The sequence below is a fragment of the Lipophrys pholis genome (assembly GCF_963383615.2).
Source record: "Lipophrys pholis genome assembly, chromosome: 1".
In the NCBI taxonomy this organism is placed as follows: domain Eukaryota; kingdom Metazoa; phylum Chordata; class Actinopteri; order Blenniiformes; family Blenniidae; genus Lipophrys; species Lipophrys pholis.
Genome location: NC_137635.1, coordinates 49,611,311 through 49,683,399, shown reverse-complemented (window position 1 = coordinate 49,683,399; position 72,089 = coordinate 49,611,311). Strand labels below are relative to the sequence as shown.

General features: G+C 41.1%; 2 protein-coding genes across 2 annotated transcripts; one reads left to right on the top strand and one right to left on the bottom strand.

The window, feature by feature from the left end:
• Positions 1-12,076: 12,076 nt before the first annotated feature.
• Positions 12,077-25,993, bottom strand: LOC308111783 (arylsulfatase I-like). Its single transcript, XM_080466808.1, has 11 exons — positions 25,776-25,993; positions 22,078-22,254; positions 20,475-20,614; positions 19,134-19,283; positions 17,967-18,041; positions 17,717-17,891; positions 16,288-16,524; positions 15,830-15,976; positions 14,249-14,378; positions 12,722-13,296; positions 12,077-12,647 (listed from the first exon to the last, which is right to left on the bottom strand). The coding sequence occupies exons 2-11, from the start codon at positions 22,237-22,239 to the stop codon at positions 12,225-12,227; spliced, it is 2,214 nt and encodes a 737-aa protein (XP_080322934.1). The 5' UTR covers positions 22,240-22,254; positions 25,776-25,993; the 3' UTR covers positions 12,077-12,224.
• A 4,559-nt stretch (positions 25,994-30,552) lies between these two features.
• On the top strand, positions 30,553-48,375 carry LOC308111772 (uncharacterized protein). Its single transcript, XM_080466795.1, has 15 exons — positions 30,553-30,846; positions 32,590-32,645; positions 35,521-35,681; positions 37,112-37,266; positions 39,456-39,653; positions 40,191-40,283; positions 40,840-40,918; positions 43,620-43,651; positions 43,780-43,858; positions 44,287-44,829; positions 44,959-45,103; positions 46,242-46,567; positions 46,653-46,729; positions 47,449-47,488; positions 47,805-48,375. Exons 1-14 carry the CDS (start codon positions 30,733-30,735, stop codon positions 47,479-47,481), a joined length of 2,091 nt encoding a protein of 696 aa, XP_080322921.1. The 5' UTR covers positions 30,553-30,732; the 3' UTR covers positions 47,482-47,488; positions 47,805-48,375.
• Positions 48,376-72,089: the final 23,714 nt, after the last annotated feature.

Below are 72,089 nucleotides of genomic sequence, written 5' to 3'. Positions count from 1 at the left end.
AAATCAAAACTTTAAAAAAAAATCCCTCGTCCAGCATGACGTCTTCAAGTACTTCGATGAATACAAGCTGGTCCGTGATGTTTACACTGAAATAGCAGATAGTGTGGTAGTACTCCAGAGCGGTCTTGGTCTTGACTCGGTCTTGGACTCTTAAAGTCTTGTCTTTGTTCAGAGACGCTCTCGTCTTTCTTTCTTTGTGCATTAATGGACACTCACCATGGACTACTTTCCATCCGCAGTCCTTGTAAGTTTAAGAGAAATATTAAATAAACAAACATGGACATAGGGTATATACACTATTTACAACCACCCCTGCTATATAAACAAACCCTCCAATCTATAACATTTATTCAGGTCTTACATGCGATCACAAGCCTTTAACGGTAGTTCCAGCTCTTTTTTTTTTTTTTTTTTTTTTTAAATGCTCCAGTAGTCAGAGTGAGGACAGTGAAGCATGGTGGCGGCAGCATCATGCTTCACTGTCCTCAGTGTGGCCCGGGGCGTGAAGTCGGTGTTTACGGCTCGTCTGACAAGCTGCCTGCAGCCGTTGGAGCCAAAAGAAGAGTCTTACTTTCATCAGTTCACATCACGTCTCTTGAGGCCAGTCGATCTCTTCTTTTGTCTTTTATTTTTTGAAACGGGGACTTCCTGCCACTAGATCAGCGTCACACGGTCCTCGCAGGTAACTTCCGATGGTCATTCGTCACCTTCGAGTTGATCATTGGCCAGTTCTGGCAGTTCTTCGATCCATTTGATTGGTCGTCTTTCTGTTTTCTTCCACCACTTTCTGCTTTTGCTCTGCTCAGACTTTCCCAGCAGAGTTTTCTTGTTAATAACCCGCTAAACCAGGCAGGACACATGGTTTTATTTATTAACCCAGTTAAAAGATATCAGGTCTGCACTAGTAAATATTGGAAGAACTAAAGATTCTCGCCATCTTCTCACGGTTTTAGTGATTCTAATGAATAAAATCAGATTTGTGATTTTTTTTTTTTTTTTTTCCGAAGATCATAAATTCAAAACCAAATTTTTTTTTAATGAAATGAAATTCTAAACATTTCTTAATATTCACCAGGTGCCATCTGTAATAAGATCCAAATATAATCTACTGTACCAGCTGCTCATCTTTCTCTAATGGTTTTGTTGATTTTAATTTCCAGTGAAGCTCTTTTAGTGACACTATATCACCAAGTCCGTTCCTCCTCAAAACTTTTTAGAAGTTTAAAATGAAATTCGATACGAGTCGATTCTCACACACACACACACACACACACACACACAAACGTTTATCGGAGAGATTTATTCCCAGCATCTGCAGTTTGGTCCAGTTTTGTAGCGAAAGTAATGAAACTGCTGCTGAATCAGCAGCTTTTGGGAGGGAGATGCTCCATAACACACACACACACACACACACACACACACACACACACACACACACACACACACACACACACACACACACACACTCGCCGCCAGTTGTTTATCAGACTTTGCTCACTCAGCGCTTTTATGAAAGTGCTGGAAGTTTAATACAAAAAGCAATTGAAAGTTCTCACATTGTTTACTGGCTGAACTCGTCGGAGAAGGAACTCTCTTGGAACAAAATAACAAGCCAAATCTGAGTTTTTTGGAAAACTGAATTAGAAACGAATCGTTCTAAGTTTGTGCGTGGATGTTTGTCATTCCGTTCCAAGTTGGAGGCCTCTCGAATTTTTATTCTGGAAAGCGTCACAAGCATCGCTGTCTCTATAGCACCACCTTGTGCCTTCAATACCAACGTGATGAAATTCAATTATTAAGCGTATTAATCCACTTTCTGCATTCATTACATCATTTTTTTTTTTTTTAATTCTGCTGGTGAATTAAATTATTTTATTTCATCCTCTGCCCCATGTGGTTCAGCCAAGAAGCAGGAGGTCGTATTAAAACCACCTGTGACTGCGTCTGGTTCTCCCACAAAGACGTCTCCGTGCACAGAATTCAAATCATTCCACGTGTTGCACAGCTTCAGGTTCCGTCAGAATATCTCGGCCTGCTTCCCAAAACATGGTTAACGTGAGTACTTTGGACTGGAACAGCAGGAAGAGGAGGATGGAGGAAACAATAACACACACACACACACACACACACACACACACACACACACACACACACACACACACACACACACACACACACACACACCTCCACTCAACTTTGACTTCATTACGAGAAACCCCGAGGAAGGAACACATTTTCAGCCTCTCTGCTCCCGGAGGAGGCCGACCTGGAATACTGTCGCCGTGACGACCACTCAGCCAAGCGTGCACAAGTTGGGAAGAATAAGAGATGACATTTAAATGTAAATTCTGCTTCTCGGGCGGGGAGTCGATAAGAGCCTGCAAAGTAAATGAGCAGGAGGGAGTCTACAGAAGGAGAAAAAGAAAAAAAAAAAAAAATGGCTTCGCTGACTTGATCATATTTTGGATCTTTGCCTGTAATTGCTTGTTGCAGAAAGGGAGCGGGAGAGAAAAAGAGCAAAAGGAAAAAGATGTGCGAGAAACTGATCCCAGTTCTGGGAGAAATTTGCATTTTAGGGCAAAAAAAAAAAGCGTTTCTGTGCAGAGATTCTGCAATAATGTAAAGGATGTAGAAATTCTTGTAATGGTCCCAACAAAGCTTAGATTTGTTAAAAGCGTGAGGGATCCCCTTTTTTCAAAACTGAAATTTGGCCGGTCAAACTAATAATTTCAGTATTAGAACCGAGTTCACAGTTGAAGTGTAATGCGAACCCATTATATGGAAGCGGGATTCAACCTCGCACGCTTTTCAAAACGCCCCGGCCTATTCACAGCCAACACCCCGGCTAACTAAGAGCTGCGTTTCCACGGCAACTATCATTGATTACCACGGGCAACCAAAAGAGAAATTCGGTCTCTTCTCGAGAGTTATGTTGATGCACATTTTCCAAAGTAGAATCTCTGACTTGTGTCACCTGGTGAAACCTCCCTGCTCTGCTGCAGCAATTGTTGAAACCCAGACTTGAATGAGTCCTTGTGAAAGCTGAATTTGTTCCCACTCGTGAAAATAAAGTGGCAGAACAGTCATATGTAAGATATTTAGAAAAAAACAAACACCAAAAGTTCACTTGATGGGACATCTTGAAGCCCCGAGCAGAACCCCAAGATGACTTTCTCAGATCCGATATGATAACAAGCAATTAAAACGAGACAAAACCAGATTTTGCAGGCAATCAGAAATATTATATATTAATTATTAAAATAGTTTTTAACCTCGATTAACTCCTTTACATGGTTTATCTTCCTAACTTCAGCTGAACTTGATGATTTCTGGGTGTTTGTTTGCACGACGATGGCAGTCGGAGCCACTTTTTGAAAACGGCTCCCAGTGTGGAACGTTTTGAAACATACCTGACTTTGTCTCAGTGTAAATGGGAGAAAATGGGACTTTTTTTTTATTTTAAACTCTGCTACTGCAAAACACGTCTGTAGTAAATAGTTCTTCTGCATATGCATGAGTCGATGGACAATGACAACACCAGAGTGTCATGACTCCCAGTACATTTCCTCCTGGGACTTGGTAGTTTTACATCTGACAGGATGGGATTATAAATTTTGAGCAAGGAAATAAAAAAAACCAACTTGAGCAGAGAAAACCTAACCTGAGCAAACATAAAATCTATTGTGCGCTCCAAAAAATATATGACAGTGCTACTGAGAGGCAGCTGGAATCAACCGACGACTATGTTTCTGTCATTTTTTAACGCAGTAAAGTTTTATTTTTTTCTCTTCTGTGCTCAAACTTTCACACGGTGTGTTCAGGATTGTGGCACAAATATAATTCCACACGACAGTCACCATAATAACAATCCAACTTAAGAAAGTCATTGTTGATGTTGTTCTCCGTGTGCATCCGTATGTGGTTTGATTAGCACCTACTAGTGGCCACACATGCTAATGACCTCATTGCCAGTATTTCTGCCATTTCCGCGTAAACAAACAGTGTTTTCTCAACGTCGCGGTGTAAACGCAAACTTTTTTATGTGATTAAAATGCAAAAACGAGGCGTTTTCTCTTGAAACTCTGTCGCGTAAACACGGCTCAATCTCGCTTGGATTGAAATGTGTAAAATCTCATTTTGAATTGTTGTTTGGAAGAACTTAAAATGTCTAATAGCCAAACGTTCCTATTGTCTTGTGAAAGAAAAAGAATTGCGAAACAAAACAAAACCAGGAGCAATCTGGGATTTCTGACGTCGGCCAAAGCGTCCGGATCCGGATCACCTCTGACCTTTAAAGGGTTTTGCTGGACTAACATCGATCGGTGGCGAACATTTCCGCAGTAGTTTTGCAGACATACAAGCAGATAACTATTCGCCAATGGTTTTATTACGTCCTTACGTAAAAAAAAAAGACTGTAGTAAGTTTAAGTGATAATCTGTCTCTAAAGAATCCTGAACGAGTGACGAGGACTGGTCGATCCAAACGAAACTTGAGGTTCTCGGTTCCTACGATGTCACTGCTCAGAGCAGCGTCAGTGTTACTTCATAACACGATACTTACAATGTGGTTGGAAACACAAAGAGTCTCAACGAGTCGATAAACGGCGGCGAGCAGACTCTGGAGCGAAGGCAGAGTCGTGGTGAAATGAGAGTTTGTGAAGGAAAACCCGGGATGACCTTGTGTTTCCTTTCCCGAGCGTGGGGGCTGTGAACACAAAGCACCTCGCCGGCCAGATGAATAGGAAGCGCTGGATTTCTGTTACTATGGCAGCGCCAACCTCGGGAGCTGCGCAGACATCTGCTGGCGCTCCACCGTTAAATCTAAATGAATCAACGAGGGCACGCGGCGTGTCACGTTAAAGGGCACAATAACGGTGCTGCCATGAGGAAGGATTTCCTACCTACCACCTGCTTCTATATTTCCCCAGATGGTCTGAGATTAAAACTGTAGCATGAACCAGCCTGTAATGACTTTCACCTCCAGATCTCTGGAGGTTCGACTCCTCAGGACTTTTCCCGTCGCTTCCTCGGCTGACGTTTTTCAACATCTTTTGAACCGCGGAACATTATTTTACCTTAAAAACCCGACGATCCCAAAGAATCTGCTACTTGTTTCACACTCTCATTGATATCGCGGTTGTTTGTGGCTACCTATTAGCCGCGAGCTATCTAGCCTGGCCACCACGGGCGAAAGCGGCGGGACTTCCGCATTCGTTCCGGACCAATCAATGAGCCGCGATTCTTCTTCACTTCCTCTCTGGTCAGTGTTTGTTTCGGGCGACAGCGCCCCCAAAGCAAGCAGCTCTTGTAAATGCGTGACGTTTTTCCCAGGCGGCGGTTTGATCGGAGCTCAAAAGTGGATTAACAATCCAGGTAAAACTCTTCTTGTTACGGAAATTAAGACCACTGGGTGCGACGGGCTCCCGAGTACGGAACAGCGGCGACCCTTTGTTGCTGTCCTACAGGCCTGACAGCACGAGTGAGTGAGTTCTGACCGAGCAGCACCTCCTTCAAGATGGCTCGAACAATGTTTACATCCTGCGGCGTTTTCTGATCTGCTGATGAGTTCAAAGGGTTTTCATTACCCGTTCCGCTTTTCTCTGATCGCACTTGAGCATCACTCAGACTGTTTCCTGGCAACAGTCCGTCTGAAGAGTTTGGCGATTTTGCGACCACCAAGGATACCGAAGTCTTGACTCGGTGAATGGATCCGATGCTGGATGACTATCGGCACCGGTTCGACAATCCATCATGTGGCAAGTGGAAAGAGACAAGGCCACGAATTAAACACACACATCAAAAGATGTTTAATCCCAACCTGGACTCCAGCTGAAGACTTCCTCCTTTTGAGGTAAGAGTACGAACAGCCCCACAAATGTTCTGGATTTCTAATGATTTATCCGCATCTCTTTTTACAAATATAGGAAATCTCAAAGAAACACCTAATTGAATGTACCCGGTCCCACATGCGCCAACTGCCCTACATTCCCACTGAAAATAGTCCCTAACAGACGCAGTATTTCCTCCTGAAAGCTTCAGTAACCAGGTGTGACCCTCAGAAATCTTCCACGTGTGGGGAAATATTCATGACCCAACGCTTTTCTGTTCCTTCATTTAAAAGTGTTTTTAAATGAAGTTTCCCCCGTAGGAGCGTAGACTTTTAACGCCGGCAGCTCCCCGGAGCGAGACAGGCAATCAGAGCCAAGGACGGCAGGCCACGAAGACGCTTTCCACGCCACGGCCTCACTACCTCAGCTCTCACACGTACACCGACTCTATCTTCCACGGCCGCCGTCGCACCTTCATCTGCAGTCGCAGCTTTCAATTACCGGGGAGAGCACTAATGAGCGGCAGACGGGCCTCGGCGGAGACGCCGCGGAAGAGCCGCCTCATTTGGTGTGATGAGTCAGAGGGGCCTGGCGAGGACGATGAAGGTCGTCCGCAAAAGGTCTCGTCACTCCAGAGAACGCTCAGCGGGGACAGTCTCGGCCTTTGCTCTTTAACACGACGGCAGATTATCACCGTTCAGCTGCGAAGCGTCGGATTACTGCTGACAATGACAAACATCAATTCTTTTTTCAAACCGACAGTCCTGTGTGGGTTTTTTTATTTATTTATTTATTTTTATTTTATGAGGCAGATGGAGCCTGAAAAACAACCACACTGTTCTGTTGAAACGTCGGATCAAAGATGTCGAAACCAGGGACAAATGTGTGTAAAATACAACACTCCATTACAAACTCCAGTACCTGGCGTGAACTCAATTTGGAAAAACATAACACGTTTTTGTTTTTTGTTTTTTGTTTTTTATGACGCCAAAGCTTTAAAGAACACAGCGAGGAACAGACGCAGACATGCTGGAGGAAATGTGATGAAAACGAAGAACATCATTGCCACGTTTTCTGGAGCTGTCCTGGAATCCAGCAGTTTTGGGAACGACGTGTGAGGGGAAGGAAAATACTCGAGATTTTGAAGGTGAAAATACCCAATTTTTTTCCCAAGAATATGCCAGAATTCCATCCTGACATCACAGAACAGGAAGAGGAAGAACCAGTCCGGCCCACATTCATTAGACTATAGAGGCGATATCTTCACTGGATTTAAGAAAAAATTATGTTTACAGGTTGTTTCTTGGAGGATTAATATGACAGAACCTGGTCATAGGAAAAAAACTGACTGGTATTGATTTATTAACTATAATGTGAAAATCCCTTTACCTTTTTGTCTGGGTTTTATGTGTATGCTTTCAATCGTATATATTTATTTCTACGTAAGTGAATGGCTTGAATCAATTTTCGTGCTTTTAAAGCAAGTATGTGAGAATTTGTTGCAGACTCTATTAGAAACCCCAGCAGAGGACCTTTCAAAATAAAACGTTGTAGCACTCACTGTCCTACTTGTCAGATTTTCCTCTGAAGCAAGCGATGAAAATGATGTAAAAAGGGACGTGAGAGGAGAAGTTGTCATCAGACTGTGACTCTTAACCCAAATCTAAAATAAAGTCCCGACTCAGGATGGGACTGCACGAAGCGAACACTGCTGCTTCTTTCTTTGATGTAGAACTTTTAATGAAATACAGGAGCAGAATGACGACTGAGGCAATGTCGGTACAAAAATCAATCATGACTTTTGTGCTTGTGTCGGTAGAAAGCAGCTCCGTGGTGGAAGAATCCTAATTTCACAGGCGCCCACCTGCTCCTAGATCTATAAACCGAAACTGTCCTGTTCCTGCGGGATGAAGCTCGGATTATTGCCAATATATAATATATAATATATATATATATATATATATAACTGTTGACTTTAGATGTGAATGTGAGACAGTCTGTCTCTTTGTTTGGCCTGTGATTGACCTGCATCCTCAACCTGTACTAGATAAGAAGATGGATTCATGAATTATGGGCTTTTAATCCCAGAGGATTATATTATCCCAGATGTGTTCTGGGATAAAATAAATTTAAAAAAATCTAAAAATCCTGGGTTTCTTCATTGTGGATATAGTGAAAACATAGACAGGCCCCTTCAATGTCTGCAATAACATTAATATCTGGCACCATCTAGTGGTCAAACTTAGTTTATGCACCTCTTCCCCTGCAGTGAAGTATTCCATTTGTTGTCTATTTAACCTTTACAGAGCAATTTAAATGATTCATGTGTCCATTAATTGCGTTGCACATTAGCATGCGAGCTGCAGTCAGACTGAATCACTTTGTTTGTACTTCTGTGAGATTTGAAGGTCGAAAAACATTTGGGTCTAACGCGTCGTGGTGGTGAAAACCCTGGTGCGTGCATAACTAAATAAGGCAGGTCCTGGTGTTACGCACTTATTCCACCACAGCTCAGGAACATTATTGCTGGACGGGAAGAGCAGTCGTCATCACCGCTTGTGAATGGAAGATGTTTGGAGAACCCGAGAATCTCTTTGGACCCGATTGTCCAGCCAAACGTTTCACTGTACGCTGTGAGCTTCAGCATACAGTACTGAGCTCAAATAATCTTCCAGAAGATTAAACATCCGGGGCAACACACAAAAAAAAAGATCTGTTATGGTCGACTGGCCAGGTGGAAGCGCCCTCTCAGTAACAGTCACATGACGGCACAAAGCCAAGAAGCAACTGAAGAGACCATCAGGCCTCGAGAGACTGAATTAGTCGACAGACGAAGCCAAAATTCCTGAATACTGAACGTCACGCCGGGAAGAAACTGAGCACATCACCTGGCTGATGCCATACTGACAGTGAAGCACGGCGGTGGCAGCATCATGGTGAGGGGATGCTGTGAACAGTCCTGATGAAAAATGTCTACCTACACCTTCTCCAAACATATGACTGTGGAATTATTATTATTATTATTATTATTATTATTTTTATTTAATACATAATTATAAATAATATATAATTATTATGCATACATATGTATCTGTATATATGTGTGTATATATAATAATAATTAAAAAACAAATAATATATTGTCTTAATCTATAATCATAAGCATTTCTACCAGCATTTATTCATTTTGACATTTATATATTCATAAATAAATTAATACATGAGTGAATATATGACTGCAAATGTATAGAAATAGCTGTTGTTTTTTTTTAAATCTATTTTATTGGTCAATTTATTTCTAATTTACTTATTGAGTTGTTTTTTTTTTTTTTTTGTCCTTTACATGTTGTTTCCTGTAAATATAAAAACGTGAAGTCAAAGTTCTAATTTGCTTCCTTTATGGACTTTATTTGCACAAGGTGGAGAAATCAAAGGCCCCGTTGAAAGCGGTGTCTCAGACACACTCGGCCCGCTCCGCACAGTCATGGTGTGCTGAGCAATTGAGCAAATATGCAGAACTATTTAGAGGTTAGGTGTCTGGCCGGAGGGGGAGAAGCAGCAGCAGCTGAACATCAAAGATTCTGGTAAACACCTCGTTACTTCCTCCTCTCCTGTTTGACGTGAGGACGACTCGGGTCGGACTGACGAATCGTCCCGGTGTCTCCCTCCTCTTCAAGACTTTATACTGGAAATGTTGTTAGAAGTTCCAGTAAAACCACACGAGGGGATTTTCCTCTTTTTTTTAATATATATATATATATATATATATATATATATATATATATATATAAACCTGTTGGTGCTTTCCTGCCTGGATTTATTCAGAGGAGAAGAACTTATTGTGTCATTTGATTCCTTCACATTGTTTACTGTAAAAACAAACAAACTCCTGTTCATGTTTGCAGACTGAAGTCGGCTTTTAGGATTCTGTTAAAGTTTCACAACTGCACTGAAAGAAAAACCCCCCAGATGTGGAAAATAAAGATGCAGCGTCTTTTTAGTCCAACACTATTATTTCCACTGTGCAGCCTGAATATTGGAGAGAAACGAGCGCAGTTTTCTTTTTAATCACTTTAAGATGTTTCACTAATCTTATTTCCACCCTGGAACCTTTTCTAGATCCTGGTAACTTTAATCCACGGTGTCAATTTGTTCACCGGTTCCTCCTCCTGATATGATTTTCTCTCTTGTTATATTTAACATTTCTGGGGGAGATCAAATCTGAACTGACGAAACGGATATAATGAATGTATTCTAAGATGTAACTTTAGTCAGGTCATCCTGGACTCTCTTCTCTACCGACTGACATCCCTTTTTTTTTAATGTTAAATGAATAAGTTAAGTTTTTTCTTTTTTTTTTCTTTGAAAGTGTTGACATGTTATACATCATCCATCCATTCTATTTCTGTACTGAAAAGTTATAGTCAAAAATCAATGCGTTAATGTCTGGACTTTCCTTTTTTTTAATGCGTCTTTATTTAATTTGTCATTTCCAGCTCTAAAATGTGTTTTTTTTTTCCATCATCTCCCTCTCAATAGTTCATTTAGCACTATTTTACCCACCCAAGATGAAATTGTGCCGAACTGACACCTGATTTAAAAGAAACGAGTTGTTTTAACAGGAGGATCTATAAAATCACAACACAAAGTGTCCAAATGACTGTTTATGACGGTTCACAGTAATGAAAGAACAAACAAAAACAACCGCAGAAACCTGATACATCACGGAAATACTCAAACTGAGCAGCATGTGTCACTAACTACAAAAGAGTAAATGTCTAGAACAAAAAACATATTGAAATGTGTTTTTGAAAAGAGTCACAATTTCAAATCAACATTTTAACCCCCCCCCCCCCCCCAAAAAAAAAACCCTGATGGAGGTGGAAGATATGAAGCTGTAAACATTCAACCAAAAAAAACCTCTGGAATGAATCTAGGACATTTACAGTGTTGAGATACACGATGCCGTTACAGAACGTCGGTCCCACTTTGCGGGAACTTTGTCACGTTATGAAACAATTAAAACCGAAAACAGGATACAAGCGAAGAACACAGAATATAAATACCACGAGAGTCCAACTTTAAAGGGTCAGTTCACCCAAACCTCAATAGATACAGAAGCTGACAAACATTCGGCCGGTTCAAAAGCAGCCGAATTTAAAAACACAGAGACGCGAGTGGACGGATCAATGAGCGAACTTATTTGTGACGTATAAAGAAATATAAAAAAACAACACTGTGAAGCAGAAAGATGATGCAAATGTTGGTGTTTTACACCGGGACACGTCTTTTAAAATTGTACAATGTTGAAAATGTACGAAATTTCAGCATAAACGGAACTCGAGCCTGTCTGCACAAAGAAAACAGTGGTGTGGTGGCTCAGGTAACCTTGTAATCCATTGGTTTCCATGGTGACAGATGTGGCGTTGGCGAAGGTATGCGCTCTGCCGAGAGCCCGTTGTGGTTCTGGATGTGCCCCCGTCTGCACTCCCTGTTGCACTTTGTATTTTGGAGCAAATGGAACTCAAAACGGCTTCTTTGGTTTGTTATTTTTCTGGAGAGTTTTTAGTTTTCAATGTGACGTGTGTTTCAGCCCCGACAGATTATTTTTGATTTAAGACAAAGAAAAACGAGACGTGTGTTTGTCTCGTTACATTACGTAAATATGTACACTGAAAAAAATAAAACACTTAAACCAACTTAACTCATTGCTTCAGTTGGTAACAAGTTCTTCAAACTTAAGTTAATTAATTATTTTAAGTCCAAAGAACTTGATTCCTGTCGGTGTTACCAACTGAAACAATGAGTTTCCTCTTTTCAGTGTAACGTCTATTATAATAGAATCCGAAATGCTAACATTGCACACTCGTCTTAATCATCATTAATCTTTATTTTGCGACAATATTTTACAAACTCAAGGCTTTAAAGAAATAAATAATGCCGTCCACTGGCGTCTAATTGCTTCAGTTGATAAAACCTAAATGAATCAAGTTCTTTGAATGAAATATTTTAAGTCCGACTGAAGCAATGAGTTCAGTTGGTCCAAGTGTTTTTCTTTTTTCACTGTGACTCTCACATGCCTCAAACATTGTACTTGCCCCCCTCCACCCCCCACCCCCTTCCACCCCCCCCCCCCCCCCCCTTCCCCCCACCCAAGCCAATCATCGTGTAATTCTTGGAAATGTTCTGGGAAAGACAATCCGTCCGTCCGCCTCACTGCGTTAACGAATCGTCGTTTGAGTGGACTGACCCTTTAAATTCCTCTCAGAAGGGTCACGGGCTCCCGAAGGCCCGTCGCCCCCGATCACGTCTCCGGAGGAACACATGCCACATGTGAGACCGTCCAGCCGCGCATCGCCGGCCTCTGCTGGGGGGACGCAACGGTCCGACGACGCCTCAGATGCGGTTGGACATCATCCCCGTGTTCAGTTTCAGGAAGAAGGACTTCAGCTTGCACAGCCGGCACTTCTTCTTCTTCTTCTTCTTCTTGCCGCTCTTGCCTTTCTTGTACACCCCTTGATATTTGCCCTCCTCGTCGTCCTCGTCCACCCAGGGCGCCCAGGCGCCGTCGCGCCGGCTCGGGTCGGCCTGCGGGTCGTCGGGCGGGAAGTAAACGGGCACGGCCGTCTGGTTGTAGTGGGCCAGCCGGGCCAGGAGCCGCTGGACCACGTCGGGCCGCCGCTCCGCCAGGTCCTGCCGCTCGTACGGGTCGCCGGTGATGTTGAACAGCCAGACGTTCTTGTGGGCGGCGGATTTGGAGGGCGGCAGCAGCAAGGAGCGCTCCAGGTTCCACCAGCGGCCGGGAAGAGTGGGGAGCATCTGCAGAAGGCGGCTTGAGGTGAATTCAGTTTGAAAAGAAGAAGAAGAAGAATCGTTGGGCGGTGAGAGCTTACCTGCGGGGGGACCCAGTCTCCGTGGCCCGGGTCTCCGGTCAGCAGCTTCCAGTCTCCCACCCTGATGGCCGCCTGGACCGACGCGTCCCACACGGCGCCGGTGGTCGGGTCAGACCGGGTAAGCGCGGTTGTTGGCAGGGTCACGTTCTGGTATTGGGTTAAGTTTCGCCTGGATTTTGACTTCGGGTGTCGTTTGAGCTGCTTCTTGGATTTTGACTGCGGTGACTTTTCCTTCTGGAAAATGTTTCTCCTGGTTTTAGCCTTGGAACGCGGCTGGATCTGAGGCCCGGATCTGGGGCGAGTCGTCGCGGACGATGGCGGAGGAACACTGGAGCGGATCTTCGGCTGTGGTCTGTGGGCCTTGGACGTGGGCTTTGATTTGGGGAGCGGTGTCAGCTTTGGTCGGGGGACAGGTTTGGATTGAGGCTTTGCGTCACCAAAGGGAAAAGTCTGAGGTTTCTTGGTGGTCTTTAATTTAAACGATGACTTCTGCGGCAGTCGCAACTTAAGGACCTTCTTCTTCTTCTTCTTCTTCTTCTTTGGTTTCTTAAACGCTGTGGCCTTCGAGGGGCTCACTGCCAATTCAGAAAGAGAAACAGGCGAACTGAGTGACGCGGTGTAAAACGCTCTTAACCTTTAGTACTGTAAAGGAAACACAGCGGATCTGCCATGAAACATACTAGTGAAGGGGATTCTTTATTTTTTCAGCAACAAAACAGAAAATACTATTTTACACTATTTTTAAATGCAAAGGAAGCAAATAGAATAACTTTTCTAGAAGATGTCAGAACATTCTTGTTATTCGTATTGTTCTATTAGAGGAAACAATAAAGACGAGGAATTTTTGATACTCGTATACATTTTTTATAATAAGAACTCTATATCTATATATATATATATATATACATATATAGAACACGTTTCAGAACATATGTTGCAGAAAGTGCAATGATCCATCCATCCTCTCCAGAATCCGATTCAGGCGGCGGCTTTTCTCTTTGCACCAGTTGACGTTAAGTATAATTCAATTCAATTCAACTTTATTTCTATAGCACCAAATACAACACAGTCATTTCTAGGTGCTTTTAACAGAGAAAAAGAGAAAAACCCAACAAGTCCACATGAGCGAGCAGATCTATTTGCGACTGTGGAAAGGAAAAACCCCCTCCAACAGGAAGAAACCTTTGCAGAAACCAGACTGAGGTGGCGGCTTTCTGCTGACTGGTTATACTTATCGTCAACTGGTGCAAAGAGAAGAGTCGGAGAGAAAATCATCAAGACAAAGAAACAGGTTGATATCAGATGGCGTCCATTACATTACAGGCCCACCCGTGCACAAAGACCAGCTCCATGTCATTTTTTTATCGTAGACTCATTTAAGAGCAGCGTATAGTGAACATTAGATTTGACAAAGCTGGACACTTTTCTCAAAACCGCCGTGACCCATTTGCAACTTAAAACGACGCCATCCCAACCTGCACGACTCTTCTAGTACCTCCCCGGTGTTGTCGGAGCTCGGCCTCTCACCTGAGGTGTCCCAGGCCTTGGCTTCACTGGATCTATGCAGAGGGTCGATGTTGTGCAGAATCTCCTGGCGAGGCGACTCCCTCCCCTCGCTGATGGTGGGCCAAACGTCGAAACCGTCCAGGCCGTGGCTCTGGGTGTCAGACAAACACAAAAGTCCAACGCTGGGAAGCCAAGATCCAACCTTCTCAAAGCACCGTGACGCTTTGCATTAATGTTGCAGGGACTACGCATTGCGCCGCTCACCGCACGCCAATAACAATGACGTGTTTCCTGTGGAAATCGAGGCGATCGGCTTCCTGCATTAGTGTGTTTACTGTCGCCCAGATAGCCTTTCTGATCGACTTTGGCAATGGAAATATAGTCGAAAATCAAGCCAGCAAAGCTTTCTGCCAGCTGCACACAGACAGCAATGGCTTTCAATTGAATATAATTTATGTTAAAACGACAAAAAAAAAAAAAAAAAACGACAGAAAAAGTGCACTTATGAAGGGTCAAAAGCACTTTTATCTGCCTGATAGTAAAACTCGGGGACAGCTTTACGGGGGGGGCTGTTTAAAAAGTTGGAGGTCAGAATTAGTAGGAGGCACTCAAACCCCCCCGGCTGGGAGAGTGAAAAAGTTCGACAACCATGAAAACACAGAGAGCCTAAAAGCGGTAACACGAGAGCTGGTATCAGGGTCTGGGGCGGCTGTGGTGGGGAAAAGCGTCCTCATGTCTGGCCAACTCTGCTTCGGAGCACAATAAACCCATTAAGGCACTTAGTGAGTGTGCGTTTTCTATTAACTCCTCTGTGCTTCAGCCTTCCGCCTGTTTACTCGAGTCACATTGTGAGGCACAGACGCAGAACTGCCAACTCCCACGCATCGAGTCGCTTTAAAGTCGCACGCTCCCATCTTCATTTGGTCATTCATGGCTTTGTGAGGACTTTTGAAGACCAATGTGACAAGTGAGTTTTCATGAAGGATCAGAAACATCAAAGTGTCCGGCGAGTGCTCGTTGGCCCATTTTTACCTTCATGAGAGACTTTATTTATTTGGCTCATGAGGAAAATCAAACACTGGAGAGCGCATGAGGCACGTGGGCCAAAACCGGCCCACAAGAGGCTCCAATCTGGCCAAACTACTAAAGAAATTGTAGAAATTTCAAAGAAAACATTGATTTTATATGTTTAATTTTTTTTTTGGAGGGGGGGGAGATTTCACTGTGTTTTGCGAAAATAAAGTATCATTAAATTTGACTTTATGTTGAGATTTCAGTCATTTTCAGTAGTAATTGTTAATTTTTTTGGGCAAAAGTCTCGATATTTACATCACGTCTTCTATGAACCACTACAAGTTTAAATTCAACAATTAAAATGCGTTTTTGACAGCCTTTTTTTTTACAATCCTGGATACGTTAACGTTGAGGTAAGCTCTATAAAAACATCCTTTACCTCTGAATTTGGCAGATTAACTATTATAAAGAGTAGTTAAAGGCGAGGGGACGATAAAACACAACCACACACCATCAATCAAGGATCAAAAATCCAATTTGAAAAACGTTTGACACGAGAACCAGTCCTTCAGACACAGTTCCACTGACCTGGCTGGCGTTTCCTCCGGCCAGACCCACCAGGGTGGGGAACCAGTCTGTGATGTGGAGAAGATCCCTGGAGACGCGTTTCCTCCGCTTCAGCAGGGGGCTGTGCACGAACGCCACTCCGCGGACTCCTCCCTCCCAGTACGTCCCCTGGAGACACAACCGGTGAGTTTATCCATCTTACCGATTAAAAAAAAAACCCACAAACGGCGCAAAGTTCGGCCGTCTGAGACGGAAGATCGGATCGTGGGAGAATCGTTTGTAAAATCCGTGGTCGTGGCTCTAATCAGTTGGGCTTCGTTGTGCGGTTGTAGGACTGGCCGAGGTTTCGGTTGCGACCATTATCGGACCGCGTCGGACCTCATCGGCTTAAACAAACCAATAGAAACTGCAGCACGACTTGACGTAGGTATCGGCGCGACGCCGTTTTGTCGGAGCCTTTAGAAACACGCCCTCGCTACCTTCCGGCCTCTCAGCGGCCAGTTGCTCCCGCCGGTGAACGGCTGAGCCCCGTTGTCCGTGGAGTAGACGATCACGCTGTTTCGGTAGTAGCCGTACTTTCTGAGGGCGTAGGTGACATTTCGGACCGACTCGTCCACCGTAGAAACCATGGCGGCAAACTTTCTCCTGGCGACGTTGGCCATGTCCCGGTAGGGGTAGATGTACGACTTGGGGGTCTGCAGAGGAGTGTGAACTGCCTGCAGGGAAACAGAGAGTTCAAGTACAAGTCACTTTTTCTTTTACTGCCGCAAAGGTTTTGAAAATGGACGACGCTTTCTTTTTTCCAAACTACTTGGTTAAGTTTTAATGGAGTTTTTCCTGTTCGGCCTGTTTTCTATTAAACTGTCGGGTTTCTGGTTTCTAAATAAGCTTTTCTTCTCTCCGACAGTAAAAACAAACACGTTGTGGCGTCAATGTGCCTTTGAGTTTTCTGCAGCTCAGATTCCCGACATGAACTACAAAGTAATGAAAGTCAAAGCAAAAGGTTTTAGAGCCGGGGTGTCAAGCATGAGGCCCGTGGGCCAAAACCAGGTCGCAAGACGCTCCAATCCGGATAAACCACCGTGCAAATTGTACAAATTTCAAAGAAAACCTAGATTTTTGAACACATTTCTTCAGAGTAGGGGACACGACACAACACTGAGACGCGAGCGGAGACATCGGGGACGCTGAAATGAAAGCAAGCAAACTAGCATTAGCTAAAAACACCCATAATGCAACAGTTATAGGAGACATCTTTTGGGACATTTCACTGCATTTCGTAAAAGTAAATAGAATTAAAATTGGCTTTATTTTGAAATTATAGTAATTCGCTGTGGTAATTGTGAAAATATAGTTTTAACATAGATTCTGCGCCACAAGAAAGAGCACTATTTTAACATTCCGGCCGAATTCACGATGAAATTGGGCTGCATGTGGCCTCTGAACTAGAATGTGTTTAACGCCCTTGGTTTAGAGGTGAGTGCTCCTCAGATCCCCGTTTCACATCAAATGTCTTGGGGCTTTTCTGTGTATTTATTAACTTCTGCCAACGAAAGTTGGGCCGAGAAGGTTGTGTTTTCGTCTGCGTGCATTTATCTATTTATATATTGGTTTCTATGTATGTGTGTATTTTACCAACTTTTCGCAAAAAACGACTCCCCCGAATGGCATGAAATTTTAGTTCTAGTTTAATTTTTTTATTTGGGTTATCCCAGAGTCCCCAAAACATGGGTGTGATAACTCTGCGTGACGGTTTCAAAAGTGAAGCGTTGAAACCGACTGTCTCACTTCGCCGTGTTTGTCCTGTGATGGACGGGCGACCTGCACCATCAAAGACGCTGAAACGTCATCCGACGCCCTTCTGTCGCGCCACGCGGCCACGGCCCATCACAGTCTTTTTGTCAATACCTGGAGGGAGAGGAGCAGGAAAAGGGGCTTCTTGGTGGGGTCGTGACTCTCCAGGATCTTGCGGGCTCTCTGCGTGAACAGCGTGGTGGAGTACTTCCCCTCCTGACCCCACGCGACTTCCTCGTCCTCGTGGAGGTCGTAACCACACAGCCCGGGGCCATCACAAGATCCGTAACTACACACAGACGTAGAGACACGTTATCACGGCACATATTTAAAAAAAACAAAAAACTAAGTATTTATCTTTTACCTGTAGTAATCCACGCTGCCGGTCAAAGAACCAAAGAAAGTGTCAAAACCTTTTCGGGTTGGCAGACAAGCTTTCCTGAAAGGACAGTTCAGACAAAGTGTCAGAGCTCATGCAGAGAAGTTATGAATGCAGGGTTTGGTGTGTAAATGAAGATTATCAAAGTTTTCTTATTTTGAAAATTGTTCATATATTTACGCAGTTAACAAGTGTCTCAATCACTGATTCGCTCATCAAATTGAGCCTCAGGCCCCGTTTACGTGACGTTTTCAAGTGTAAATAGAAAGCATTTCTTTGGGTGTCCGTTTACACAACAACGGTACTTGAAACCACTGAAATCGTAACGTTTTGAAAACGGCGTCCCAGGTGGAGTTTTTCGGAAATGCTCGGATGAAGACACCATTGTTCTGAAACGCTGCTACGGGAGTAAAGAGTTCTGCTGCACATGCTCAGTAGAGGCGACAATAACAACGCTTGCCTCCGTTGTGTCATCCACTCCATTTCCTCCTGGGACTTGGTATTTTTATTTTTTATCTTTATTTAGCCTTTATTTAGCACCCCCGGTGCATGTTTATAGTCGACAGTCGCAGTAATAACAATCCAACTTGGTCGTCTATCCTTATAAATGTCCGTGTTAATGTTTCATTTTCAAACAACAGCACCTACTAGTGGTCAGACATGAAAACTACATTGTTTTCACTTGGAACACTGTCGCGTAAACTCTAGATGTTGGAAGATGCTCTATCACCTAAAATTGGTCATTTCTGGGGAAATCCATCCAATCCAACCATCTTCTTTCCCACTTTTCCAGTTAACTAACGACTAACGTCAAGGCATCGAGCAGCACGGCTCATTTTTAACCGTCAGATCTGGAGAAGTCAGGCGAAACTTTTCGGGAACACACAGGCTTTATTCTTTTTAGGAAGTGACGGCAGTGAGCCAGCATGCAGAATACCGAGGTCCTGAGACTTTTGGCCTGGTGTGTGGAGGTGGAAAAGCAAGCAGGAGAAAACTTTCTCTCTTTTTCCTTTTTTTTTTTCAGTGCTTGCAAAATGAGTCAGAGAGACACTAATAATGACTGAGGGATGATTTTTTTTTTTTTTTAACATGAGCAGGATTTTTACAATGATAAATTTGATGGAAAATAAGATAAACTCTCCTCCACCTCACCTGTAGAAGCCCAGGTGCCACTTGCCCACCATGTGTGTGGAGTAGCCGGCCTCGCGGAGCCTCTCGGGCAGAGTGTCCATGTGTGAGGGCAAACAGCTCGGCTGGCTGGGTCTGATGATGGAGTGCTGTAATCCTGTGTGGATCTGATACCTCGCAAGGAAAAAACAACAAAACACTTTTTTTTTTTTTTTTTGTACTCGACAAGCTGCTCGCTCACGGTCACATTAGAAACCGGAGTGGCAATAATCCTCGCTGCTCCTTAGTTGCCTCATCAATAATCTGATTATTTCGAGCAGCCACCTCATTTGAACCAGAGCGAGGACTCGGTCACCATCATCTTGTTGTAGATCTGCGTGCGAGTGAGCGCTCTTCTCTCTGCGGGGATCTTTGGAAATAACTTTGTTGTTTGGGGATTCGGGAAGGAAATCCTTCCATTTTATGTTGTGCACTTACCTTCTGGCTCAATATGCCTGCAGATTTAGATGTAGAGAGTTAGAAACAAGGGAAATACAGTGCTGTGAGTGTCTGACTGCAAATTTAGCGCAAAATTCTGTCGACTGGGTAAAAAAACACCCAGAAATAATGCTGAGTCCACTTTATACACAGCAGTGATCTTCAACTTCCACTAACCTGCAGGCTCACACACACACACACACACACACACACACACACACACACACACACACACACACACACACACACACACACACACACACACACACACACACACACACACACACACACACACACACACACACACACACACACCAAGCAACCATCCAGCTAACCAACTGACCGACTGTCCAACCAACCAACCAATTAATCAACCAACCGACCATCCAACTGACAGTATAACCGATCAACTGACAGTCCAACTGACCAACCAACCAACCAAATGTTCAGCAGGCCAAACCAACCAACCAACAAACTGTTCAGCCAACCAACCATCTAGCTAACTAAGCAACCAAGCAACCGTCCAGCTAACCAACTGACCGACCGTCCGTCCATCTGTCTGACCGACCGTCCAACCAACAAACCAATCAATCAACCAACTGACCGTCCAACTGACCGTCCATCTCTCCGACCGACTGACCAACCAACCAACCAACCAACCAACCAACCAACCAACCAACTGTCCTACCGACCGACCGACCGACCTATAAGTACATGGCACAAGAATGACTGGAAAACTGTTTGACAGGCAAGAACCAGACTTCTGACCAGAAAGAAGAAAAGAGGGACTTGTTGGTCTACTGAAGCCTTCGTTGTTCATTTTGACAATCCTCCAGCCACAAAAAGTAAATACCTGCGGGTCACGAAGGGTTAATGAGGTATCCCTACCTGCCGGTGAGGAGCTGGCTGCGTGACGGCGTGCAGATGGGCTGAACGTAATAGTTTTCCAGTTTGACGCCTTCCGCCGCCAGCTTGTCCAGGGTGGGGGTCTTGATGGTGGGGTTGTGGTAGCCGATGTCGTTGAAGCCCTGTTGCAAACAGTCGCGTCTTCAGTTTCTTCCTGGTTCCCGCCCAGAGCCTCACAAACGCCAGCCTGATTTGTGTTTACGCCGCTGCTTCTCCTCGGATAACTGATTCGGTGCAGATGTGTGCGAGTTGCTGCTGGTGGCTGTTTACGTCCAACCTTTGCTTCTCTACCTTTTTAATGGAACAGTTTTCCTTGTGAGGATAAAGAAAACAAATGGGCTGTGCCGAAGAAGTTCCAGAGTACTGTGTAAACTCATTTTGTTGGAGGCCAACTTTATGACTACAACTCACAGTGAAAGCTCCCCCACGCGTTTTCCATGCAACAGATACCGAAACCATTAAAAATGGTGATTTATGTTGATACCGAGGAGGCAAGGAGAGCAAAACCGCAAGGTTGTTTGACTGCTTGAGCCACGCACATCACTGTGTAGTGTTCACCTTCAGGCGAATGCTGCTGCTGCGCATGCGCACCACGGCATTAACAACAATGGCGGCTTCCATAGTGTCATGACTCCCACTTCATGTCCTCCTGGGACTTGGTAGTTTTATAGTTGACAGTCACCCGTAATAACAATCCAACTCCATCGTCTGGTCACACGACTGTCCGTGTTCTCCCATTGTTAATGTGTGTGTGTGTGTGTGTGTGTGTGCGTGGTTTCATTACAAAAATGGACAACAACACCAACTAGTGGACAAACATGCGCACTACACCGTTTCTGCGGAAACTGACATGGTTTTCAAAACTTTTCTGGGTAAATGCAGAATTTTTCTGAAACGAAAACGCCAAAACGATGCGTTTTCACTTCGTCTGAGCGCCGGACTCAGCTGATCCCTTATCAGCCAAATTGAGCGTTAAAAAATTTGTCGTTGTTAAATTGACGTTATGTTACAGGCAGTGTAGTGTAGCATGTGGTGGTTTTGTTTTCACTCGTGGAGTTACTCCTTTGTATATAAACAGTGTGTTATTGGGTTGGTGTTTTAGTTAAGGCACGGCGAGGCCTGGTTTTATTACATTTACATAGTTTTGTGTGGCACAACCCCCAGTCCCAACCTCCTCCACAATCACGTTCAATTGGATTTAATAACTAATAAACACCTGCACGGACTGCATCTAATTTTGTGATGGTCGTGTTTATGTCTCCTTTTCAATTTTAAACCAAAGTACAAAAATGTGTCGTTTCATTTCTTAAATTTAGGTTTTGATTCGATTCATTCCTTTTTTATCGGGATGTTTTGTAGAAAGCAAATACAGCGAAGAAAGCGTGCTGGACGAAGGAGCCCCACCACCTCATTAGAAACATCCCCATATTGTTTTTTTGTTTTTTAATAAATCCTTAAGAGTGGAAATCATCAGAAAATTCCCAGACAGATCAACTGAAGGACACGAGGGAAAGGTGTCATCATCTCAAAGCTACGGTATATTTTTCCCTTTCTTGTGTCTTCCAGTCGCACCAGAGACTCTGACCTGATCATCGATGAGGATGAAGACGATGTGCGGCTGGCTCTTCTTCTTCTGCGCCGCCTTCCTCTCGCTCTGGGTCTGGTTGGATCCATGCTGATGAGCCGAAAGGCAGCCGAGTCCCAGGAGAGCGCCGAGCACGGCCAGGGCGGCGGCGGCGCTCCGCATCGCTGCACCGAAGTCCTGCGGGGAAACAAACCGAAACCCCGCGTGACAATCCAGTGACCACTACAGCGAGCGAAATGGCAAAGAGGCGGAACTCCAAACTGTTTGAGTTGGCAGGGATTCACACCGTTTGAGACGGGACCTGCCAACTTGGCTGTAACTGTAATCTGAAACACATCCATCTGTTGGACGGAGAGCTGCAGCTCCGAGGAGGGCTTTCTTTTTTCTCTTCTTTTTTTGACCGTTTACAATTTCTGGAGTTGTGTAACGCCATTAAGAAAGTGATGAAAACACGAGCTGTGAGACCAGAGAGAGCAGAACCAGGGTGAGGATGAAATCCTGAGACAGCTGAGGTTGGTTTAGGAAGAAAAAAAAAAACTGATGAAGAACAGATGATGATGAGTCCATAAAGAATATAAAAACAAAAAACAAGAACCACCGTGGGATCAGTCCCAGCAGAAATCCCAGTGAGAACACCAAGAGACACACATATACAGTATGTTCAGTTAACAGTGACTTATGTATTTAGATTGCTGGAAGAAGCCAGCATATGTAAGAAAAACCTTTTCCTTAGTTGTGAGGTTCTTGTATACACTCACAAATATCAACTATGCAGTTTTTCAGTTTACATATCAGAGATATGTTTGATTAACATGAGCAGATTGAGTTTCTTGTTGTTAAATGGTTCATTCTAATACATGTTGTTCAGATAATTTGAATAAATGAGATTCAGTCTACTTAATATGAACAGATGGAAATGTGTGATTAAATGACATTAACTCAACAAATTAGTTTTGTGTTTGTGGTAGTGACTGAGAATGATTTTTTTTTTCTTCAGTGTAGCAGCGTCTCAGCTAATGGAACAAAATCCTCCATCACTCATGCTGCGACTGAAGCTTGTCGATACCGTCACTACGCCTCAGTACGGATAACGCAGGCGCGTCCAAACTCCGGCCGAACACCGACCAAGGTATGACCGCATACGCCTTAAAATGTTATATCCTCTCTTTTTTCAAAAACAAATACTTTGAATGTCGGCAGGATGATTGTGATCTGTTCAAAGTACATTTTTACTGCCTACCTCCCTTTAAATCCTATGTTATGTCTGCTCACCGACATATATAGTAACTTTTTAAATAGTGTTAAAAGGGTTTAAATGAGATAATCAGGAGCTTTTTGTGCCCAAGATTACAGGGTTTCACGTTGGAGATCTTTTTTTTTTTTTTTTGCGTCAAATATCCTGAAAGTACAAGTGAAACCCGATCCTGTTATAAACTTATTTGGCGTCTCAGAAACGTACAAAAATATCGGTTACTAACTCAGGGTCTTCGTTGTGCTAAGAAACTGATTCTGCAGCATTGGAAGGGGGAAACACTAACAGACACCCTCTATAGAGACAAGATCAGACTGATGGAGGAAAATAAGATCTGGGGGCCAATGGTCACCTTTTTAAAGGGAAAGTAAATCATTTGATGCTCATACAGCTTTTACATGTATTTTATTTTATTTCTATTTTACACATATTACCAGTAGGCGAGGTGGGTTTGTTTACTTATTGTTGATTACAGCATTGCTCTTTACTATTTGTTTGATTCTCCTGTAACAACACCAGTTCTGTTATTTTGTTCTGTAGAAAAACCATAGGAAGCCTTGCTTTGCACAGTTTGTGGTATCTGCACTGGACTTTGTTTTTGCTTCCCAATAAAAATATTAGAAACGGAGATAATCGGGAGCTGTCGACGCTTTCGTCTGGACGCCCCCGCAGTGAGCAGTTCCACTCTCGAGTCTTGTTGGGTGAATCTGTAGTTCTTCGGAGAGACGGCGCCAGATGAGGATCAGAGGAAGGAGCGGATCGTCCAATCGAAGGCGGCGATTTGATCCCGTGTTCTTGGACGAGGCGCTCCCAGTGGTGTGGAAGCTTTACTGATCAAACGAAGCATCACAAGTCTCCAGTGAGTACGGCAAGCTGATGACGTGAATTTTTACCATCTCATGCCATCTATTGGTGCCTCGTCAAAAAAACACATCGGGACCGGTCTCATCCAAACCGACTTCGGTTTTTCGTCCAGACTCTGCAGTCTCTGCACCAGCAGACCTCTTTTAATGGTAAATTGTGCAGCTGCCGCAGCTTCGGGCCGGCTGCAGCTGGCTTTACGCTTCACGCTCAGCAGACCCTCCGCCTTTACGCACTCTCACACTACGCTTCCCGTGTTATATGTTACATTTAATGCCGTCCATCAAATGGCCAATTTCTCGGTGAAATTTGGGAAAAAAAAAAAAGAAAAAAAAAAGTGGCTTGAAAATCTTCCCAAGTGCAAAAATGCCCACGGGGACGTAAACGACTTGTGTGTTTGCCTGAGATAAACTGAAATTCAATTGAAATTGACATGAAGTACATTTTTCAAATAGTTTTATTTTTGGTTTTTTTTTTTCCACCCACAGCTTGATGTGCAGCTGTGGGAGGAAGAGTAACGGCACATTTTCCACGTGTAATCTGTGACATGTTTACTAACTTCAAAGCCAAGAGCAGAATGAAATGTTGATTTTTATACGTGAGCGTGATGAAAAGCAGCTGCCTCGGCCTGAATGGAAACCAAACTCAATCCTTCTGCCACGACTGGGTGTCCATGCGGAACGTAAACCTCATTCATGGGTGATCCGGGTACCAGATCAAGCGAAGTGTGGGTCCGCTTCGGGGTCGGGTTGCGGTTCAGATCAGGGTGAAACTGAGGTGGTAATGAGTAAATCTGAATGAAATGAATGGAAGTCAATGTGCTGTCCTCAAATGGAATTAAAACACTAACCCTAACCCTAACCTAATAGGGACTCGTACTTGTTTACTGAGGTCAGTATAGAAGGAGACCACACACACACACACACACACACACACACACACACACACACACACACACACACACACACACACACACACACACACACACACACACACACACACACACACACACACACACACACACACACAACAAATCATTCCAAGGCACTTTACATGGATTACACTCATTTCTTGGAGATTTACCGTAACATCAACCGTACCCACAACTTTTCCAACCTCATATGTAAACGTAAAACACAGAATTACCTCTAAACTTAATGATGAAGATTATACAGTGTTGATCGTTAGTGACTTTTTGTTAATTTATTTTTTTAGACAAAACCCCCATAATGTGGGTGAGTTGTCAGGTTTAGGTCCTCATGGGATAGGTAAAACACACACACACACACACACACACACACACACACACACACACACACACACACACACACACACACACACACACACACACACACACACACACACACACACACACACACACACACACACACACACAAGTTGGAACTTGTTATTAGGCTGTTGAACCGTGTTAATAAACACAATATGTCAATGATAACATGAACACAAAAATAAAGCAAACGTCACACATCCTGTTGAAAATAAAGTCAACAACCAAATGTCGCGTTCGGAATGAGCACAGTCATTGAACAGCGGTGTTATTTGAAAGCCAGGCCCGGATCAATACCTCGATCGGGGGATCAATGGGAGTGAACGGCTCTTCTCTTCCTCTCCTCCTCTTCCTCTCCTCCGCGCCTCAGTTCATTTCTTCACACTCGGGCCCGTCCGGCGGCTCTCAGAGGGGTTGGTTTGCGGAAAGTTTGCAGAAGACGCCGCCGCATGTCCTCAAGTTTCCACAGGAGCTTCCTTTCTTCAGCCTGCGCGTCCTCACGGCCGATGAAATACGAGCGACGACAAGCCGCCGTGCGTAATTACGCACGGGCTTCCGCTGCGCCCCGCCGCACTAAAACACTTCTCGCTCCTTTATCCACCGAAATAAAGACAGAAAATCTGTATTCAAGTTCAACCAGTGTTCCACTGCCTAAATATACGCGTGTCTTCCATGTGAAAGTGCTGTTGAGCGTTTTATTTAAAAACATAAACATTCCAAGTAAATCATTTACCTTATTGGCTGCAAAGTACAGGTCAAAAAGTTTGGAGACAATTCCAATTTTGAATGTATTCATTTGTGATTTTGAATCTTGATGGTTGAGAATTATGATGTAAACTGTTCTTTACCCTTTATAGAGCACATGGAATTTTATAGTGGGTTGACGCTGCTATATTTAAAGTTAGGATCGGTGAATGCAGAAATAAAAGGAGTTTCTCCATTGGGATTAATAAAGTTTGGTTTGTTTAATATATTTTCTAAACATTTTAAAGTTAGGATGAATAAATATAAACACATCGTTTTGAAAAAGAGTAAAGTCTCTTGGAAACTGTGAATCGGAGCTAAACTGAATAGTGTTTCAGGACAAAAAAATCTAAATCAAATGATGTATTTGTGAATCGGCAAAGAATGTGTTAAATTTGTAAAACACTGTTTTTTGTGATTTGTTATAAGAACGTTTCTGTTCCACCAACAATCTCACTGTTTGTTTTGGCTGGTATTAGATTATGTAGATCGTATATCAATTACACACTGAATATTTCTATCAAATTACAATTCTAATCGGTAATAAAAGCCGATATGATAATCTACTGCTTATACAAACTAAATAACAGCTTCTGCATGAAGTATAAAATAAACATAAACAAAACGTTTTTGATCCATAAGACACATTTTTCCACAATTTATAATAGAGTAGAATAGAAAATACTATATTAATCCCAGACGGAAATTATTTAAGGAGCCGGTTGAAACAGAAGATTAAGCAGTCCAATAATTTCACAAGAATATAAGAAAGTGACTTTTTTTTTTTAAATGATCTGTCAAAAGCATTTTGTTAAACACCAGTTTAAAGAAGATAAGACAAATTTATTCTCATAACAAGACACATTTTAGACATTCTTCGGAATGAGTCGACTCACTGTAATCTAGAATAAAAAAAACACCTAAAAATAAAAAGCTACATTTCTATTCATGCATAAAAACATGTGTATTACTTTCTATATTTAATTTAAATTCTGATGTGTTACTTTTTCATTTTTTCTGTGGTAGTGTAGCAACTTTCTGTGGTCATACGGTGACATCTAGTGGTCTAAGAGGGTATATACCGGTATATTTCATAAGTTATTTCTTGATATAAGTTGCATGACCAGCTAAACTAGTAAAATAATTGACCTAAAGTCTATGAAATATGCTATTATTCTAAAGTAGTTTCTTCTATTTACAGAACATTTTCCATATTGTACCTTTAAAAAAAAAATGTGTGTCACTATTTTTTCGCCAAAATTTCATTATGTGAGTTGGTGAAAAATGTCCAAAATTTATTATAACATTTTTTTAATGAAAATCTGAAGAGAATCCTTAAATGTAAAATGTCACTTACATAAAGTGAAAGTAGCATTTTTGTTTTCTGCTTTGTTCTGAAGGATTAACTCCATCACATCCGGTTTATTTGAGGTGATTTATGCAACTTAACGCAGAGAAAACCCGATGATAAAAGTTGTTTAAAGGACTGTCAGTGATATTATCTCCAGATCCAGGGAGGTCCTCCTGGTTGTGGCAGCGGGCATCACATCAACATGAGGCCGAGGACTGAGCCCGTTCCCCGGGCAGGAGCCAGCTGGCACCCCGGGGTGGAACCAGGCTTCAGAAACCGCATCAAACCATCCAAAACAGAACAGAATAAGCCCGAAAGTGAAATAAATCAAGCAGGAATTCAAGCTCATGTTTCACCCACATGATGATTTATTGTTCCAGCTATGAAGAAGTCATTAAAAATAATTTATTTCAACATTAAAAACATGTTAGAAATCAATCAAAATGACAAAGTTCCCACCAAATGATTGACAAATCAAACATCATAAGAGAATAGTGAATATAACACTGGAATTAAAAAAAAAAGTTTTTGTATTCTAAGACTGAATTTTAAAAAAACAACACACTGAAGTTGTTCAAAACTAATGATGAAAAGCTGGTGATACAAAAACAACAAAATGAATAAAATATACAAAGATTTGAGGCGAAAAGAAAACAATCTAATGCAGTTAAATAATATAAAATGAAATGAAAACATAAGAAAATGAAATTTTTCTATGTAAATGAAAAAATCAATTCAAAAAAGTTTCTTATTATTGATGAAAAAGTACAAAGACCCAGGCACGACATCTGAAGTAAAACTTTGAATTGAGGCCACAAGTATTTTGTGATCACGAAAAATTTATTTGTGGCCACAAAATACGATAATGTTGCAATGAAATATTATTTTGTGGGAATGAAATACTATCAGGTGGCCTCAAAATAGTAACTTGTGACCGTGAAATAACATTAGTTCCTACAAAATCTTAATTTGTGACCATGAATTTTTAATTTGAGCGACAATAATATAATAAGGCCAAGAAATGCTATAATGTGGCCATGGTAGGCTACTTCGTGGCCAAAAAATAGCAATGTGAGGCCACAAATGGAAATTTAAAGCCACAAAATAGTAATTTGTAGCCATGAAATAAGAATCTGTGGCCAAAAAAAACAATAATGTTGCAATTGAATACTATTTTGTTGGCATGAAATAATATCAGGTGGCCTCAAAATAGTAATTTGTGACCATGAAATTTGAATTTATGCTACAAAATATTATAGTAAGGCCAAGAAATACTATAATGTGGCCATTATATGCTACTTTGTGGCCACAAAATAGTGACTTGTTGCCATAGAAAAGTAATTTGAGGCCACTACATAGAAATTTTAAGCCACAAAATAGTAGTTTGTGGCAATTAAATAGGAATTTGTTGTCAAAAAATAATAATTTGTGGTTATGAAATAGACGCTTGTGGCGACAAAATACTATTTTATGACCACAAAATAGTTATTAACTAAACATACAACTACATAAAAACACAATAGGCTTCAGTAGTTTGAGTAATTTGTGACTTCCACCCCTGTAAATAGTCATTATGATGAGCTTTTACATTTTCTCTCTCTGACTGTCATTAATCTGCTGTCTTTACTTGTTTTTGGTACTGATAGATATTGAAGTAATATTGAAGTGACTGAGAATCATTTTGGGGGCAGCCAATGTTTTGATTTGAAAAGCCATAAAGTGAAAATATATCCCTCTAATACATTTAACGATATCCAACATGCCATCGTGCCTCCAACATGCCTTCATAAATGAGGCAGAAAGAAGGATTTTTTTCTTTTCTGTAGATCTGAAACACGGTTCTCTGTGATTTCTTCAGGTTTCCAACAAACAGGAGGAGCTTGATTCATTCAGGCTGATTCACACAGTTTCAGTTCCAAGTCTCCTAAACAAGCCGACATAAACACTTTGTTTACACTTTCAGAAGAAACAGAGGGGACACAGCGCTCCATTAACTGGTATTGCTGACGGTGGGGAAGTGGTTTGCCCTCTCACCTCACAGTGAGATAATCCCGGGTTAGACTTTTAACAATTGTCGTCTTTCTGTGTCACGCTGGCACGTTTGTTCGCACATGAAATTCATTCATGGATTGTAGACAGAGAAGGTAAGTTCGGTAAATACAGACCATAAACATGTACACATGTTCTTTATTCCATGCGAGGGGACACACAGGATAAATTTGATATTTGGTTTCGCTCCATACACTAAATTCTGTGCAGGTAAACTGACTTTACCTGTCCTCCAGTTGTACTGCGACTGCTTCAATCACTATTTATTTGAAATTTGGGTCAAAGGTCATGCTCGGGGACCCACAGTGGTGACCCGTCCGCCTGGGGACGAGAACCTGCAAACTTACAATTCCAAAACTGCATCTCTCGCTGGATAAAAGAAACTAGTGGAGCTTCATTCTGACAATTATTCTTACTCCCCCCTCAAAAGAAATGTCTGAATTTATATAAAGTGTAGTATGAACAAATAGAAACTGTGAAATAAGTTAATAAATGTGATCATGGATGCTGGTTATGTATAAAGACGAATCACTTTTCAAATTAGAAGCTTCTGAATATCTATCTATCTATCTATCTATCTATCTATCTATCTGTCTGTCTGTCTGTCTGTCTGTCTGTCTGTCTGTCTGTCTGTCTGTCTGTCTGTCTGTCTGTCTGTCTGTCTGTCTGTCTGTCTGTCTGTCTGTCTGTCTATCTATCTATCTATCTATCTATCTATCTATCTATCTATCTATCTATCTATCTATCTATCTATCTATCTATCTGAGAAACGTAAACAGAGAAATTAAATAAAATGAAATTAAATCTGAAACAAACACTACATGGATCGTTCATGCATAATTATCTGTATCTATAATAATATCTAATATCTTAAAAGTTGTTTTGTGGATTAAAGAAAATAAATCTCCGACATTCATTTGCTCTGGACAGGACGTCCCCGCCGCGTGCGTGAAAACAAACTCCGCCTCCCATGATGCACCTCGGTGGGGGGGCGTCTCCTGCGCACATGGCCGCCGCGTAACGAGCCTGAGCTGAGGTGTGAGTAATATGCGACTTGATATTTGAGTTTTGGAGCGGCGGCTCGTCACACGGACGGTCCGCGGGGACAGCATGGCCTCGGAGGAGCAGGACCAGGACCAGGCGCTGCTGGCGCTGATCTACCAGCATCTCAAGCTCCGCGGCTACCAGAAGGCTGCCCGGGGGCTGGAGAAGCACGTTACTCAGGTGAGCGCGTTACCCTTTAACTCTCCTCTGTACACACATGTTCTCAACATCTTTTTTTTATTTTTATTTTTATTTTTAATGTCACGTTTTATTATAAATTGACATTTTTTAAAGCAGCGTTTTGCTTTGGGCATGCGCATTTACGCATCTTATATAATGACCTGAATTAAATATAAATGGGATTCCAGTGCGTGCAGTGCTTTTTTTTTTTTTTGTTTTTTTTGTCTGGCAGTGTGTGTAAATGTGTGTCTGAGCATGTGTGTGTGTGTGTTCATGCGTGAGGCTCCTCGCTCAGGCCTCCTCCAGGAAAAGAACATTATGTTACAGGAGCTTCATGGTAGTAAAAACCAACCATGCTGCTGCACACACACACACACACACACACACACACACACACACACACACTACAAACCATGCAGTTTTCTTAATTTCAAACGTTTCCATACTCTAACTGTAGAGTTGATTGACTGAACACTTGATCAATTCATTGTTAATTGTCTTATTTTTTTTTTAAATTTATTAATCAAAACTTCATATTTTATGGTTCTTAGTTCTCACATGTGGGGATAGGGATAGAAGTAACTAATTACAAATACTCGCATTACTTCATATTGTGAGATCTGATCGCTACTGGAGGAAGTTAGGTTTTTGTTGACACACGTTGTTTACCATCTGCTTTCTCTGCTTTCTTGTTAGTTTTCTGGTTTTAGTTAAAACTTATCAAGTTGAACCTTTTGAAATGATTTGTAAACATGTGATAATACATATAAAACTCTTATGTCAACGACTTTATCGTCTTGGTCAGGGGTGTCGAGCACAAACAGCCAAATGGGTAAAATAGTGTCGTAATAACCTTATAACTTTTATGGCTTTCTTTGCTGTGGCGCAGAGTATACGTGATGAAAATATCAATATCTACTCAAAAGCCAAACAATTACTAATGATAATGACTGCAATCTCAACATAAAGCCAATTTTAATGAAACCTTCTGGTGCAATATATGGAGAAATGTCCCAAAAAATGGTGCATTATGGGTATTTTTAAAAACTCAGCATGACTTTAAGGGTTAAATTTCTTTTGAGAAGAAATTGTATTGAAACTATAATAAGTTTTAAACTATTTATTTATAAGAACAGATTTTTGAACAGATTTTGTCATGAGTGTAACGGTTGTGAAAGTTACTGACTATATCTAAAGATTTGTCAGACAAAACACTGCAAAAAAAAAATAAAAAATCTTACATCAATACTAATCTGATTACATATTGGAGTCACTTCTCATTCTCATGCAATTCAGTATATATTGGTTCTCGACTGGTCGTCATATTTTAACCAAACCTTCAACATCTTCATGTAAAATGTGGATTTTCATCTTGTTTTTTTTAAATTATTTCTTTCAAATTAAAACTTCACACTGGAGCTGTTCAGGTAAACAGGCACATTTCATGTCACTGATCACATTACCTTTCTCATATTTGTATTTCCCTTCCAGAAATGAGCTTTTTTTTGGGGGTCATTTTGAGCTGAAATGTTTGTTCTGGCATATTGTCTTCCACGTTTTGCCTTCAGATGATTCATATTTGAGAGCTTTAAACTTGCAGCATTCCTGAAGCTGACAGGAAATTGGCTATTTCCCTTTCGGTTTCTCCCTCTGTCTGCATGGTTTTGGTGAAAACGTTCGCGTAAGCTGGAAAACGTGCCGTCAAAGCGTTTCACTTTTCAATTCTCATGTTTTCACTTGCAGGTGGAGACTGCGGATGAAAACTCAAACTTGTCCGAGATCTACACGGGCTGGATGAAGTAAGTCGCTTCGGCGAAGACGCACAGGTTGTGAAACCTGGATATTTCAAGGACTACATGAAGTTTTACTCCATGAGTTTGTGCCGGTTAGGATAGTTGTAGAATTACGGATGAGATTAAAGTTTTAAAAAGGGGCAGAACCACTAACTCAATTTTAGTTAATCTCCTAACCAATGTGTCCAGTGTCAAAAAAAGGACAAATATATGTTTAACTATATTTTTGTCTTGCAGAAAACGATCAAAAATGTACAAAACCATAACGTACAGTACTATAATCCAGTAAGAGTTTTCTAAGACCCGGTTCATTAAAGTTTCACGTTTTGAAAATGATGTAGTTGGCATGTTGGGCCACTAGTGGGTGCTGCTGTTTGTTTTTGTAAATTATTGGTATCTTTATTTTGAACATGTAAAGAAAGTAAACAAGAAGGAAAAAAAAGAACATTTAATTGAATAAGCAAATGTAGAAGAGACGACATATTCTGTCTTCTTTATGTGCTACTCTGGATTTATAGTTGGAAACACAAGCGCAGCGAACAATGCGTTTATAAACATTAACGATGGCGAGTACACAGACTTTCGTATGGACAGACAGACAAGTTGGATTGTTAGTCCAGGTGTGTTTTCACAGAGTTAAGTTTTCAGTAGCTCCAAGCACAGTTGTTGTGTAAACGGACACAAAACGCAGTGAAAGTTTGTCCTTTTCACTTGAAAACGTCGTTTTAAACGATGTCTAAGTGGTCGACTGGCCTCTCTTTTGAAGGTTGGGGGACGGGGACGACTTTCTCTTACATGTTTTTATTTTTTCATTTGTGACAGTAAAATATTATAGAATATTACCAAAGATTATTGTCATCCTGAACATTTTATTAGCGCTGGATGGTAAAGCCCGGTCTGAGCTGAGGACTGTGAACACTCGGCCTGTCTTCACACACAGGATGTGACCAGCACTCTGTGTGTGTGTGTGTGTGTGTGTGTGTGTGTGTGTGTGTGTGTGTGTGTGTGTGTGTGTGTGTGTGTGTGTGTGTGTGTGTGTGTGTGTGTGTGTGTGTGTGTGTGTGTGTGTGTGTGTGTGTGTGTTTTCTGCCTGGCCTCGTGCCCAGTGCATTCTGGGATTGGCCTCAAATCCCTGGCGGGGCTCTGACGAGGATTAAACGGGCAGCTAATAAAGAGCCGAACGAGACGAATGACATCAGCTCACTTCTCTGTTTTCCCGCAGCGAGTCTGAAGTGAAATTAATCCAAAGTCGTCATTCAGGAATCATTAGAAATCTTTCTATTTCCACGTGTCGGGTAATTAAGCCACGTTTCCCTGTCGGGTTCATTTCATTTGTTCATCGCACTGATCCAACTTTATCCACCAGAGGTGCAGGAAATACCAGTTACATTCACACCGACCTCCTGATATTTGGGAATAAAAAACTCTTGGGAGGAAAATCAACATGAAGGATACGATATACCTTTTATTTATTTCACGGTGGAGAAATGTAGCTGCAGTATATACACACATACTAAACAGTGCAGGTCCAGATATAGAAATAGAATTAATTAAGGTATTATTAAACAGTTACAAAGTGCTTTTACATTAAAACCACAATAAAATTTACAACAATAAAATACAGATCATAAAAAAGTACAGTTCAGAACAAAAAACAAAAACATCAAATACAATTTAATTTATTTATATATACAGAAATCGACAGAAGCCAGGATTTGTTTGAGACATAAACATCAGGAAATGTCTTCACTCCCAAAAAAATGTCAAGATTTATCTCTACGATGAACCTGCAGATGATTACAAATCATTATTATTTATACCCACTGTGTGACAAGATTGCAGTATTAGTTTGTCATTCATGCCGTGATGCTCCAACAGTTAACAAAATAACTGATGTTAAAAGTCGTATAGCATTTAAATTCACTCAAATAAAAAGCTTTATTAAATGACATTAAATGTAATTTTAGGAGAAACTGGGTGAAAAAAGTAATATAATTATAAACAAATTATTAAAAAACATGATGGAGTTGATCTTTTTATCAAATTCTGTCATTTGACTTCATCAAAAGGCCAAATGTGTCTCTGAACCAATATAACATCATTATGTTCTATCACATTTATCTCAAACTCATTTTCATATTTCCCAGCTGCAAACGTCGCCTCACTTTCATTTCTTCTTCATATTGTGTGATAATAAAATCAATAGCTCGCTTTGACAAATCAACATATTTATCTGCTCAGTGCTGGAACGCGTCGCTTTCTCATTTCTTTTTCAATCTGCAACAAATGGAAGGAAAAGAGAACCAAACGCATCAATTTGAGGAGTAAAACATTCATGTGGATTTCCAGTTTTTCTTTATTAATACAACAGATGTCAACTAAAAAAAACTACGGTCTACATTTAGCCATTGAACCAAATCAAAGTTGTAGGTTATCTGACATTAATGGAATTAAATATGTATATTTAAGAACATTTTGTGAGTGATTTTGAAAGGATTAATGGGAATTGTTAGTAAAAAAGACGTTATAGGCCTATTTTTATAACAAAGAGTTCTCCGGACCATTCAAGATGCAAGGGAATTCAAATTATTTGACAAGAATTTGGGGATAAATTAAAATTATGTTTGAAAACAAAGAGAAAGGCAAGAATTGTTATAAATCTTTATGGTTAAAAAATGGAAAAGTTAAAAACAAAGCAGAAAAGATAAAAATTGTATATTAAAAGCAAAATGATAAGCATTCATAACAAATATCTACAGCTATAGAGAACATATTCTATTATTTGGAACAAAATATGATTAAATAGAATTATCTGAACTTATAGGAAAATTGCGATTGTCGTTATCGTCGACGTAGAAACTAACCTGTTCGCCCATTTCAGGCTGTGTTCGCTGGCAAAGGACGCCAAGCAGGAGCTGGAAGATTCCTGCGACGTGAAGAAAAACATCATCAAAGCGGAGACGACCACCAGCGAGGACGAGGAGGGTCCGAACGCCACCAAGTCCAACGGAGAGCAGGAAGCGGACGCCAAGCCTCCACCGGGTACGTTTCAGCCAAGAGTTCTCGCCTTTTCAATTATTTACTTTCTCTGCATCACATTGGTGTCGACTTGTCGAAGGTAAAACTTCGCCAACGAAAGTTGGGCAGAGAAGGTTGTTTTCGTCTGCGTGTATCAATGTATTGGTTTGCATTAGGGCCAGGCAAAAAAAAAAAAAGATTTTAATTGATTTATGGAATTTGTTGCTAAAAACGATTTATATTTTGCAAATTCCGCCTCAGTTTTTTGGCATTTTTTGCATTCCGTTCTACCATTTCTTGTGGGTTTCCATAGTTGCTGTTGCACTTTTGCTAAAATTTGTTGAATGACGAAGCCTCGTTTACTTTTTATTTTGTGATTGTTTATATGCATTTGAACTCTGAGGACAATCGCAGCAATGATTTGCACTTTTGACAATATATCTGATGTCTGCAGTAAGTTTTAAGTGCATTGAGAAAAGAAATTGAAGCGAAACTCAAGTCTTTCTTTTAAAAAAAATCCTAGATTTTTTTATAATTTTTTTAGGCCAATTGGCCGTGCCGTTTTAACTTTTCAACTGCACAGCTTATTTCTCGCCTGCAGTGGTTTCAGAAATACATTTCTCTGAACTGTTTCAGTAATAAAAGAGAGTTTTTGTCCGTTTTTAATTACAGGAGCTGACAGCTTTGAGTGATGCGTTCAGGGGCATCACGTAAATCCGCCCTCAAACATTTTAAGGAGCTGCGGCGCTCGTACATTAGCGAGGTTACAAGCTAAATATGATTAAAATATGACCGATGGTCATTAGCGAGCTGGAACATGCATGCGCAGCACACGGCAGAGCCGAAGTTTCGTCCAGGACGGTTGGCACAGCCCAAACAAATTTCTTCGGCCAGAAGGAGCTGGAAGAAGGAAATGATGTCATTTTGTTTGGCAGGACCCCAAAGTGCTGAACTTTCTTGTTGTTCTTATGGAGGATGAATCGGCTTTTACTCTTTGCTTTTGCTCGCGTCCTGCCAACACAGCAATGGTAGAAAGCAGGACTCTAAATCAGGTTGAACTTTTTAGATCAGCTGCCATTGTGGCTGGTAGTTTTTTGAAGTTATAAGCCAACCAGTATTTCCACCAGCCATTTCTATTTTCTTGAGGAAAAAAAAAAAAGAAACCAGATTGTAAATGCCACGGAGTGCATGTAATCATTTAACCTGCATTTTGTCATAAAGTTTATTATTACATAATGAGTGGAAAATGTACACGTATACCAGAATTAAAAGTTCAAATTGCATAACTGGGACAGTTTTTCTAGTTGATAGATCCCAGAAGTAATCTATTACTGTTACTACTCGATTGAGTCTGTCTAAAGCTCCTGCTTGAAGTTGTTTCCATCCTTCACAAACATTAGAGTTTGTTGTTATTTGAGTATTTTCTGACGCGAGTCTCGACCCTCCTCCCGTAGAGTCCGGGGCTGATGTGCCGAAGTCTGACGAGAGCGAGCAGCTGCCGGACGCCACCGGTAAAACACCGACGATGAGCCCGGACGGCGCAAAGCCAGACTCCTCCTCCGACTGCGTGGCGGATCAAGAAGATGAAGAAGAAGTCGCGGAGAAAGAGGTGGGCGTCTCGCGTCGCGTCATGAACGGGTCGAGGCGTTTGAGTCATGAGGCGGCGTTTTAAAATCCGGAAAACATTTATTTGTTTTTTTAACACGGGTCCCAGAGTGGGGAAATTCTAAAAACCCCAGTTCGCCTTTGAGGTGTGGACGGCAAAGACGGTCCTCTGTGGATGATCCTCTCCACCGCGGTCCATGATGTCATCTAATAACCACAACAATGGCGGCCTACATGCCAGAAGCTCCTGAGGCTAGCCAGAGGAGGAGCAGCATCATAGACCTATATAACTCAGACTTATTTTTGAAGTCTATGAGCAGGAGTCTACTTCTGAAGTTCTATGTGCTCTGTGTCTTCTTCTGCGTTTTTGGTATATTTGGTGAGTCACAGCACCCCTAAAGGCCTGGCATATGTACTACATGCCCTTCGGCCTTGTGTTGAGTTATTTATTTTTTTTTTTGAGAATGCCGGGAGAAAAAAGATCGTTTTGTCTCATGTGGACAAGGCCTGAATCGGATTCACTCCCACACCTTTTTATTCCTGTGAACAGCATGCAGATCGGTGCAGCGGTTGGCCACCGCTGCCCCTGGATGAGCTCGGCACTGCAACACGTTTCCATCGTCTGAAAGTAGAAATGAGCTCCTTCCTTCCAGTTCAACCAGGATGACACCGTCACTCTTAGAGAAACTCCTCCTTATGTTAAACATTATAAAAATACGTTTTGCCTGTTCAATCAGGAGTCGAACAAAATGTCGAAAAGGACGTAACCAGTCAGTAGTTGCAGGAAGAGGAAGCTGCTTTATAAACACTCACACATAGCTGTTGTCCAGTCGGTGTAATAATGTGCGGATGGACGGACAGTAGCTGCAGTGTTATTGTACGCTGCTCACACACACATCCACTTGTCTCTGTGTATCAATCTCCTCTCTCTCTCTCTTTTGTGTCGGCCCGTTGATGCATTAGTTATTGCCATTTCTCCGGAGCCTGTGGACATGTGACAGGTCTATAATCTCCCGAGAGCGTTTGAAAGCTTCGCCGTCTTTCTGTCTGACCGCCGTGGAGCTTTTGTTCGTCGAGTCTTTCCTTCCCTGCGAAGAGCAGGACGGCAACAAGTGGATTCATGGCTTCAGTTACGATATTTAGGTTGATAAAACAACTGCATGTTAAATAGGAAGGACAAACGGACAGAGGTAGAGAACTTCTGCTTGGAAGTACAACACACTGTCGTTCCCCCCCGCAGGGAAATTCCTTTTGAGCAGGTGCAACTAGTAGAATCCTGCATTTCTCCTTCCACTTTTAGTGGACAAGTGGCCATATGTCCAAACGTTCAGCCTTTTTCTGACTCGACTGTGATTGAAAGTTGAAAAAGGAATTCTCTTGATGCAAAAACTTTAAAAATGATAAGTACTTTGTATGATTTTCCACAAAACGTTAGTTTTAATCGTATGTCCAATTCATCTTGTTTGTCACATTCAGAATACTTGGACTGCTGATATTTTATATTCTGGGCATAATGTCTGTAAATTCTGTTCAGGTTCGCACTTTTTATTTCTATAGTCATAAATAACATATAACAATGTTTAATTCTACTGAAAGTCACACCGTTTAGAAAAAAAACAAAAGCCCTGAAATCATCTTCAATCACTTTTTCGGGTTGTTAATAAGTATTTTGAAGGATGAAATAAGTGTCAATTAAATGGTTAAAAAACAGGAGAAATCAAAGCACACACAGTATCTAACTAACAGGTTTCCATCAATAAGAAACCTTTAATCGATATAATACTCACACACACACACACACACACACACACACACACACACACACACACACACACACACACACACACACACACACACACACACACACACACACACGCCCCTCCATTTGGTATTGGGAGACTCCCAGCAATCTTTCCCATTTTCCAGTTACTCATGAATACACAATTATGTGTAACTGGCAAAATGGGAAAGATTTCAATAAACCAAACCTAAAGGACATGTTGTCACTGTGTGTGTCTAGTTGAGGATTTTAAAAATCAAAACCAAACTAAAACAATGATTAGAAAATTAAAAAGTCTAATAGAATTTAAAGTGTCTGTGTGAATACAAAGGCCACAGCAAGTTACTGCCTTTATATAGTCACAAACAAATGTTGTGTTTCCTTCTAACGGTCAGCTTCTACGTACTTCCCAGTCCTCTGAAGTGTCTGCCGAGGCCTCGACCGTGGAGGAGAAGGAGGAGGAACGCTCCGGCTCGGCCACTCCAGAAGACGAAGAGCCGGCCGAGCCCGCCGAGCCCGCTGAGCTCCCCCCGGATCAGGCTGAGGCCGACGAGCCGGCAGACGATCCAGCCGAGGTGGAAGAAGGAGCAGGCGGACAGACGATGGAGCCGGTCAGTGAAGCTGTTGACGTGAAGAAAAGCTCAGTAATCATTAAGTCCTACGCCGTGTGTGTTCTCGTTTTTACATCACGATGTTTGTTGATATAGGGTTAATATATTAGGCATTATTTAATTTCATACCAAACTGTGTGCTTTTATAATCTTCATGCTGCAGCTGGAGTTTTGATTTTAAAGTGTGATTCGGCCTTTTGAAGTGCCTCATGGTTAACTTTATACATTTTTAAGACTGTTTATTTCCTACTATTCCCGAGTGCTGCAGCGAACAGTGACTTAGGCCTCGTTTACGGAACGTTTTCAAGTGAAGACTTTCAGAAAAGCAGCGTTTTCCTCTGTTTCACATCCATATAGGACGTAAATGTCGGCCTTAACAATCAGCACTGGAAGCAGAAGAAGTTCATTGACTTTGAACTGCGAGAAATTATTTTACTTCCAATTCCAAATCAACAGATATTGAACGTATTGCATGATATTGTGCCGCCCTACTTCCTCATGCAGCTCCGGTCTTCTCTCTGTACTTTGTCTCTGTAGGAGCTGCAAGCTGCCGCCCACCCCTCGGACGTCACCGATGAAGCTGCAGAAGAGCCGGAAGAAGTCGAGGACAGTGAGGAAACGTCCGGAGAGGTGCGGCAAGGCTTGATTTTTATTGATAAATATACACCGATCAGCACTTTGAGATTCACACTCACTTAAAAGGAAAGAGAAGAAGCCGTAAAGGAAATGTTTTTATATATGGTTAAGGTGTGAACAGGCATATTGGGAAGGGGAGCGCTGTCTGAATGAATGGATATGAATGCAAACTTGAAATCTTGTGTTTATATATACATATATATGTATAACTTCTATATTAGATAACAGTCTGTTATATTTACATATATAATACTAACTATTCTTAATGCAGAAAGATAATTAGAAAATATAACTATTAAATATTGGAGACGGTAGGATTTGATAAGTTTGCTTCTTCCTTTCCCTTTTCAGGCATGTTGATCAGAGATATGAGGTGTGTGTGTATGTTAATAAGTATGTGTGGGTATAAATAAACATAGATTACATATGTTCATAAGCTATAATTTAATTATCATCAAATGATTGAAATGTCACAAGCCTGAAATGAATGAATTAAAAAAAAATAAAAATAAATCTCTCTCGCCTGCTGACCTCTCGGTTTCCCCCGCAGGAGTCCGGCCTCGCTGTCGACTTGACGGCCGAGGAGACCAACAAGCAAGAGGCGGAGCCAGAAGCCCCGCCCCCTGCAGGTAAGACCAGCCAATAGCGGTGTTTGTTCCTTCACCTGTTATGTGTGGCATGTTTCCCGTCTGTTTCTCACCGCGCCGACAAGACTCACGAGGTGTTGTGAAGAGACTTCAGAGTCGCAGTCTGCCGTCCATTACAGCCACCGCAGCTGCTGACGACCCCCCACCCCCACCCCCCACTTATTTATTTATTTTTTTCATTTCTGAAAATCCACACAGCAATAACGCATCACAATCACTCAGCATCTGGTGTCCAGGTTTGTTTCTGAGGCTGCAACAGACTTTTAAAGCGATCGCCCCACAACTTGCACAGACCAAACAAAGCCTGAGTAACTTTAAAATGTGGAACAGGAGTTTGTCATTATCTCCTTACCGCTTGTTGAAGGACTTGTTTGCAGAATGAGCCGTTAAGATTCATTTCCTTTATACCTTTTCCACCAGAATTTATGTATATTCTGCTTTGTTTATTATAACATTGATGAAGCTGACAATACATTTAATTTATTAAAAAGAAAAAAATCAATTGAATTAAATTATGTCATCATTAGAAAAGCATCTTTTGACAATATGGGTTTTGGTGTCTACGAATATATTTTTTTTACACACACACACACACACACACACACACACACACACACACACACACACACACACACACACACACACACACACACACACACACACACACACACACACACACACACACACACACACACACACACACACACACACACACACACACACACACACACACACACACACACACACACACACACACACACACACACACACACACGACCTGAAAAAAAGAAGCATTTTCTCCAATTTGATATTTTTCTTTTCTTACTTGATGCTTCGGTTGATTTGACCTCAAAGTCTTTCCTGAAAGAGACTTTCAGGCGAAGCCGCAGCTCTGAACGCTTCCAAGAACTTCGTATACGCCTCCGTTTTATAAATGTATTTTCTCTTCGCTCACCTTTCCTTTCCCCGAAGAAGCTGAAGACAAAGTGCCGTTCGTTCTACCTGCCGGCTCTTGGATTTGAACGCCAGAGCTGGTAAAGCGTCAGAGCGACGGCTGCGTCAGCGCCGACAGGCCCGATCACCCCAGTTTCTCGCCGCGTCACTCCACTCCTCACAACCACTTTCCTAAAGCTTGTCGGCGCTCGTTAAGAGAGAAAAAAAAAAACCGACGAGTCGTCACGTAGAGCGCGCTCACCTCGTGCCGGGGGAAGTTTTGACTTGTCAGACACAGATTGAAGTAATCACAGGAGAAACGCACAGCAGACACGACGAGGACGATCAAGTCCCTGCAGAGACGGAAATATTTAAACAGAGATTAACAGTTTCAAGGCTGCGTCATATAAAGTGGAGATATTGAGCAAAAAGATATTGATGGTTTTTGAATTTTATGTTTAGGATGTATTATGAAGGCAAAATCTTATGTTAATGAACTAAAACCCAAATAAAGAGAAAAGAAAAAGTACATTTTCTTTTCTCTTTATTTGGGTTTTAGTTCATTAACATAAGATTTTGCCTTCATTATACACCCTAAACTGTGTAGATAATACAGAGAGGAATTATTGGTCCTTCCACTATTTCCATAATAAGCCAATATTTTAATACAACGTAAGAACTAAACTAAACAGGAATGCTTGGGTGCACCTTTGTGATATTAAAGAAAGGAACACATTAAAAAGGGGAAGAATATGAGAGAAGAGACGTATAACTTTAAAGATAAAATATGGTCGCACATGATCCGTCTTCCCCATCTTTTCAAAAACCCACTTTGTTGCAGTCTTACGGCAAATGTTTTTCCTCCAGGCAGCACCAAGGATGTGAAATAGCGTTTTATCGTTAGAGTAGAAGTTATCTGGTGGCAGAGCCAATAGATAATGAGAGCCAAACTCAAATGTCAGAAATGTATATATATATTTTTTTTGCTAAATCTGACGGACCTCCTGTCAAAAGGGAAACAAAACAGAACAGGAACTTTTTGGGGATAATGTGGTTTGATAAAATGGAATTATTTCACTCCCTCCTTTATTTTTCTCCTTTTTTTTCCCCCCGAACAGCTTCAATTATTAAATTACCAGTCATTTCTTCATATAAGCGCTATCCAACTCTGCCGCTTAAACAATGACTCGGCTGATTTTGGGATTTTTACACGTTAATGAGCTTCATGCCGCAAATACATGGGTGATGCGTTCAGGTGCATCACGTAACTCTGACCGGTCTTTTTTATTTATTTATTTTTTATTTTTATTTTGTGAGTGCGGCTCATTACACCCGCCAAGGACGTGATCAAATCATCGGCGTATATTTGTTTGTATGTCTGTTAGCAAGATTACGTCAAAACGACATCACGCATTTTAAAAAAAAATTTCTCCACAGAAAGAGGAGGCCATGGAAGACTCCATTAAATTTTGGAATTTTGATCTGGATTTCATTTTATAGACTTTTAAGGATTACGTCAAAGCTGCATGACAAATTTTGTAGACGTCAAATCTGATTGCTCATTAGTCCATGAATTATGGTAATCTGCTTCTGTCGCGGCTTGTTGTTTTCCTTTAGAGCTCGATGCTCTGTGGTCATTTGTGAAACTTATTTGCATTATTGTCCTCTTTATGCATCTTATTTAAACTTTTTTTTTTTTTTTATGTTTTTATTTGGGAATTGTTCAAATGTTCCACTCTTGTCTTTTCAGACGACGGAAACGAGAAGGAGGAGAAATCTGAGGTACATTTTACCGTCGCTGATCGTCTCTTGTCTTTCACTTCTTTGGCATTTTCATTCATATCATTCTATCATTTCCTTGTGTGTGTGTGTGTGTGTGTGTTGCGTCACTGTCTCGTCTGCTCACCCAGAAAACACAGAGCGGCGACGAGTCGGAGACGAGCCCGCCGGACGGAGGCGACGCCGTCGAGCCCACACACACTCACACCGGTAACAAGCCTCATCCGTCTGTTGATTCCATTCATGCCTTCCAAACACACTCCCTGCTGCAGGAGGCGTCACCATGTTGGACGTGACGCTCCCCGAAGCTGCTTTGAGCCGTTCCAACGGGAAACTACAAAGCTGAGCTGCGATGGCGCCTGCAGCCGCTCTGTGAAGCTGGCGACTCCCTCTGGAGTCGTCATTAGTGGAGAAAGCGTTCTGCACTCCCCGAAAAAGGAAAAGGGAGCTGTGCAGTGTGTTTTTTTTTTTTTTTTTTTTTTACATCACTCCGGTGTGAACTTACCTGTGTTTGTGTGAAAGTGAGAATCCCACAGCGGGTTCCGTTTGGTGCTTCTCTGCTAACGAGGCAGAAAGGAAATGTCAGGGGACATGTTTTATATTGAGTCACGCCGTGTGTTTTCCCGGTTGTCTCCTAGGTGCGGGAGAAGACCAAGACGTGTCCATCGTCCCCAGCATCCAAGTGGAGGACGACAAAGAGGAAGCCGAGGAGGTGGAGGAGGTGGAGGAGGCCTCCATAACGCCCAAGAAGAAGAGGAAGAAGGGCAAAAAGCTTCAGGACGCCCCCGCAGGAGACACGAGTGTCGATTCTGTCACCGAGACTCCTCTCAGCAGCAAGTCTGCCAAGAAGAAGAGGAGGCAGAGGGAGGAGGAGGAGGTGGAGGTCGAGGAAGTGAAGGAGGTGGAGGAAGTGTCTCCTCTCGCCACCCCAGAAAAAAAGAAAAAGCCCAAAAAGAGGAAAATAGAGTTAGTTGAAGAGGAAACTCCACTCCCTCCTGTGGAAAATAGTATCGTGGAGGAAGAGGAGGAGGAGGAGGTGGAGGCAGGAGGAGCAGCGGAGGACAAAAAGAAGAAGAAGAAGAAAAAGAGGAAAAGGAAACAAAGTGTGGGAGAAGAGGTGCAGTCTGAGGACAAACCAGCAGGGGGCGATGTTGACACGGAGGAGAAAGAGCCTGTCCCAGGTAGAGAGAGAGCGAGAGAGAGAGAGAGAGAGAGAGAGAGGAATCATCTGGTGGATTTCCTCAGTGATAAAAAGCAACATTTCAGTAACCTGCTTATTAACAACTTTTTTTTTTTTCTCTCTCTCAAAGATGGAAACTCCTCTGTGAAAAAGAAAAAACGTCCGAGGAAGAAGCTCAACCTGAAGAAGAGATTACAGCAGAGGAAGGAGGAGATGATGATGGCGACGATGAGGAAGACAAAAAGCAGCAAGCTGGCTGCCGCGGGGAAAAAGAAGTCGGTGTCGTATTGATTTCAGTTGGACTCTGAAATGTTTTATTGTCATTTCACTTTGCTGAAGTGACACCGAGTGGCTCCAGTCTGCTTCCACATCTCAACATAGTCCATTAAAAAAAAAAAAAGTTTGAGGAAAGTCATAAACAGGCAAAAGAATGTTAAAATAGAAAATCTCTAAAAGTAAAGATTGCGTTAAAATATGATCCGAGTACGAACAAACACTTATAATATCATAGCGTTGCAAGAAAATGTAATATTATCAACTTTAACTTTTTGAAATGTTATATTCTGAAAGATTAAATTATGTGTATTTCAGTGTTAACTGCACGACACAGCAGGTGAACAGACAGGAAGTCTTTAGGGAAACAACTAAAAGTGGCGACTTATTGTAACTTGAGTTTTTTTTAGTAAATACAACACAAATTAAACGTTTCATTGTAAGTTGAAAGAATTATTAGTTTCAAGTTGAGACAATATAAAATTTCAAGTAAGCTCAACTTACAATTGCAATTTTAAGTTTTCAGACGAACTCAAATTAAAACTTAAAAGATCAAGTTTAGTTGCCAAACCTAAAAAAAATTGTTTTTAAATTTTTTTTAATCAACAATATCTTCAGATAAGCACTTAGAACAGCTGCTAATTCAATTTTCTGACTCGATCTACACACTTGGACTAAACTAAACGTACTTCCAGGGTCTCAATATTGGTAAATATTACTGTCTGTCTATTACTGTTTTTATTTATGATCACTGGTGTCATGTCACACAGCTCTATTACAAACAATCCTCAATATTTATGGTCATTTAAAGCAGCAAACTAAACAAGGCTCACATAGTTTCTCTTTCCATTGAGAAATTCAGTGTTTCAGTTTCCACCATGTCTGCTGGTATTAACTGTGTAAATCCCAGCATTTTTTGCCTATTTAGAAATTAAAAGCTGAAAAAAAAAAAACATTTAAAACTTCATTTATTATGTTAATAAATCTCTTGATAATTGATTTCTGAAGCCATCGAACAGGTTTCGGTTCTATTACTTTTATTTCTAATGGGTTTGCGGTGATACGATATTCTAAATGGGGGAAAAAGTCAAACGTGGAGTCTGATGTTCAACTAAATTTAAAAACCGGTAACTTTTTCAGGCCAAAGGAGTCGGAGGAGACGCCCCAATCAAAACCACCCAAAAGGCTCCAGTCTGACCCGGCGGCGGAGGACGAAACACCAAAGAAGAAGAAGATGAAAGTCAAAGTGCAGCCGGAGCAGGAGGAGAATTCGTCCAAGGAGAACCGGCCTCCTCCCAAGAAGAGGAACAAGACGCAGGTGGAGGCGGGTCAGAGCGCCGCGCTCCTCCAGACAGATTCCTCCACCAACCAGGAGAAGAAGAAGAAGAAGAAAAAGAAGAAGAACCCGAAGGGTGAAACTTCACCTCCGGTCGTCGTGGTCCAGGACGAACCCGCCCAGAAAAAGAGTGAGACTTCATTTGGGTTTTTTTTTAGGGATTTTCAGATTAAGAGGTGTAACTGTTTCTTAAATACGACTTTTGATTTTTACAGAGAAAAACAGTTTGAAGAAGAAACGGGAAGAAACTGAAGCTGCCGCGGAGGCGCACACTCCTCCACCGGTCACTGTGGTAAGAAACATAAACTCGCCTTTTATTTTAACTCAGAATTCTGAAGAAAAAAATTAATAAAATTAATTCGGACTTTGTATTTTTTTTTTGCAATCTTGGGTCCGGTGTGTTCGTCCAGTTTGTCAAAATGAAAACTGAATTATAGAATCACACAGGAAAGAAACGACACCAAGCATCCAAGTGAAACGGCTTTAAATAGTGAAATATAACGGTAAAATAAAACAAGTAGTCTAAACGGAAAATTGACATCAAACCAAAGGACAATTAATTTTATTATATATATATATATTTTTTTTAAAAAGGGTTTAAAAGTGTAAATTTAACCAAGAACATGCTCTTTTGAGAATTTATAGCTAAAATATAAACTGTAAAAAAACAAACTAAAACAAGAAATACATAACAGTGTTTTTATGCTGTATTTACCAGAGATTGCTGTGATTTTCATTCAATATCTAAACTTCCCTGAAACCACAGGCGTAATCGATGTTGAACCTCGTTATCAGATCTTGAATTCTGTGGTTTTTATAGTTTGAGAAATAAATTAGTTCCCAAAACATGCTCACTTAACCAATTCACTGTTGAAGAACTTCTGCTTTGTATTCTTCGAACGTGTTTGGAGTCTCTTCTCATCTATGTGAACGTGACAATGTGCTGTTTTTAACACGTATCCTGCATTTCATCGGATTTCAAAGGGATGAACAATTTTCTTGCATTTCCAGAAAAAGAAAAAGTCATCTAAGAAGATAAACTGAAATGTTGGTGAGTGTCTTCAAAGTTTTTTTTTTTTTTTTATTAAATTTTTTTTCTAGAAACAAACTGACCCCTGCTTTCTCGGTGGGTTCTGGGAGGCAGCGGAGTATTTTCTGTGTGGACTGAAGCGTTAGTTCAGCTTTCAGCGGCCCGTTCACGGGTCATCTCACCTGCCATTAAAAAGCATTTTCTGAGATGTTCCGAAGTCCCCCCCCCCCCCCCCCCCCCCCCAAGGGAGTTGCTTTTCAAAAACTGTTCACAATAAAAGCCCGAGAAAACATCACTGATGGAGTCGATTAACAAGCATCTCTCGTTTTTTTTTTAGCGGAAGATGTTTGGACGTCGGAACCGAACGCTCCATAATAACTCGGTGCCTTCTCACCTGGAGGGAAGGACTTCCTTCTGTTCTTCACTCAAACTGTCTTTGTAATGTTTTCTGTCACTTCTATCTGTATTTTTTAAGTTTTTTTTTTTATTTTCCTCGTACTGTGAAAAACCTCACCTGTTAACGGCTTCTTTACGCTTTAAAACTCCTTCAGCAGATTTAAACGTGCAGCTTTTGGGAACAACAGACCTGATCTGGGAGAATTTGTTACTGGAAAAAGAAAGAAAGAAAAAAAAAAAACCCCAGTGCAGAAATGTTTGCTTCGTCTAAACTGCCCTCTGAATCTGAAGATTTCATCGATGTTTCTGTCTCGTTGGGAGTCGATCCATTGCGAGTATTTTTTTTGACAAACCGTGGGGGGGAGGGGGAGGGGGAGGGGGGGGGGACTCTGCTTCTCTTAGCTTTAGTCAGCATCGACGTTTAAGGGAACAAACTGTGAATCTTTTTCTAAATCCTGAGTGTTTTTTTTTCCGTTGTTGATAAACTTATTCAATAAACATTTTTCCAACTCATTTCTTCGTGTCCCAATATTTCCTCGGTTAATTGGAACTTGGAAGTGGGGCCTCTGCGTCTGACTGTGTTTGAGCAGCTTCACTGAACATTTATATCTATTTTTATTTATTTTTTTTGTAATCCTTTCTGTCATGAACCAACTTCCTGAGCTCGGAACACAAATAACAAACCGGCTGTTTCCATGTATGTAGAAGCTGCATTTCATCATGTGGAAATCAAACCTCCTCGTCACACAAAAAAATACTTTGAATTGGTGTTAAAACTCATCGAACGTAAACGTCCATTGGGAGGACAAACACTTGATAAACCGAAGACGTCCCAAACACTCCTGATTTGGTTGGTGTGAGTCCGTGCAGGTCCGTGTTCTTTAAAAGCGGCGCCACGGCGACTCGGGAGGCCTCGAACGTTATATTGACGTCTCTTTTTTAACCACAGCCGTGAGGAGCGACGCTCGGTGAATGACACCAGCAGACGAGATGTACTTGACTGTGATTGCACATAATTACAGCACTGATGCAGCAGCTGCATGCGGCCGGCAGCGTCTAAGTGGCCATAATGACATCTGTGGCAATCATGTACAGTTTTTGTTTTTTTGTTGTTTTAATTTTTCCTTTATGGCAACGAGCTGGAGGACAAAAGTTTTTTTTTTTTTAGAGACGTCACACTCGAGTACAAAGACTTGTTTTGAACTTTTGCTTAAAGTTGAATTCAACCCTTAAAGTCTTTTAATAGACGCCCTGCTTCCTAATCTGCATTGACTAATATTTCTTGATTCAGGTCAAGTTGAGTTTTAAACTGCACTTTAAATAAGTGCAGTTTTTCCATTTTATTTCTTTTTTTTTTTTTTCTTCCTCTAAACCATGAAAGCCTCTCCACTCCGAATAGCCATGGATTGGATATGTGATTAGTTTTGAGTCATTTGACAACACTATAGAAGAATTTCTCTCCCCACAGTGAATGGAGTGCTCGTCTTGTGTGAAGTATGCCGAGCTCCATTAAAGTGTAAATCTGTGTAATCTAACAATCATTTCTCCTCTCTGAGACAAATGAGATTATCTGCACGTGCAGAGTCGCAATTCCGCCTGATTACATCGAGGGAAGAGATCGAGACGGAGCCGAAACGTCGACGCTTGAACCCGACGCAGTCCAACACGTTGATCTTACATCGGCGCTGAAGGACAAACGCATTAACAAAGTTTTTTTGATTTATTTTTTATTTTTTTTGATTTGTGTAACCATCCCCCGAGGTGAAGTTGGTTTCTGAGAACAAGGGAACTCCCGCTGTACCGTCCAGGTAATAAAACACATAATGAACCTTTTACCTGAAGCACGCTGCAGCACAATGGAGGCAGGGACACGCTGTGTGGGTTGCTCGCCACTTATTCTCCACAGCTATTGTGGCTATTTAGTAAGTGGCACTCTACTGACAGAAAAACACGTTGCGTAAGAAGAGATCCGAGGGGATTCTTTGTTTAAGGTGTGTGAAAGGCAATTATAGAAAAGCAGCTGCAGGCCTCATGAAGGTAAGCTGGAAACAATCCTCATGAGTCCCTACACATTGGCTTCGCTGTCGGTGTCGTCTGAGGTTTTCGGTTTTGCTTGTTCTCCCGAATAATGGGTCCATAAGTGTTCGGTTTAATAATCAATGAGTTCGTGTCGGACATTTAGTTTGAACTGGAAACGTTTCTAAAAGCTGAAGCTTCCGAGGAGCGTCGGCTTGTGCTCCGTAAAATCACAATAAACATAAAAAAAAACCCGACCTGAGGAGGCTGGTTTTGGTTTAAAGCCTCTGTTCAATGACGTTTTTACACCTAAATTCTAGAAAAGCTTAAGTTCATTTGCTTTATAGAGAAAATTGCCTGAAAACGCCGGCTGATGAACATTCGCGCTGATGACGCACACCTTTCTGTGTTTGTTTGTCCTGGCGACAGCAACAGTTGTTTTCATGTCAAAATGTATTTAAGGTATACTTGATGTATTGGTTAGTACTGAGTGTGTGTGTGTGTGTGTGTGTCTGTGTGTGTGTGTGTGTGTGAGAGAGTTCAGCTGGACGAAGCACTCTCGGAAATCCATTTATGTTTGGAAGATAAACAGATTGTAATGCTGGGTTAGCAAAAGACAGAAATCTGAAACATTCACCCGACATGATGGACGAAAGCTTAAAGATATTCAGCCGGAGGAAGTTAGCTTTATATTCAGTCACGGAGGACTGGTTTAAAAAGTCAAATAATCAATAGACATCCATTGACTGTTTATCTATCGGCCCTGAAGTTCATCATCTGACGGGTCTGAGAATAACCTGGTGTCAGGAGAATTTCCTAGTGGAGACATCAAGGAGACAGAACACACAGAAATCAGACTGGCAGCAATTTAAGACAATTTTATTACATTACTCTCGCAAGAAGAAACAATGTCACAGCACAAAAACAAGATTTCCACAACACCTGGACTCTCGTTGGCCTGTCTCCTCACAGAATAATGTGAGTTGTAGGACACATTCATCGCTTTAAATGCACCTCGTGCAGAGTCGGGGAAATTAATCTAAACTGCAGAAGACCAAAGAACTTAGAGTTGCAGTCTGGTACTCCTGCCAAACCGCTGGAAGAACAGAATCCAGCCAGGGAGTGATGTCCTGGTCCTCCAGGTTGGGGGTTTTAGCTGTAACCTTCTTCAGTGACTAAAACATCCACAGAAAATGAGTCCAGACAAGGACGATCACGACTGAGCAGCCAAACCCGCTGCTCTGTCGATACCTCTGCTTACGCCCAGGAGCACCGGCTGCATCAGCATTAGACTATTTAAATTGTCCATTGCATTGTTGTATAATGTATTTTAGTGTACTATATGAATTTTAGGAATCCACGTGAGGAATTTGAATGGTTATTGCTAATTGTTGCTCATGTTTACTGTTGGTTATATTTGTAATATGTATTACAAGGTGTACATGGTCCCTGAAAACTTAACTAAACTAAACTAAACTAAACTAAAACTCTCAACACCACTGGATTCTCAACAGAAGAGAGAGAGTGAGACTTATAACTCCCTTAAAACTCCAGTTTTAACACAGACTTCAGTTTCTCCTCCTGCTTCTCCCAAACTCCAAGATTGAACCTGACGCGCCGCCGTTCGGAAACATATTCATTCATTCAGCATCTTATTTTTATTCCTCCTGCGCCGACAGCGAGAACATTTCCTCCTTCCTGGAACAACGATAATGACTTCTATTATTAGTGACACGCTGTAACTTCTCCGCATGAAGATATGGATGAAACTGACTCCCACGGCCTCTTAAATTTTCCCGTAATGTTCGAGCAAATATTGACTGTGATCGTGCTGGGGCGTTCAGTGTGTTGGTTTGTCAACAACGCGCGGACATGGTCGTTTAGTTTTTGTTTGATTTGAAGGTTTATACCACCGTTTGGAATAGAGGCGTGTTTAAATGTGTGGAGAAACATGATTGTTTTCATCCATTGTGTGCATTTTTTTTTTTTTCTCTCTACACGATCCTTTGACAGTTTAATTAAGATTTAGTGTTGTTTGAGTTGAGTCCATATGAAACAATAAAGAAAAATGTTCTTCTTCGGCGAACACAGCATCACATTAAAACGTTTCGCATGTAAAACCAGTAATTACCTCCAAATCTGACAATTTAAACAATGGAAAGACAGAAGAGATTATTATTTTCATCCATTCAACACGTCGACTCTCTCTTCTGTGGCTTACTTTTTATGGATGAGAAGGTGTGGAGGGGGAGGCGGGTGGGGGGGGGGGGGGGGGGGGGGGGGCATGTGTTGAAGCAATTACCGCCACTTTAATCGCTATAGTAACTGATATGTGCGCCTCACATCCAACACAGGTGTTTCCAGATGTTCACCTTCGGCGACAACAACAACAACAACACATCTCGCTCGTCTCCGAAGCGATCTGTGTGTGCCGGAGCGAAGCCAACAGCGTCAGAGCTGGAATAACTGCCAGTAATTAAAGCTCATTTCACGCCGCTGCAGTTCGTGGGGCCGCGGCCGCCGTGCTATTTGTCAGCATTAGTTTTAGAAGAGCGTCACACCTGTCTTCTCTCCGGAAAGACCTCCGCACCGCCGAGTGGACGGCGGCACAGTTTGTTCACAATTTACGTCCAGCAGAACCAAATGAACCAAAGAGTCACTGGGGTCATTGTTTGATGCTTTTGTGGTAAACAAGAGTTGCAGAGCTGCTGTCTCACTGGAATGGATGGATGGATGGATGGATGGATGGATAAAAGAAAAGGATAGATGGAATAACTGATGGATGATGGTGAATATGAAAGACAGGAGATAGATGATAGAAAGGGAATAGCAGGGCAGAACAGTACATAAAAGAATGATTGGAGGATACAAGGGTAGATAGATGGAAAGATCGGATGATGGATACAATTGAAGAACGATAGACAAAATGAATGGATGGAAGGGAGGGATAGAAGGAACAATTGAAGGATAAAAGGACAAAAGGATGGAAGGGTTGAGGGGGAAAAGACTGATGGAAGGATATTATCGATGATTGGTAGGAGGGAATAGATGAAGAATAGATGGATTGTGGGAAATAAGAAAGGATGGAAGAAAGGACAGAAAGATAAGAGGAGAGGATACATTGAAGGATTGCTAAAGGAGAGAAAGATTAATGGACGGATGATTTTCCTTTATTCAATTACAATCAAAGTAATGCAGCAGCAGTTTTTGAGAAGAGTCACTTTTCTATCGTGAGAGAAAAAAAAAGAAGGTGTACCTGATGATGGAGATGTTGGTTACAAGCCTTTCTTCTATTGTGCAGCGCCACAAAAAGCGAAACCATCAAAAGCTACTCGAGTACTAATTGACCTTTTCCTTTGAAATGAAATTGTTCACTACCTCCTCGTAACGAAGAGCGGCTATTAGCGAACAAACACAGCGTTCAGGGATGAGTTGGTTTTGTCTGACGGCCGCCTGCCGGCGGCCTCGATTCCTCCTGCCGCGCGGCTTCATTTTCATTTGTTGGTGAAAACTCATTCTGCGCCAACGAACCATAAAAAGCAGAATTTCATCCCTGAGTGCGATAACGTGAAGGTGTATCGACTGGACGGACATTACGGAGCGGAGAATACAATCGGCTATTGTTTCTTCTGTTATTCCTGTGTGAGATGCTCTATTTTTTTCTTTCTTGATTCTTTTATTGTGACCCGCTCACCTCTCAGTCTTATATATATATATATATATATATATATATATATATTTTATTACATTTTTTTAAAACTTGAGCTGAGTTGGAGGTTTTCCAGCGAGCGTACACGTGGCCGTGCGATGGCAGATGCCCGCTGAGATTTGTCCCAGTGATTTGTTTGTCCTCCTGAATGAGTTTGCTGTCTGTCATTAAAGCAGCCAAGCAGGGAGACACAGTCTGTCTGTCACCGGTCCCTCAGCGGACGCTCCGGGTTCAGCTCTTCCCCCGGCTCGCTCGCTCGCTCTCCTCTATATCCGTCCGTGTTTGCCTTTGTCTGCAGCCGCCTTGTCCGTCATGCCGCAAACACATTTAGCTGACGCTTTACCCGCAGCGTTTCCGAAATTTACAAGTTGAAAAACTCTCGCAAAACGTCAAGCACACAAACGTCCTGGAGAAAAACTTGTATGGATCAACTGAGCGACGTCCGGCGGCTTCATGACGCCCAAAGCCTCCACTTAACTCCGAGAATCGTCTTTCTGACGTTAAAGTTAAAGTTACTCTACGAGAAAAAAACAACAACTAATCTTTAAAATATACCTATTTTGCACAGAGAATTAAACAACACACGAAAACAAGACCATTACCACTCATTTCTAGAAATGTGCCACCCGCAGTTGCCCAAATCGATCACACCAAAGTTGATTTGTTTAAACTGCATGTTATGCAAAGTGACATCATCTTTGTCAATTTGCGCGCCTTGGTTTCTGGGATATCAAAGATGGCGTTGTAGCAGCGCCAGTGAAAATATGCACATATAGTATGGTTTCATTACAAAAAACAAACAACGGCACCTTCTAGTGGCCCAAGATGAAAACTACATTGTTTTCAGTGTTTCTGCCATTTCTGTGTAAATGTGAAACGAAAATACAAAAATGACGCATCGTCACTTGAAATATCTCAATGAGCTTCTGACAACAAATATTTTGCTTACACGGATGCTCCTAATAAAGTCTCTTTATACTGCATGTTTAAAGTAAAAAGGTTCACAGGAACTCAATTCACAACTTTGCTGGATTCAGTTTAAAAACATGAGCAAGTTGAAAGTTTTCCATTAGAATTCTCAAAATTTGTAGTTTCAGTAGTTATTTCACTAATCTCAGTCACAATACAAAAAGTTTTGGTCTCTGTTTGATAAAAACAGGAAATAAATATTTGAATATTTTCATTATTTTCAAATACTGTATTTTTGTTTTCATTTGGAAGCTGAAATGATAAAATATCATGTAAAATACACTGAAGTTTAAACACATGAATTCAATTCTAAAATGTATAAAAGTGTGTGTGTGTTTTTACATAAATAAGCACAGAAATAATCACTGAGAAAAAGGCTGCAGGCCGCCGTCCTCCCTCGCAGTATTTTACTGATAATTGCTGAGAAACTCTGAATCAATATCGTCTTATTATTAAGGCGCTGTTGGACCAGCAAAGGTGATTCTGCGTGTGTACCTATTGATCTTATTGTTAAAGAAGAACAAAAAAAACAACTCAATTACACATCTAAACAGTTTTACACTTTCATTCACAGCTATTTGTGGATGGGAAATGTTAACAAGACTCAGATTTGATATCAGTAAATAATGTCAAACAATTACAAGTTTCAATCAGATTAATCACGAAGTTGCTTTGGATTAATTTGGATTAATCACAATTAAATATGAATTTATAATCTATATTAATCCAACTTAATTTTGCATGAGCAAACAGACTCAAGAAAGAAGGGAATATATATGCACGTGTTACTAAACACCTTTAACCGTTTATGTTAACAACAAACCTCTCATTTTCTAAAGGAACATTTATCCACATTAAAAAAGGGACAACAACTTAAAAAAAAATAAAAAATTAATCATGATGGTGGATTGATCTGCATTCATTTTGACAGCCCTAGTAAAAATAATCAGAAATGTGTATGGTTAAAAAAAAAATGGAGGAAACTGGTTTTCACACAAATACTACACTGCCTACATATGTAGCTTGTACCAATATGCTTATATACTATGTTCAGAAATACAGTAGGTGTGTGTGTGTATGTGATTATCATATCAGAATCTTGTAGCTCTCCAGACATTTTATTTACAGTGTATGTGGAACACTACAACTACAATAAATCTATTTCTTTCCATCCATCTCTTTGGATAATCCCTGAGCTGCAGTGGCCCTCCGTCCCCTGGTGATGTGAAATTTTTGGTTTCCCGAGTACATTTCAAACGTAATAGTCGCAGCATTTATGAATGAGATAAGATCAGGTATCCTGTTTACGTTTGTGGGAAGCTTATCAGTCGTCTCGTCTATCCGTCTTCACGTTGTCGTTCAGCAGAGACTGAAATAAGTTTGAAAACTATGACGCAGCAGTCGGGAGATGATTGCAGCGCATCGAACGCCAAAAATAAATAAAAAAAAGAATCCAATCTCAAAGTCATCCCGACTTTTCTCCAGAAGAATCAAATGGAAGTAGACAAACTGCAACGGTCTCCTATACATACACCAGTGTCAACAGTGGTTCATCGTTTGATTGTTGACCGTTAAAAACGCTAAAACATGTTTGTGAAGTTACTTTTTCCCCCACAATGTTTAAAAAAAAAAGAATGTTCTTCACAAGACGCTGGAAAATACCCTTGAAGAAGCAGTGTGGAAATTGAAGCTGAAAAGAAGAAGGTGTGGGCAGTTTCATGCTTTAAGATGATTTTGAGGTACTTTGTGAACATGAATCCTGAATGCTGCTGAAAAGTGTTTTTTTCTTTTCTTTTTTCCTTCCTCTTCTTGTAAATGTTATCAGAGCTGCACAGGGCTGCAAAAAAGGGTGTTGGAGGAGGGTCAGTAGTACTTTTTAGATTAGGGACTAAAGACGGGGAGGAGACCGGTATGGGTTTTTTGGCCCATTCTTACCTAAATTATGGCAAAGCTTCATCGTTGATCTGAAAACAAAGAGTCGAACAGGCCGATGAACACATTCGCTGACGACACACACCTTTAAGTGTCTGACACCCTGGCAAAATGTATTTCAAACATCTGGATGGGCTGCTCAGGGATGCAGAGGGATCATTCAGTGTGGATCTTTGCATGTTCTACCTGTACGTGGGAGGGTTTTCTCTGGGTACAGAGTAGTCTAAAAACACATTTTATACTTTATGGTTGCCTCTCTGTGTTTATGTCTTTGAAACTAACCAATAGAAATTAATATCAGATACAGAATGCATTACTTTTTAGATAACACATTGTATGGAAACTAATAAATAACATTAAAAGGGTTTCCTAAAAATACTTCCAGAAAGATTTTTTTTAATCTCAATTATGAATATTTATCTTTCTTTGCCATACGTTGTGAGCTATTGTGTTCCTTTGGTCAGATTAAAACTTTGCAAAAGATTTAATTCCATGTAATTGACATGTATCAGTGTCGATTGTCTTCAAAACACACAAAATTACTTTGACTGCACCCGATAAATTATTCAATTCTGACATCCAACTCAGAGAATTTTGATTTAAAAATGTTTGTCCTTGGGATTAACACTTAATCCAACCATGTTGAAAAGAATAATATCTCAAAAACTATTGGTGTGTCCATTTCTCTCTCTGAGAAAACCTGAAATTCACCTGAAATTGTTCATTTGGAGGGAGTTTATTACAGCTGTTTTTTTTTTAAAGAGTTTTTATGTATTTTGGGAGACTTAAGGAAAGATACTCAAATTTTTAGATAATAAAGTCACATTTAGGCTATTTTCCAATAAACAACTCTTATAATAGGTAAGTTTTTGACCCTAAAATTCTAGTTGTAGAGTCCTGCTCCAGCTTGGTTTTGAAGAAAAGTTATTCATATTTGTTGTTGCTGAGGAAAAAATGGTGGAGTGTATATTTGAAGCAGCAGCATAATGTCACCGGTCAGTACCGTCCCCACTGCAGGGAGGCCTTGAATTATAAATCTTGTTTGTTGAAAGGTGAAGACAGTACGTCTGAAGATTAAACTGAGATGCCTTTCAATCAGGTTGAGCAGCAAACGGAATAAAATTCCAGCTCCTGAACACATTCTGAATCCTGCGGAAAAAACGGCCGACGACGCCTCAAAAAAAGCTCCCCAATTATCTGACTTCCTATAAAGTAAACTTTGAGTTGCCTTTTTCCCGGACTCACAGTTCGGCATCTCTATAACTTCCACCGCCATGAAAGTCCCCCAACTGAGTCGAGGCAATAACAACCGCGTATGAAGTTATCTGGGCCGGATTCACAGAGAATCTTATCTTACCTCCAGGAGTTCTTCAAGCCGAGAGCTTCCTCTATCAGCGCCGACAGATCTTCAGACTATCATCCAGTTATAAAACGGCGAGAATATTCTATTTCAGTCCACGTTGTCTGCACTTAGATCTTCCTCTTTATTCACCTGCGGGCTTGGCCTGGAGCTGCAGCGCTCTGGGTGGCTGTGGCTCGGCGGGCAAGAGCAAGTTTTCTTCCAGTCGCGAGGTGGCAGGTTCACTCCCGCTCCGTCCGTTTATTGACGCCATCTTGAGCAAGGCACTGAACCCAGAATTGCACCCACTGGAGGTTGAGTGCTTTGCATGGTATTGATTTGAGAGTATTGAATAAATGTGTTGCATGAGTCAGTCCTGTCAAATGTTGTCTGATTGCATTCCTCCTTCAGAAACTTTGACGAAAGATGTTTAATATGAAGTCATAGAGAAACACTGAGGAGACTATTCAGGCGTTGAAGACGAAGCAGAAAAAGAGTTGTTATACATATTTATATCTTGAGAAGGTATGTCATAGATTTGATGACACCAGACTCTCAGCTCGGCTTCATTAAAGTGTCCATTGTGATGGGTTTTTGGCTAATTTAAACTGATTTCACTCATTCTATATAGAATACGACTCACCGTTTTCTGCCTTTGACAATATGTAGAGTTTTAATCAGTATTAATGTCCAGATTCATAATATATGGAGTGAAGATTTTTAGGACATGAGATGGGAGTGTCGTCATGTTTGCCTGAATGCTGGCTGTTTAGATGGATGGGTTTAATTGCTCTTTAGATGATCTTAATTGGAAATATCTGGTAAGTCTTTACACGTAGTCTGCAGCTGTTACGCTTGTGATTTTGCTCTCAAGCCTATTTAAATGTATTTCCTTACATTTTTTATGACATTTATTATAAGATGCACAATGGTTGTTTTAATAATCAAACAAGTTCATCTTCCACATGTAGCCCTACGGTGCTTTTCCTGCTAGTAGGAACTCTTACGATTCGAAGGTAAGGCTATCTAAATCTAGATTCGATGAGGAGGCTGGTTGTATATACATCTAACAGTTTAATAACTGGTAGATTCCACTCCGAAAGAAGCACACGACAACAGATTTAAGTCTTAGTTTGAATTAGTATTTGTTTTTCCAGTTCTTTCTTTTTTTTGTAAGTCAACGTTTCATTTGAAATAACACAACAAATGTACAGATCAACAACAATATAACCTCTGAGATCTCAGGAAAGAATAAAATAAAAGACAAAAAAATATAAAGGTGGGTACCAAATAAAATTTACCCCTGAGTGCACTCAAATTAGGATCTATAATACTCAGTGTCCATAAAAAAAAAGAGAGGGGAGGGAGAGGGAGAGGGATACCCCAGTGTGACCGTTGCAGCGCTGTTGGACGAGGAGATGGATCAGGGAACCAGGCACCAGGGCGAACGAAGAGGAATCCAGTTCAGCAGAACCAAGAATCAGATCCAGACGAATCCTCTAAAAAAACCAGTCTGCAGAACGTGCAGAAAATTAACTACTAATCAGTCTTTGTGTTCTTATTCATATTCCATTCCTCAACTCAAATTTAGCTTATCAGCTGAGATAAACAAAATAAAACAGTATTACAATCAAAATTGGCACTCATTTTACACATATTATTTATCTTCAATACAATATAAATCATAGTATTGTAACCATCTTAACATACACAAAACAACTCCAGACATGTGCAACTTCTTGTTCACTGTCATTTCTTCCATGAAAGGTGATTGTCCAGGTGAAAGTAAATAAAAAAGTAATAACTTCACTCTTTCCGGAGTCAGGTTCAACAATTAACACTCTCCTGACTGGTTTTCCTCGTCAGCAAGGTTCACAAACATGTTTATAGTCATTTCTTATGTTTTAATCGTATGCTAATACACAGAAAATGTAGTCAGGACTCACCAGGATAACCACGTTTCTAAATGATTTTCTTTTAAGTTTCAATGAGTTCTAAACATTCACAGGTGCTCTCGGTTTGTCTCTCCACGATGTGCTTAGCTTAGCAAGATGGATGCCAGAGAAAGAAAACAACGAAGAAGTGTGCTAAGTGTGTTAGTGCACTGCCACCTTTTGGCGAAACTCAGAATTACACTCCATTCATTTTAACAAGTGTTTAAATCATACTCTATTCTAGGATAAGACAGGGCAAAATAACAGGGTTACACACATATTTATTTGATCATGACTCCTACCCCTGCTGTGTCATCCCGAGGCCAAACTTCAAATTCCTGTGGTTTTCAATTCCTCACAGCGCTCGTTATTTCTATTTTCTCCGCAGCAATATATGAAAGTTTAATTATATGCGGCGATAAATGTGAAACAGACCGTTGATGGCAAAGATATAACGGCTTCTGGATTGTTTTGTGCCTCATGTGTGTTCAGAAATCTATTGGAGTTCTTTATTAGCAACATCTCATCAGCTACCTGCATCATTTAGTAGAATCAGTACCGGATATGTTTTGTTGCAGGCCATCAAAGGCTCGCTGAGCTCTGTAATGTTCTCCCTTTATCCCTCATTTCCCTCCTTCTATCCTGTATCCTGACATTTCTCATGCCGTCCGACATCAGGCTTGGTTTCGTCACTCACGCAGGTGTAAAGAGTAAATTGCCGAAGCAGAACTGCTCGTTGACGTTGTCGTCATTTAGCAAATCCGAGCACTTCTTACCCTCCTGGCGTGACTTCGGGGAAACTTTTAAGTTTGGATTATTGAAGAAATGTCGTCTGCTTCGTGCCTCGAGGAAACACACAGATTCAGAGTTAAACATTCAGTGTCTCAACTGGAATTGAACGACTGGAGAAGTGAACTCTTGAGGTAATCAGGATGCCATTGCGTCTCGTGACTGGAGGCGCGGTTGGGATTTCAGTACAGTGAGCTGAATGTAATGGCGCAGCCTGAGGAGAGACGTGTTGGCGAAGGAAGGAAGCCCGATCGCTGCAGCCGTGAGGTCACAGCAGAGAACACGGTCCACCGAGGCGCACCGACACTTCCCACCGTGCAGGAATGCGGCCGACACTTCCAAAAATGGAGCAACGTCTCCGTCTCACACGTGAGGCCGTTCAGTCGACAAATGAAGATGTCAGATTCAAAGTAAACTCACCACAAATTGTCCACGGATCCAAAGAACATCCTCACAACACGTCTGACCTCTGCGTCTGTCCTGTTGGGGATCATCTCACCTCGCCAGAGCGGAGATTGAAAAACCTAAGAGAGAAGCGAAACCTAAGTCGTTCCTCATACAGAAGATGACCGCACAGTTTCTGTAGGTCAAACATGATGGAAGGTGACCTCAGCCCTGCTATTAAAACATCTCCTAAACTTGGAAGAATGTCCATAAAAGCCTCTTTCGGACGACGAAAACATGAAGGGTGAAGATAGAAAAGCCCAAACGCGAGGTTAAACGAGCCCCGCGGAGGGTCCGACCTCTCTCTGATGTTTGAAAAGCAAACGTTTTAAATTTGGAGAGATATATAGTCATGGTGTAGAAAATATCAAATTTCTTTGAGATCATAGATTTGTTTTTCCATCTTGTACTTTGAAGAGAAAATACCAATAACTGCACATTTCTAAGAGTCTAACTTTGTTTCATCGGGATGTTTCATGTTTCAGTCTCACAGACAGATTCACGCAGTGAGGAGACAAAACAAGGAAACAGAAAATACAAGACACAAAAGAAGAAAAATGCCACTCAAAAGGTAAACCAGAGCGGTTATTTATTTATTTGGTTTTTATTTTTGAGAAGACTAAGTTAAAATATGACCGAACCTGATAAAAGTAAAATCAAGAAAGAAATTAGAAGCAATTACATAAACAAGTGGGAGAGCAAAATGCAATATAATTGCTCACAATAACACACAAGATACAGAAAGAAAATCTAACGATGCACATTTCAAACTCTGGATGGATGGGAATCTGCAAATGACTGATTTAATACAAACGACAATCATAAATGCGATTGGTAAAAGAAGTTGTGTTTAAAGCTCTTTCATAACTTGCGTTATCAGTTTCCCATCTTGTCTTGAATTTTCCTCCTTTCACTGTTTTCCTTCCCCAACGATAAGCATCTTTTTGACTCCGTCTCTCCGTTGCATGATGTTTGTGGCTTCAGCCACGAAAGTGTGATGACATTCTTTGCTATCAGGAACAGGATCGACAGCGTCTGCCGTCCGGATCTTCAGGTAATATCCCCAGTGTGTGCGCGGTTCAGCCGAGGCGTGCGTCAATAAACAGAAATAAACAAAACACATCAACACACATCAATTACAATTTCATCACATAACCAATAATTATAGACTTGTTTCTAAAGTCTCTCATAATTTACCACAAAGTAAATATTTTTCTCAGATTTTTATTATTGTTTCATTTCAACATGTGTGCAAGCCTATATACTCCACCTACCTACATACCTATAAATACATATATATACATATATATATATATATATATATATATATATATATATATATCAGTGACGTGCAGTCAGGGGAGGCAGGTGAGGCAGTGCCTCACCTGCCATCATGGAAAAAAAAAATGTAAAAAGAAAAAAAATTAATTAAATTGTTATATGTATCCAGTGATTATACTATAAAGTTATTTTCCATTTAACTTCACCAGTTTTAGATAATTTTTATTCAAAATCGCTGAATTTTCACATTTACCGTTCAAATACTGAGAAGAGACTTGCGGTGAGGCAGCAGCCAGCTGAGCCTCACCATGGATTGCGCAATGACTCGGCTAACTGCTGGCCTGCTGTGCAGTGAGACCGTATTGCTATCTCTCTGTATGTCGCTATTAAAATGTTCAAACACTTTTGCTATATGAATTATATTATAAATTTCCATCGTTTAGTTAACTGAGGTATATAATGTACAGTGTATTTTGTCAACAACTGTATGTGTGTAACGTGTTTCTTGTGCTGAGCTATCATAAAACGGCTGCGAAGACGCACTGGGTGAGGCACGCAGTTCTCCTGCCTCATGGTAGAGGGCGCTAGTGATCCCAGGGATCCTTCTTGCGACTCCTCGGCTGCAGAATAAGTGACAACAAGCTACAGTTAGCAAGTCAAGTGCAGCGGCAGCGATCGTTTATTTTTTCCTCTCGCCTGGACTTACTTTTAACATGGAGGATTACATATCTAAAATAAAACAGTTTTCTAAACTTCTATAAACAAGTTATCGATGCTTTTGTTCAGAAGGAGCGGCGCATGGACTTCATTTATAAGTAAAGGTAAGACCATAATAACGTTTTTTTTTATTAAATGTGCTTTTTTGTGCGCTACAGTTTGTATGTGTAACGAATGCTGGTATGAGCTTTTAAACATAACCCGTTAACTGCTGCCAATCAAATGGTGAATAACTTACTCTTTAGGGTTCATATGTTTGTAAATCTGACTGTGATGAAGTCAGTGCCTCACCAGCCATGAACCTCACCGCACGTCACTGCTATATATATATATATATATATATATATATGCAAATCCATTTATAAAACATTTCGTGATCATGTAATTAAAGTTACATTTTTATGAAAATATATTGGGAAAAAATAAATAATCCATATTCAAGTACATCCTATGTAAAATTACCACGTGTGAAAAGAGGTAGGATGGATTGTGACGGTGTGATCGGTTATCCTGCTAAATGGTAAAAGCCTGCCGCTGCCGCCGCCGCCTCCTCTCAGCACTCTGGCCAGTGTCCAACCTTCATCTCCTCCAAAGCATCGTCCTGATCCCCGGCTTCAGACCCCTGCAACATCTTGGCCCTAAAACAAACCCTGCCTCCCGCCCGAGCCGGAGCTCCGTCTCTCACCCCTGAACTGTCAATCACCTGCAAATCCGGCCGCAGATCCAGCAGACCGGCCGCTCTGTTTTCCACCTCAGGCAGCAAAACCAATTAGTGTCTGACAGTCGACCGCAGAGCTGCTCCTCAAGTTTCCAAACTCGTCTTTTATTTGCTTCTCCCCGAGACCACAAAACAATCCTGTCCATTGACCTGTGTCGGCGCAGGTCAGGCAGAGAGAAGTTGCTGCAGGATACCTCACTGCTGATATGATTCATTTTCCCCTGGACTGTCCAAATCAGATTGTAATGGTCCTGGTTTGTGCTTTCAGAAGGGCTGTTTGGTGTGTGTGATATGGTTCATCCCCTATACTAAAAGCTTTTTTAAAATTTTTTTTTTTATTTTGCCGGCTTTTGAATACAAAGCAACAATCAGAGAAATTAACCTGTAAGTTCACGGGAGCTTCCTAAACAGAGATCAGAGAAGAATTGACCTTTGTGGTATACAGTGATTTGCCTTCCAGCTGCATTTGTCCGCCGCATTTGCATATGGACTCTGTGTAATCGTTCTCTGAGGACACGTTCAGCACGCCGGCATGGAAATGCACAAATCTCAGCTTTTGACTTCATCTGGCAAACAGAACAAGGGCGGTCAAGAGTCAACATGAACGAATGTTGAAGGTCCGTATCACTGCAATGACATGTTTTTTTATTGAATAATCCAGCCAATTTTAGGATTAAAAGATTTCTCTATTTGTTAAGAAATAAATTCCATCGGTCTGAATGAGAAGTTGAAGTTTGTTTTGCAATCAAGGAAAACATTGTGAAAACATTCTTTACACTGAAAGTTGTTAAACGAGATTAATTTCACAAACAAGATCAAGAATCATTGCCGGAAACCAAAACGGAATGTGTTGGGTCAACATGATTTATTATTTACACTTACTAATCTGTTTTGTTTTTGTAACCCTGAGAAAAAGAGAGACATAAGAGCATGTTTTATGTGAAAATGTAACAACAGTATCCAGGTTTAGTCATTACGTTTTCCGAGAAACTGCATGAAATAAAACAAAAGAAGACCAAGAAGAATCTGTGATGAGGAGCTTTGGAAACAAATCAGGGCAGCGGCAGATAGAGGAGATTAAATAAGGAGAATTGGGTATTGGCAGTTCATTTAACAGCTCCAAGCACATTTTGGTATGCAGGTGGCTGCAGCTATATAAAGTGCTGATGGTGGGAAAGATTGGAAAATAAATGAAGTGAAATTGCTAAATTGTCGACATTCCTTTGGACAGTGGGAAATCTTATAAGCGCGTCAAAACTCTGCACAAAGGACCCGTAACGTGTAAAACAAAATCACTCTTTTACACAGGTTAATTTCAATTAATAGGGTTAACGTGCCCATACAATGTCAGGTTGCCAGGTTGTTCAGACTGCGTTGCCAGTTGAGACGTTCCATCTCAAAAATGCACCATTTCTAATTTGAATGTCGTGTTTCTGGACTAGTTTACCAGAGCCATGACCGCCCTGAACTCGCTCGTTCTGCATATTGCAACACCTCAACCAGGTACTATGAAACGACTATGAAACGTTTGAAATGTTTTGTTGCCGTTTGTATTGTGAAAGGAGCAACCCTAACACGTATAATGACAATAAAGGATATTCCATTCTATTCTATTCTTGAACTCCCGTCAGGTGAGCTGCCACTAGAAATGCTAAATGAACACTGAACCAGAAACCCGGTGGAATAGGTGCTGGAGGTCATGATCGTACAGTTCATAACTTTTTCTGTCCCGTTGGATTTACCCTTCTGATTCCAAATGCACAAGAGAGGGACCAGAAAGAGGTTGATGTGGCTTGCAGACTGTTTAATTTGTTTGTATTTGTAAAGTGAAAAAGAAGAAAACTGCCAGAAAGGGATGTAGAGAAACCTGAACCGGTGAAAGAGATCTTGGCAGGAAGTCTAAAAAAAATACAAATAAATTAGCACACGGACAGAAGTGGCGCCGGCTCGGGTTAAAGAAAGGTTTGTAGGTTTTCCAGCTTCTCTTTAGAGTTGAAATAGATGCCAAATGGTTTGGAAAGAAACCGGAGATGGAAACATCACCAGGGACTCTCTTATTTGATGCAGAGAGAGAGAGAGAGAAAAAAGAACGATAGGTGGAAAAATAAATAGACTTCCTCCGGGGAACAACACAGAGGCAAAAAGTAAAAGTGTTGCCCTGCTTTACCTTGACAGACAACTCCTCTGTGGATTTCATTTCTCATTCATGTGTGACGTCCACTTTAACGCAATCAGCCCTCTTCTTACCTGTTCCTGCTTGTTTTACCCCATAAAAGTAAACTTCTTAGTATAAATACAGGCTTTGTCGACTCCTTCGATTCCCAAAACTGCACATTGTTGTGTGTGATTGTTTTTGTAGACAGAACAATTAATAAACCTAAGCTTTCCAAGACGGCTTTTCATTTTATTGTCAGAGGATTTAATGACGTTTTATGTTGGAGGACTTAGTTAAGTAGTTAGTTGTACAATATTTTCTTGTTTTTAACACATAGGTTTAGCATTAATTTGAGTTTTAAGCTCGAAAAATGTGTCAACATCTGCTCACATTCACATCTGTGGGGAAATAAATGTCCATAATTGTGTTGTAACTTGTTCACTAATAACTCATATTCCCCCAAATCCATGTGGATCGCCCTGCAGATTGCCTGACTTAATTCACAGTCCCGGATCGTCAAACCAATTTGAATTAAAACAGGTTTTTTTTGTTTTTTTTAAATTAACCAATAATGCACAGGTTAACATTAACGAGTGCACAGAGCGGCTGCACCAACAGCAGTCAGCATCTAAATCAACCCATTCATCCATCTACCGCATCACTTTATTCTGTTAGATACTGGAGTACCAGGAGGAACCCCACACACACATGGAGAACACGCAAACTCTACACAGAGAGAAAACATCTTTATGTTAAAACGTCAGTCTGTTGAGAATTCTACTTTGCTTTTCAATATTACACTGAAAGAAATCATCATATGAAACTAATGATTCTTAAAGGTTTTTTTTTTTAGAATTACCACCTGGTTACAGTTAAAAAAAACACAAGCTCATAATGTTGATAACGCTGGTTAGCGCAACACCATATGACCAAATTTCACCATGTGGGATTAATGAAGTCTGATTTAATCTAATCCAATATGGCTCATCATCACTGCTCTTTTTGATGGATGAAACCTGAGCAAACTTTAAAATCGGGTCATATTTAATGATTCTTCACCGGTTTGTCTCAATAGGGCTTCTGCTGGAAGGATCCTAACTTACTGGGTTTTGAAGACGCTCACAGGATCGTTTGTGTCCTCCTCTCAGTCTTCATGAAGATGTACCAGCAGCACTGTATCTGGAGATTCATCTGGAAAACGACGTCTGCATCAGAGCTTCACTGACACACTCCGCCACATGTGAGGTGAAACTGGAAAAGTGTTTGCATTTGAATAAAAAGGCGCGACTCTGTGTGGCTGACTAATGCAGGATGTGTTTGCAGGTCTCATCTCTAAATACTCCTTGTATTTAATTATTCATGTTTTCACATGCGAACACCTCTGAATGATAACTACCAGTTCCATCTTTGAGACTTAAGAGACCGAGAAGAGAGTGAAACACACACGACAAGATCTGTGTGGGAGCGTGAGCGGGAACACGCGGCGAGCTAATGATCAGACAACCAGCTGCAGGCTGTCGAACAGCAGCTGGATCGACTCCCACAGATGAGCAACACGTCATCCAGAGGTTAAAACATATACGCACCACAACTGGACAAACCCACTCTCAAGTGATTAATGAGCCACCAGCAATCATTTCACAGCTCTGATGAACGAGAGAAAAAAAACGAACATATTTCGGGAGACCAGACGATGGTCAACTCACATACTTACTTTATCAAGCAACTGAGTTATGAAGTTACTGAAATACATGACTTAACAGATCATCCCTACATTAATATCAATGTATCTTAGGTAGGATTTTGAGATTCTGAGAACCACACAGACACCGTTGTGTTGACTTCTTGTAAAATGTGGAAACAGTTTGGACTACCTGATAATAATGCCTTATGAGACCCACGATATCCCATTTAAATTTGAAAGAATGTATTTGAGAGATTTACTGTTACACACATGGACAGACACGTGTACTATCTGGCAGCCGTTAAAAAGTCCATTACAAGGAAATGGTTAAAAATAGAACCACCTACCGTCGATGAATGGATTGAGATTGTGTATGAGATTTATGTTATGGAAAAATATTCTTTTCTGACTGGATTTGACTTCAGTTGACGTTACTGGTGCCCCGTGTGAGCCTACCTTATCGTCTACGAGATATTTTTAGGATCTGAGAGGTTCGCTCCTCTTTTCATTCATTTATTTATTTGTTTCATTTTGTTGTGGTTGTTCATTTGTTTGTGTTAATAACCAACATAACCTGTCCTTAAATGAAAATGAAGTGTAAAAAAATGCTGGATACTGCAAAATATTTCATTACAAGCTTTAGTACACTTAGAAAAAACTGCAATGTCGGGGACTGCAGATGGAAATTGGCTACGGCTAAAATCTGGTACAAAGCTTTTCTTTTAGATGAATTTTTTTGGTACATGGTCCTTGAAAAATAAATAAACAAATAAAATATACATCAAATTGTACTTTTAACTCAAAACGCTTTCACAAAAGAAAGCATTAATACATCAAACTGTATTCTGAAACAAGAATTGCTGAATTTTAGTCTTTAAAAGAAATTCCATTGAATATTAAAGGCCCGAAAATTGAAAAGTGGAAAGGTTGACTTTTTAATTGTCAAAAGCTCTTCAATAATAGTAAAAGAAGGTCTGACCAGAACGTGGATGAGGAGGGAAGAGGGCAAAGTGAGTAAAGAAGACGGCTGATGTGGCTTCACAGTCTCTGTTGGCAGTTCGTTCATTCATCTGTCCGCTGATAGAAACATCGCAGCTCCGGCCCGCTATCAGCATCCTGCAGCCTGTTACAAGAAACGAGGGAGAAAAGAAATGAAAGTGAAGCAGAGAGAGACACGCAGCCAGGGATCGACAGCTTAAAGTTCATTATGCAGATTGGGGAGCTAAACTGCTTCAATTCTGTGAGTTTAATTTCTCTTTCATGGCCTTGGTGAGTGTGGAGATGATCCATGACAGGTTACCAAAGAGCAGCCGGGTCAGAACAATCAGATTAGTGATGCATTTCTCTCTGGTCTGCACACTTCACCTTCAGACTGTAAGTGAGGGGAAAAAAGGCAGCATGTGTAGGTCTTCCAGAGAGTTCCGCGTTGAATTTTTAAATGTGAAAGTAAACATCCACACAGACCCAAGGTCAAACGCACACTCCTACATGCACAGGGAAGAAAATAATGGGCCTTTATCTTCCTTCAGTGAGTTTTTTTTCTTCTTTTCCCAGCAGAAAGTCTAATTTAAATCACTAATTACAATCATTTGCTTCAGGCAAACAAAGCAGTGCTTTGCTGTATATGTGTAAATGCTAATATCATCTTAAGATAACGGATTTAATTCCTACACCTCCTGTCTGCGCATTGTTCCGCTTATCATCAAGAAAATATGCAAGAGCTGTGTGTGGGAGGGGGGGGAAATGTAAAGCCTGTAAAAAGGTCAGCTGGAGGTTTTTTCCATAACTTATGAATCAAATTATAAAACATGAATATATAGTAAGGTATTGTAATTATTATTCAATGAAGCATCTCATGCTTTAGGGATGATTTACAAGTCCAGTTGGTGTTTTCTAAGAAAAATCAGTCTCAGGAGGAATTGCATGTGGTTTAATACTTAGAAATAAAGACGGAAATGAATAAACAAACATGTTTCGTAATGCATGTATACTTTCTGGTCAGTAAGATCAGTGGGAGCAAACCAGAAAACGTTCCTGCAATGATTTGTTGTATTCTTGATTAAATTTATTTTGCAATTAATGAAACACCAACAGTCAAACAGATGACAAATGCACAAAACACATTTTGATACATTTAACAACAGTAAAAAGGAGAAACAATTATTTACACATCAACACATGGCGAAGGTTATTTTCTCCATTTAAAATGGGATTCAGATGGAAGATGGGAAATTGTGACGATATGTGTTGTTTTGCAAACATCGCCTACGTAAAACAGGACTTTGGCAGGATAACACTTAATGCAATATACCAAGGCCCCGTTTACACAACAGTGTTTCAAGTGAAAACGCATTGTCTTTGCATTTTGTACTGTATGTACGCATCCATGCATGTAGCTTGCATGTTCACGATTGCATGGTTCATGAACGCCTTCAGCAGAGATGCTTCCATTTCTTCGATGAGACGATTCTGCAGCTGGCATCCCTTGGCTTTTATATGTGGACTTTAATATACGATATTTTTTTCGTTGTTGTTATTGTCCACCTTCTTGCGCATGTGCAGTTAAAACTATTTACTATGGCCATCGCGCACATGCGCCATAGCAATGTTTTCCAAAAGTTGCAACTCAGTGGCTCCAAACACTGTTGTCAGTATTACGTCGCTGGAAGTCGTTGCACTTGCATAGAAACCTTCTCCACGTGTTAAAACTTCTTCTTCATCTGCGAGAGGAATCATTGTCATCCAGCGTCTGTCTGGTCGATCCGAATCACCGCTTTCTGCACGGGCAACAACGCATTTGTGGAAAACACCCGACCGAATTGATGAGGATTACTTCAAGCTGTTCCAAATTCATTTGCAGCCGCCGCATCTGGAGTAAACATGGAGCTCGGCAGATTGGAAAAGTGGGATTAAATTCAGAATTTAAGGTTGGTTTCAAAAGTCAAGCAGTGGCTCAGAGGTGCAGAGAAAAGGTGAAGATCGTTTTTTTTCCACGAGAACGACGTAATGAAGACAACTTCGTTTCACGTTTCAGAAAAGTTCCTTTTAAAAGGGGAAGAACGCTGCAGAACCAGACTCAGAGGTGGAGAGTTTCTGCTGTTCCCGTTGGGTTTAGAGAATAAAAGAGAAAAAGAGGGGACAGAAAGACAGTTTGTAGGGAGGGACTGAAAGTCTGGTTTGGATGGGAGTAGGAATTCTCTATTGAACTGACTCACACTTCTGTTGTATAATTGAACAGGGAAAACGTTAAAATTCGGCTCTTTTCACTTCAAGATATAGCATAAATAAGGCCAATCAAATATACCATCGGCACAGGCAAAAGGCAGGTAACTGAAATCCCTAAAAACCCTTAGAAGGATTGAGTCTGACTCCTCTTTCAGCCAAGTGAGGAGGGTCTTTTACATCATTAGTTGCAGTTTCGCATCATGATTTACTACGTAACTCCTGGAGGCGTCGGGCCTTTAATGAGTATCTTAATCACAATCGTGGCCAGAGAAGGAAATAATTACATCAGCAGTATCTGTCTTCTCTGATTTTACGGATTTGAGGTCCTGGCAAACGATGGATTAAGATACTTCTGTTTGCTCGCAGTCGGTGGAAGACTGATTATACACGAGCCTCTGGGGCCAGGCCAGGACATGCAGACAGAGTCGTGGGTGGTCAGCGAGTTGACACAATAACAAGCCGAGAGCCAGGAAGAGGCAGCGATGACAGACTGCAAAGCTGAAGGAGAAACTCCAAACATTCAGAATCATGATTAATGGCTGCTGGTGGTTTTACAGCATTGAGGGATATAAAAGTAAATTGTGCTGTATCAAGAAGCAAGGGGATAGGTTTGTATCAGAACATACAAACGTTGTCTTAGAAGAGTATTGTTAGGTAAAAAAAGAAAATTAATGGAGCTGCAAAAATCATTTGTTCCTCAGTATATTTGGGTGTAGGACCACAGAGAAAAGGGAAGGCCTGAAAAGCTGAGCAGAAATGGCCCAACGAGGACCGAAAGAGAAGTGACCTGATCTGAGGCTCCTGGGAAATCAACATAATGTACACTCTTCACCTGAAAACACAGTCGTCCCGGCTGCAGCGTGATTGCCCTTCACAGAGGCTTCTTTAAGACCAACAGACGGTGTTATATAGCACACCATGGAGTTTAACTGCTTAAGTTCTGCACAGTCCTGGATGAGACAGTACACGACTCTTTTACATGGGATATGACAGCATAGAGTCATTTCCTACAGTAAAAAAACCCACAACAAAATACATTAGTGGGTCGGATATATTTGGCAGCGAGTGAACATTTTGTCCTCAAGAATGAGAAGTGGAAAAAAAATTGCCAAGTGTAGATATATTTGATTGTGACAGCTAAAATACCGGGTCAGAGGACCTTTAAAGAGCTGCTCATGTGGAGTTGCTCAGATTCTGTCGTGAGTCGCTATCAAAAGGCAGAAGGACAGAATCATCATGTGATCAGATCCAACAGACGAGCGACTGCAGCTCAAGCTGCAGCAGGAGTTAATGCTGGCTCTGATGTAAAGGTGC

What these genes read in the sequence shown, in the direction of transcription:
- LOC308111783 (XM_080466808.1), bottom strand. Translation starts at nt 22,239, where the DNA reads ATGCGGAGCGCCGCCGCCGCCCTGGCCGTGCTCGGCGCTCTCCTGGGA. An exon ending in TCATCCTCATCGATGATCAG is followed by an intron (nt 20,615 to 22,077) that starts GTCAGAGTCTCT and finishes TGTTTGCAACAG; the next exon opens with GGCTTCAACGACATCGGCTA. An exon ending in TGGCACCTGGGCTTCTACAG is followed by an intron (nt 18,042 to 19,133) that starts GTGAGGTGGAGG and finishes CTGTCCTTTCAG; the next exon opens with GAAAGCTTGTCTGCCAACCC.
- LOC308111772 (XM_080466795.1), top strand. Translation starts at nt 30,733, where the DNA reads ATGGCCTCGGAGGAGCAGGACCAGGACCAGGCGCTGCTGGCGCTGATC. An exon ending in TGGAGAAGCACGTTACTCAG is followed by an intron (nt 30,847 to 32,589) that starts GTGAGCGCGTTA and finishes TTTCACTTGCAG; the next exon opens with GTGGAGACTGCGGATGAAAA. An exon ending in GGAGAAAGAGCCTGTCCCAG is followed by an intron (nt 44,830 to 44,958) that starts GTAGAGAGAGAG and finishes TCTCTCTCAAAG; the next exon opens with ATGGAAACTCCTCTGTGAAA.